The sequence below is a fragment of the Molossus molossus genome, unplaced genomic scaffold, assembly GCF_014108415.1.
Source record: "Molossus molossus isolate mMolMol1 unplaced genomic scaffold, mMolMol1.p scaffold_m16_p_20, whole genome shotgun sequence".
Lineage (NCBI taxonomy): Eukaryota > Metazoa > Chordata > Mammalia > Chiroptera > Molossidae > Molossus > Molossus molossus.
The window spans coordinates 22,665,292-22,725,599 of record NW_023425356.1 but is presented as its reverse complement, the minus strand read 5'-3'; the positions used below and the strand labels follow the sequence as shown (position 1 = coordinate 22,725,599).

Genomic DNA, 60,308 nt, shown 5'->3' with positions numbered 1-60,308 from the left:
AAAAGAACGACCTGAAAAAATGATTGGAACTGATTTAGAATCCCACAATATCTTGGCCAATAGAACCACTATTTGTTCTAGAAAAGAGCAGAAGAGCAGGTTTTTGATTCATCTTGTTCCCGAGAGAAGGGCAAAGCAGTAAGAGGTATGTAGCAGGAATCAGCAGGCCTGGAGTTTAGCCCAATGCACTCTACCCTTTCACTGCAAACTTGAGAAGTTCCTTCACTACTCTGTGCCTCAGCTTCTTCCTCTGCAAAGTGAGGGTAAAATATCTACTCTGTCTTTTTAGAGATATGGTCAGGATTGAAGTTTATTTTAAATGTTGGCACGCGAGGAGCAAAGCCTGTAAAGTATTTAACGTATCTAAAAGAGGACAGATTATTCTTCTTTACTTTGGTAATGATGAATTCATAAGACCAACTTGACATCCTCTGCGTTTCTGCTGGTGTGCCAGAGCAGAGCCAATGGCTTCTTTCACCAGTTGCTCTTGGAGACCTTGGCAGTGTTGTGTGTATTTTGCCAGCAGGGGGCACAGGAGCTAGTTGTCTTCCGAGAAGCTGAAATTTGCTCTAGGCCAAGTCACTGGTCCAGAATAGGTAAGTAATGCAGTTGTTGGAAGGAACCAGAATGGGGATCAGGACAGGTTATCCCCCTAGAGCATAAAATCCTCTTTGAACCTTCAAACCACTCTGTGCTTTATTCACATTTATGTCCAACATTTCTCATATCATTAGGCGGCTACTGGATACTAGACTAAGAACTCTTTCAGAACTGGGGTGTTCTGTTTATCTTATGTAAACCAAACACAGAGGAGGCTCTCAGTAAACATTTCTTTAATAATGGAAATGAGAGATGGCTTGCAAACCTCCACACATCTCTTACTGTGTTCCTGTCCTAAGGGATTCTACGTATTCTCCATCGACACAGAAAACCCCCCAAAAAAGGACTCTGCACTCACTTGTGGGGAGCTCAATGAATTGCTAATGTCCTCAGAAATCTATATCAACAGGCGACATCCTCTTAGGGAGAGATAGCTTTGCCCTACACTCTTCACCGGGCTCCCAAACCACTCAGAGTTCAGAACAGTTAGAATGCTCTGTTGAAGCTCTTTATTTGTATATTTCCTTCCACACCACTTTGAGTTCCTCCACGGAAGATACCAGGTCTTGATTTCAGGTGCCTAATGTGGTATCTGGAAAATGATACATTAAATAAATATTTATGAAATAATATGTATATAAAAGCCTTTCTCCAATGTCATATGAGTACAGAAAAGTATTATCATTGCTGCTGCTTCAGATACATCAAATCAGGCAAAATCCCAGAAATTCTACTTTGATTCAATATGCAGGTGACTGACTTCTTTGTTCTCCATCCAGCAGGGGCAGGGGACATCTAAAAGACAACTTAGGCTTCCTCAGACTTGCAGGAGGATATTGCTGATCCTGGGTCCCTAACTTTTCCTTGTTAGCTTCTCCACCCTGTGAACTGACTACAAATAACACTCAAGAACCTCTTCCTTGGAGAATAAAATATGAGGAAGCTCTTAGTGAAATTTAAGAAGCTTTACAAAATCCTCCTGCATGTGTACTTCCCAGTTATATTAAACCTTTCATGTGGTTTGTTCAGGAATATAATAATCAGGCTTTGGGAGTACTCACTCAAGAACATGGAAGAAAAAATAGACCTATATGCGCTGGCCAGTTTGGCTCAGAGGTTAGAGCGTCAGCCCACAGACCGGAAAGTCCTGGGTTTGGTTCCCACTAAGGGCATGTGCCTCGGTTGCAGTTTGTCCTCGGCTCCAGTTGGGGTCGTGTGGGTGGCAACCTGTTGATGTGTCTTTCTCACATCAATGTTTCTCTCTCTCTCTTCCTCTCTCCCTTCTGCAGTAGCTGAAGATAAGTACAGAAAAAAAAATATCCTTGGGTGAGGATAAAAAAAAAAAGACCTATAGACTGTTATAGCTTACAATTAGACTCAATGGCCAGGGCATATCCACATCATTTATTTTATTAGTTTTTTAAAGATTTTTAAAAAAAATTGATTTGAGAGAGAGAGAGAGGGAGGGAGAGAGAGATAGAAACATCGATGAGAGAGAACATTGATTGGCTACCTCCTACATGCCCCCCACTGGGGATTTGGCCCACAACGTGGGCATATGCCCTGACTGGGAATTAAATTGGCAACCTCTTGGTGCACAGGTCAATATTCAACCACTGAGCCACACCAGCTAGGCATAGCCTCATCATTTAAAGGCAGTAGCTGCAGCTGTTAAATTGTAGTCTTCCTTGTTCAGGGAAATGAATTAAATTAACAGGCTCCTCATATTGTAGAAAGTTTGCTAAACACTGAGCATACATACCATTTATCAGCCAATAGACTGACATCTTATGAGATTCTACTCCTACCTCCTAATCTGAGCATTCTTTGCTGCAACTCCTTCAACCCTGCTACCCTCCTACCCTTACCTGACTCATAACTGTGTTGAATTGGTCTCCCAAAATCTAACTCTTAGGTTAGATTTACAAGAAACCTTCTTAGTATGTCTCCAGGCTCTTGGACTTGTCAATTAATGGCTGACTTAAAATTGAGGACTTCCAGGAAAAAAATCTTCCTGCAAAGCAGACAACACCATGACCACAGAGAAAGATTCTGTTGGTTCTTGCATTATTTCCAGGACTTATTTTAATAACAATTACTGTGATATTACTGCTTTACAAACTAACACAAAATGTTCAACCTTATGCTCCTGTTTTTGTTAGGGATTTTCTTGTTTTTTTTTCAAATCCTCACCTGAGAATATATATTTTCCCCCCATTTATCTTCACATAGATGGGGGGGGGGCATCGATATGAGAGAGGCACATTGATTGGTTGCCTCCCGCACGATCCTGACCAGGGCCAGGAACTGAACTGCAACCATGTTAGGGATTTTCTTTTTAATTTTTTTTTTTTATCCTCACCAGAGAACATTTTTGCATATATCTTCAGATAGAGCGGGAAGGAGAGAGAGAGAGAAAGAAACATCGATGTGAGAGAGACACATCAACTGGTTGCCACCCGCACGACTCCTACCAGGGCGGGGACAAAATGCAACCAAGGTACGTGCCCTTAGTGGGAACCGAACCCGGGACTCTCTGGGTCCGCAGGTCGACGCTCTAACCGCTGAGCCAAACCGGCCAGGGCAAGCCTTCCCTTTTTCCATAAAGCTTTCCCACTCTTCTGCCTGCCTTTGGGTCTCTTCTATACAAAAGTGATGGTGGCTAAGTCCTTTGCTATAGCAAGTTCTGAATAGCCTTTGCTTGTTCTCATTTGGATGGGTTTATCATTTCAGAATTTCTATTTGACTTTTCTGTTACTTTTTATAGTTTCCATTTGTGGGTTAAAGATATAGATATAGATATAGATATAGATATAGATATAGATATAGATATAGATATAGATATAGATATAGATATAGATAATTGAAGGCCCAATAATTTGACCTTTAACTTTCTAGCTCTGTTTTCTGGAACCTCATAAGGGTGAAATATCAACTATATCACTAAGCAACATTGTATGATAAAAACATGACTCCTGGTTTATAGACTACACCTGGGCCTGGAAAAAATAAGTATCAGGTGAGAAGCCATACTTTGAGTGTCTCTGAATACAGAGACTCTTGCAACCTGACTTAAATCTTACATAGACATTGGAAACTATGCTATAAAGTTTTTGCAAGAGCTATGACTCCTGTGGTACATGGAGTTTCTAAACCAGGGTGGCTCCAATGTGTTTTGCTCCCTCACGACTCACACTTCGGCTATCCTGAGGTGCAGTGAGGGCTGGACGGCTGAGAGATATCTCCTGTAGACTGCTGCTAGACTGGCAAGTCCTAGTCCCACAGAAGATAATGCCAGAGGCTGCCCTGCTATAGCAAGCTGTAGACCTTCTATATCTTTCTGAATAGCCTGTGAGAGTCTTGTGTTTAGTTGAAGCTAAGAAAACCCCCCAGTGGGCAAAATTCTTCCAAATTTTCATTTGTTTCATAAGCACTGTAGACATCATTATTTTACAGTCTTTCTGATAACTCCATTATTTCTACTGTTTCAAGGATCAGTCTCTGTTGCCTGAGGTGTCTGCTGGTTTTCATGTACAAAGTCTAATATTTTTTTTGTGTGTTCATTATCTTTGTGTGTTCATGTACTACATGTTGTATTTGGAAAAATAATTTTGGAATAATTTGAGACCCACAATGAATGAAGTCCTTCCTGCTAAGCGCTTGCGGGTACTCTATCCTTGATCCACACCTTAAACTAAGTAAAGAATGTGAAAAATGCTCTAAACTGAACCTTAACTCTAAATTTAAATTTGACACGAGATGTTTTATTTCTAATTCATCTTCACCATAATGTTACAGCAATTTGGGGTCCTAGCTTTTCATAGGAATGTTCTTCTGGTGGACTCCCTAACTTGTTCAGAGCCTGGTGTTTTCTTTATGCCCCATTATCCACAGGAGGCTGTCAAACCTGATTTGCAAGATCAGGAAATGCCCTTAGGAAAACGTGGTTTCTATACTTGCTAATGTCTCTGGGCTCCAGATTTTTCTTTACCTTAAACCAGGCAATTCTTTATTGTCTGATTGTCACCTTGATGGTTTTTTTTTTTTTAATCCTCACCCGAGGACATTTTTCCATTTTTTGTTCAGATAGAGTGGGAGGGAGAGAGAGGAACACAGAGAGAGAGAGAAACATCGATGTGAAAGGAACACATCGAGTGGCTGCCACCCGCACGACCGACCAGGGCCGGGGACAAACTGCAACCGAGGTACGCGCCCTTAGCGGGAACCGAACCCGGGTCTCTCAGGACCGCAGGCTGACGCTCTAACCGCTGAGCCAAACCGGCCAGGGCACCTTGATGGTTTTAAAAATATGTTTTTCACCCTGGCCGGTTTGGCTCAGTGGTTGGAGCATCAGCCTACAGACCAAAGAGTCTGTGGGTTTGATTCCAGCCAAGGGTACCTGGGTTGTAGGTTTGATCCCCAGCCCTAGTCGGGGGTTGTGCAGAGGCAACTAATCAATGTGTCTTTCTCTCCCTCCCTCCCTCACACTCTATCTGAAGATAAATGGAAAAATATCCTTGGGTGAGGATTTTGGGGAAAAAAAAAAAAAAAAAAAGAATATGTTTTTCTATATTTTATCCAACCTTTGTTTTCAGAAGGAAGGTTAATTTAAATATTCTAGTCACTATTACCAGAAGTGTATTATCAACTTTTAAATATAACAAATGCTTCAAAAAATCAGGTTATATTTTACTGCTATGGGTCTAACTTAAGCACCACAGGATGGAGTACACATCACAGTTCCACCACTGAAGAAACTGTTAAGTCATTACAAATACAGATTTTATTACAGGAAATTACTACAGAATTTTCTTTCCTCTTTTTTTCTTTTATTTTTCTTTATTTTTTTGGTAAGTGCCCCTAGCAGGAACCCAACCCAGGACTCTCTGGTCCGCAGGCTGATGCTCCAACTGCTGAGCCAAACCGGCCAGGGCTCCTCGTTTTTTCTTAACTCATTCTAGCTACCAGTCTATTCTGGGCTACAAGTTCAAAAGCTAACACTTTTTCCTTTGGATCCCCCAAATGGCAATTCTATACATGTTCAGACTTTATTTAGAAAAAAGAGTCAAGTCACATCATTTGAAATCAAACATTTATTATCTTTATCGTGTAGTTAGAAGAGTAGTAGGCAGAAGCATATGTGGATAGAAATGTATGTTAACAGAAGCTGGGTCAGTACAGGAAAGTGGTTCTTAAAAGGTCTGAGCTGGCGGGGAGGTCACATCCGCAGTGCAAGCCAATGTAGAGCAAAATGGCTTTATTGCATGTACCTGGGTGCAGGTGGGCTGAGCCGAGAAGGGTTCAGCCTCAAATAGCAATTAGAGTGTAGGTTTTATACCCTACTTTTAGCTTCTGGCAGTTCCTGCTGATGTACTCTGTCTGGCCCATTGTCCACTTTGCAGTAGGACTGGTCTGGTATCTCGTGGGCATCTGCTGGGTTATTCACTGTCTTGTGGATAATCCAGATAAACCTTATCTGTACTCAACAAAAGGCTGAGCAAAGGTCATGCAAGCAACACAATTTCCAAAGTTTTCGCCTTTTGCAAACTTTTACCTTTACCCTTTAAAACATTACTGACCCTTTCAATTCTGTTGTTAAAATATTCTAGAGCTCAAAAGTATAAGGTTTACTTAGGATTTCAAGGAAGTGACAGAAAAATTCTCCACTATTTTTTATCCTAGGGATGCTTTTGGTGGTTGTGACCCTACAGTGGGATACTCCTGGGGTTCTTTCCAATTGCATGGATATTTTAGGCTGAGAGAACCCCAGAAGCGAATTTCTAGCACTTGTGGACATCACAAAGCCCATACAGCAGGTTCATGCATTAGCTAATGTTGAGTCTGGGAATGGTTATTACAACTGTTTCCTATTTGAACGGTCATCTCGTTTCCTGCTTCAAAATGATATCCAGAAATTATGGCTTATGACCACATTCTCAAATTTTAGGTGGAAAATAGTCTCCAAAACATCAGACACAATAAAATACTCCCCCAGATGACAGTGAAGTAGATATGAATTAAGAATCAGGAAAGAATGAGTGTCCTTTTAGGATATAGAGCAGCTGATAGAGCAGTGGACATTACGCCATCCAGCCCTCATGGCCTATGTAAGAGGGAAACCCCTGCCTTACCCAACTGGCAGATAAAGAAAGTCTCCAGCAATGAAGTTACCAAAATGAAAAAGAAATTTTGGTCTAGCTCAGTTTCCTTCTGACCCATATACTCGAGATTTTTTTTTTTTTTTTTGGTACGTGCCCCTAGTGGGAACCGAACCCGGGACTCTCTGGTCCACAGGCCAGTACTCCAACCTCTGAGCCAAACTAGCCAGGGCTATATGTGAGATTTTGAAAACATTTTACTCTTTATCTTTTTGTGTTTCAGTATTTATAATTTCTTTTGATCTATCTTCAAGTTCATTTTTAAGGTCAAAATTTGTCAAATATGCCCAGCTAGTGTGGCTCAGTGGTTGAGCATCGACCCATGCACCAAGAGGTCACTGGTTCAATTCTTGGTCAGGGCACATGCCCAGGTTGTGGGCCAGGTCCCCAGTGGGGGGCATGCAGGAGGTGGCCAACTGATGTTCCCTCTCATCGATGTTTCTATCTCTCTCTCCCTCTCCTTTCCTCTCTCTCTAAAATTAAAAAAAAAAAAAATTAAAAAAATTTGTCAAATACAATTTTGTATGAATCAATGTAGTATATTAACCTAATGGGAAAAATTCAAATTTACTTATATATTGCTAAATAATATATTTTTAAAAAGGCTTGCCAATTTACTCCTATTAACAGAGTATAAAAATATCACTTTTCTTTCATTATTTCCAACTTAATATTATCAATAATTTTTGTAAAGCTGAGGAGGAGGTTAGGGGAACTCCTGACTCATATAGCTGGTCAGCCTGAAGCACAGGTGACAACTGGCCTCTGAAATGGGGGGCAGTCTTGTGGGACTGTACCCTAACCTGTGGGCTCTGCCCTAACTCTGGGTAGTTGGTATCAGAATTGCTTAATGTGAGGGGAAACCCCTTTCTGCATACATTTGGTGTTAGAAGTGCAATGAGAAAAGAAAATAAGTGTTTTCTTTTAATGTGTATGAAAGAGAAACTACCCTTAAACTCACTTAGCTTGTGAAAATGAAAGTCTTGCAAATCTGATATAGGAAATGGCCTTTCTCCATCTGAGTTTTCTAAACTGAACCAAATGTCCTGTGTCTGAGCTAGGATAACCACATTTTTAACCAACGCAGGGGGAATCATGATATGATTTTAGGAAATCCTTGAACTCCTACACCACTCATCCTGTCTGTTTCTTTTTTTTTTTTTTTTTAATCCTCACCCGAGGACATTTTTCCACTTTTTGTTCAGGTAGAGTGGGAGGGAGAGAGAGGAACAGAGAGAGAGAGAGAAACATCGATGTGAAAGGAACACATCGAGTGGCTGCCACCCGCACGACCAACCAGGGCCGGGGACAAACTGCAACCAAGGTACGCGCCCTTAGCGGGAACCGAACCCGGGTCTCTCAGGACCGCAGGCCGACACTGTAACCGCTGAGCCAAACCGGCCAGGGCCTGTCTGTTTCATTTAGCCTGATAGACCATAGTTTTTGAAACTGTAAACACAGGACTAAAGTCTGGGCCACATTAGGGACTGCAATATCTCTAAGGTCAAAAGAACCAACACTTGAATGTAGATGTGAGTATTGGAATGGGAAAAAATACAGTAGTGACTTAGGAACTACCTCAGTCCTCCCTGGGTTGGTGTTTGTCATCCTCTTACTTAGGCTGCTACTAAGGGATTCTATTCAAGCCTTTGTGACTCAGCAGTGGGCATAAACATAACTATCTTCCTTCCTTCCAAGACAGTATTCGGCAGAAAACCTTGATGTAAACCACGCGTTACACCTATGTGATAGCATCTCATGGAGTCAGGTGAGAAGTGAAGGCCAGCGGATCGTCTGGAATGCTGTCTTGAACAGGGTCTTTACTGAGTTCTGTCCTAGTATCTTAAGTTACAGTTGTAAAGAAAATGTGTTCCTTTTGACTACAGGAAGGCTGTGCTCACCCTCTGAAAAGGCAGAAGATAATACAACACTTACTACCCCTACCAAGTGCTAAGCCAGCATGAATATGTAAATGCTCTATTTCTGGACTCTCTTCACTTGTCTATTGCAATGAACTAATTTCCCCCAGAAAGAACCTGGCTTTGGCTAGATTTCAGCTACCTCCCCTTCCACATGATCAAGCTGCTAACTGCATGAGAAAAGACTCCTGAATTACAGTGCAGAGGGACGCATACTCAGGGTCAATTAGCAATAATCCTGTTCCTGTTAAATCTTATAATTATTACATCACTACCGCACAAAACCAGACTTGGAGCTAGTCTGTGTCTCTCTGTGCCATTTATTAACAATTGGACTATAATCAAGTTACTTGACCTCTTTTAGCTTTATTTCTCATACCTAAAATTGAGATAATAGTAAGATGCTCTCATCTAGGTAAAATGTAGGTGTGTTCCAGCCTTGTTTGGATAGATGAATCTACTTAAGTTTTTGTTACTCGGCCTTTTCAGTAAGTTTTGTTTTCAATTACTGCTAAGAATCAGCTTAGAGGCTACTGGGGGAAGAGAAATTAAGTTGGGATGGCAAGAAACAAGTTACACTATGAGTAAAAGTCAACCGTATTCATGTAGACAGGGTACAACCCTAAAAAACAAAGTCGTTGTGCAGAAATGTTCAAGGATTAAGACCACTTATGTGCTTCTTATTCTTCCCAAAAGTATAAAATTTTCATTCAAATAACTTTCTCCCATGACAAAATATTACTGAGTCTATCAATCCACACCTACCCACCCCTAGTAGTTCTGTGAGCTGAGAGCTTTTCAAAGCTCAGAAAAATGGTCTGACTCCAACAAACCTTGATCACAGAGTGAACGTTACTGATTGTCAGGACTGTGCTGGAGGAACTGTAGGCAGTAAAACATCTGAGCCGGCGAGAGATCACATCCACAACGCAAGGCCTGTGTAGAGCCAAATGGCTTTATTGCATACGCCTGGATGCCGGACAGGCAAAGTCTTAAAGAGCTTAGCATCAAAATCTCTTTGTTCTCTGGTTTTTATAGGCCCAAACTACAGAAACTAAAAAAAAACACAAAACTACATTAAAAAAAAACCCCACATTCTCTTGGCACCACTTAATTGGTGCCAGGGCTGATACAAGCTGTCTCAGAGGTAAGGAGTCTGCTCCAGCAGAGGTCAGGGCCATCATTAATCTCTTTCTTTTTGATGGTCCCTCTGAGTGTCAGTCCCAGGGTTTTTGAAAACTGCTCAGGTGTTTACATGAAGGAAAAACTGGTCAGAATGGAGTTTATTTATTTATTTTTTACTTTTAATCTATTTTTAAGAATTAATTAATTAATTTTTGTTACAGATGTTTCTCCTCTTTCCCCCATTGACACCCTTCTCCCCCTCCCTCCCCTCCCTGTCCCCAGCTTTGTTGTCCATGTCCATTGGTTATGCATACATGCATATAAGTTCTGTGATTTATCTCTCCCCCCAACCCCCTCTTCTGGGGATTGTCAGTCTGTACCCTACTTTCACGCCTCTGGGACTACCCTGTTCTTCAGACTGCTATGTTCATTATATTCCACAAATAAGTGAGATCATATGATACTTGTATTTCTCTGTTTGTATTATCTCTTGCTTAAGATAATACTTTCCAAGAATGGAGTTTAATTTTGTTACAACATTATTAACCCTTTCAGGCAGGAGCATTAGCTGAGTCACAAAAATGGAAGCTTCTAGCTAAAATAGTATTGCATTGTAAAATGCTCTTCAAACTGTCCATTTTACTTACAGCAACATTTCCTTACCAGTGCTCCAATATGCATTGGTTATTACAGGGAAAATATCACCACCATTATTCATCATCAATTCTTCAGAATATTGAGGGACAGAGCTATACGACCAATAGTAAAGTTCTTAGAGAAATTCTGGGTTATGTTGTCATAAAGAACGTCATTTTCCTTTTTTTTGCATATCTGTCCAATGTTGAGAGGATTGATAGTATGCAAATAGCACCTTCATAGATAAATTTGTCATAAGTTGAAATACTTTGAGGGAAAGGTGATAAAATAGAAGTACAGAAACATTCTATACATTAGGATTCCATAGCCAAGAACTTTTGGTAATATTCTGTTGCCACTACCTAGAGCATGAACTTGGTGAGAGGATTCTCCTCTAAATATTTCATCTTGGTGCCCTGGCTGGTTTGGCTCAGTGGTTAGAGCGTCGGCCTGCGGTACAGAGAGACCCGGGTTCGGTTCCCGCTAAGGGCACGTACCTCGGTTGCACTTTGTCCCCGGCCCTGGTTGGTCGTGTGGGTGGCAGCCACTCGATGTGTCCCTTCACATCGATGTTTCTCTCTCTCCCTCTTCCTCTCTCCCTCCCGCTCTATCTGAACAAAAAATGGAAAAATGTCCTTGGGTGAGGATAAAAATAAATAAATAAATAAATATTTCATCTTGGTGATTATTTTCATAATTTCTTACATAAAACATACAAGATACACTTTTAGGAGAATCACTAAGAATAGAAATAGTGTGTAAAAACACAAATCATGAGAAGAGGGAAATGAAAAAAGAAAAAATAGCAGATAATAAAAAAACTTAATTTAAAAAGTCAAGGAAATTTAAAACATTTATCAATAACCAATAATGGAAACATCATGAATCCAACCTTACGGGATGTGGCTAAAACAGTAATTAGAATAAAAGTCTTATATTAAAAGGGAATAAAGGCTAAAATTGATCACCTAAGCATGAAACTTAAAATTTGAAAAAGGACAATAAATCCAAAGAAAGGAGAAGGAAGATAATAAAAATAAGAGCAAAAATAATTAAAATACAAAAACCAAGATACAATCTATATAATCGACAAAGTTTAAAGTTGGCTCTTTGAAGAGACTAATAGCATTGACAAACTTCTGGTGAAATATATGATAACTATAAATGCAGAAATATTAAGTACAAAACACAGACAAGGCAAATCTATCAACACCTAAAAATTTATAATAAATCACGATAAAATTAGATTTACTCAGAAATGTAAGTTTTTTAACAGCAGAAAATCCATAAATATTATTAGCCCACATTAATAAATTTAAGGAGGAAAATTATCTTCTCAATTTTTAGACAAAAAGCATTCAGTAAAATGATTTAGCAAACTAAGAAATAAAGCATAATTTCCTGAAAAAATATATCTACTAAAATCCTACAGAACATAGTCATGTATGGATTGAAAAGAAAGAAATAAAGCTCTATAACAGTTGAAGATAATATGAATATCTACAAAATGGACATGAGAATCTATAAATAAATAATCTAAAAAAAATTAGTATCTGGATATAAAATCATTGTTTCCTAAATCGACTACATTTCCATTATACCATAAGCAGACATCTAGAAAATATAAATTTTAAATTACCATTTGAATTAGCAAAGACTCCTATGCGCGCGTGCGCGCGCACACACACACACACACACACACACAGACACCTCGAAGAAGAAATCCCACAAGATCTGTTCAAGACATATTTGGAGAAAACTATGCAACGTATGACCTCTATTAAAGGAACACACACAAAAAAACTGAGTAGGTATATCAAATTTATGGCTTGAAAAACTCAATGTCATAAAGATACAAATCCTCCCAAAATAATTTACATATTTAATGTAATTCTAATTGAAAGTCCAATAAATATTTTAAAATGAGCAGAAACACAAGAATAACTATGATACTCCTGAAGATGGATAAGTTAGGGAGACATGCACTACCATATGTTAAGATGCCCTATTAAACCTATCAACAAAAGGTCACTGCCTCTAACCCAATGCCAACAGGAGTCCCCATCTTAGGGTGCAGTAAAAGGAGCAACTTTATTCAGGTAAACAGTTTGCAAACTCAGGAAGCAGCAGCCTCTGATGGAAACTTTATATGTCTCCTCTTAGACAACAAGGAAGCCCACTTATATATAGTGCCCACCCTGGTCCCAGATTGGTCCATTTTAAGGCAAATAAGGAATACAAATTTGTGTAGTTTAATTGGTTCAAATAACACTGTCCTGATTAGTCAGAATCTGGAGTCCTGAGTGGTCCTTATGGAGCTACTCTGATTAGTCCCTAATGCAAATAAGGATATAGGTGTGCAGCTCTGATTGCACTTGGCAGGTCTCAGCCCATTGGTTAAATTATGATTGCAGGAACTCCTTTTTTTTTTTTTTTTTTTTATCCTCACCTGAGGACATTTTCCCATTTTTTTTGTTCAGGTAGAGTGGGAGGGAGAGAGAGGAACAGAGAGAGAGAGAGAAACATCGATGTGAAAGGAACACATCGAGTGGCTGCCACCTGCACTACCGACCAGGGCCGGGGACAAACTGCAACCGAGGTACGTGCCCTTAGCGGGAACCGAACCCAGGTCTCTCAGGACCGCAGGTCGACGCTCTAACCGCTGAGCCAAACCGGCCAGGGCGCAGGAACTCCTTGATAAGGTTCTGCTCAGACTGCAGGAATGCAGTGCAAGAGCCTTGGCAGCCCAGTCTGTGGTTTTTCCCTGAAGAGGCCCTTTGCAAACGATGGGCTGCTAGACTCTGATCTCAAATTTGGGCTCAGTTAACCACAAGGAGTCCTTTTTGACAGCTATATTCCTGTCTAGGGTCAACAAGCTGAAGTATTCAGACAATATGGTATTGGCACAAGATAAGAACATTTTGACTGAAACAGCATAGACTCTAGGAAGAGAACCACATATATAAGAAAATTTATGATAGAACTGACAGTTCATATCAGGAATGATTTAAGTTTTTTTGATTGTATGTTTGTTTGTTTTTTGTTGTTGTTGTGGTTTTTTTTTTTTTTAATCCTCACCAGAGGATATTTTTCCATTTTTTGTACAGCTAGAGTGGGAGGGAGAGAGAGGAAAGGAGAGAGAGAGAGAAACATCGACGTGAAGGGACACATCGAGTGGCTGCCACCCGCATGACCAACCAGGGCCGGGGACAAACTGCAACCGAAGTACGTGCCCTTAGCGGGGACCGAACCCGGACCGCAGGCCGACGCTCTAACCGCTGAGCCAAACTGGCCAGGGCTGTTTTTTGTTGTTGTTAATCCTCACCCCAGAATATTTTCCCCCTCGATTGTTTTTAGAGAGTGGAAAAGAGGGAGGGGACGAGAGAGAGAGAGAGAGAGAGAGAGAAACATCAGTTGGAGAGAGACACGTTGATTGGTTGCCTCCCTTCGTTGCCTTCCACACGCACCCTCACTGAGGCTGAGGATCAAACCTGCAACCCAGGTACGTGCCCTTTACCGGGAATCAAACCTGAGACACTTTGGTGCGTGGGCCAATGCTCTAACCACTGAGCCACATCAGCCAGGGCTGATTGAAAAACAAAATTAAAAAAAATATATTTTTCTTTATTGATTTTAGAGAGAGAGAGTAAGGGAAAGGGAGAAAGAGATAGAAACATCGATGAGAGAGAACATCAACTAGCTGCCTCCTGCATGCCCCCCACTGGTGCCCACAACCTGGGCATGTGTCCTGACCAGGAATCGAACCTGCGACCTCTTGGTGCATAGGTCGATGCTCATCCACTGAGCCACACTGGCTGGTCCAATTGAAAAATTTTAATGGTGCTGGGAAAATTGGTTAAAAAGAAATTGGATACCTACCTCAGACCACATATAGATTTTAAAGATAGATTTAAGACTTTTAATATAATAAACACCAATAAACCAAGGAAGCACAGATACAATTGTCTCCATACTCATGAGATCTAGCCTCGAGAACCAAAGAAAGACAAAAAATCCTGACTCCCCTTAGCCAGTGCCTGCACCGTTCTAGTTACACCCCCTAAGCCCAACTTACCCCAAAGGAACAGAGCTGTTAAGAGCCACATGTTATCCCCAAAGTGATAGAAGCAGTGGAAACTATGACATGCAAGTCATTGAAGAGATTCTGCTGAGCAAATCTGGAATCAAGACTAGAAAAAAAGAAGGAAATTGCCTCTTCTGACCATTTTTATCATGTTCCTTTTCTGGGAAATACACCCAGAATTCTGGAAGCATGCTCTCCCCTTTCTCATGCTTCTAAGCCTATTTCCCAGTTAGGAACTCGGGGTTTGGGGTTTATGAAACTCTAAGAATCCAAGGGAAGGGCGACTGTTTTATTGACATTCTATTCTGATTATATTCTCCCTCTACTAATTATGTTTCTTGAGGCTAGAATATGTCAAATCTCCACTTTAAAAATTGGTTCAAAGCCTGGCTAATCCCTCCAAAACTTGATCAATTGAAAACAGATTGTTCTACATCAGCCTCTAGGAGACCCCTGAGGAGTTACTCATCTATAAGAGCTCCCTAATCCAAGCCAGCCTCTATTCCTCTGGGAATGCATGTATGGTAGGCAGTTAAACAGACTCGAGCAGAGCAAGGATGATGGGCCAGGTACAGAGGGTCACTAGGATGAAAAGCCCTGGATGCCTAGCAAAGGACAAATGTAGAGTGGGAACTCACCCCAGGGTGACCTGTCCTCCCCTAGCATATCGCTAGTCACGGATTTCTCTCACTTCTCTTCCACAGCAATACTCATTCCCTGATGTTTTCCTGGTCAATGAAATATATTTACTCATTTTTAAAACAAGTAGCTATTTTACTTCAAAGCAGAATTTGTAAAGGATGGAGTGGGTACTGTCATACACTATTTGTGAGAGTGCAAAGGAAATTAAACTGTCTGGTTTTCTATTCTGCTTCCACTTTTTATTTTTTTGGTATGTGCTCCTTGCAGGAACGGAACCTGGGACTCTGGTCTGCAGGCCGATGCTCCAACTTCCTTGCCAAACCAGCCAGGGCTGCTTCCACTTTTTATAACCTCGGACAAGTTACCAAATTTCTCTTTGACTAGTTTCCTCAATTGTAAAATGGACATCAGAATAGTGTCTACTCAGACTTTATTGTGAGGATTAAATGAGAAAATATATATCAAGCATATATGCCTGGTACACAATAAACAATCTATAGCTATATGCAACGATGATGATGATGACAGACATCTGACAGCATCCATCCAAAGAATAAAGTTTACTTCCTTTGACTGAGCAATGCTAATTCTTGGACTGTGTCCTATTGAAATCAATCAAGCATTTAAAACTAAGTACAAGACTATTCATTGCAGTGCTGGTCATAACAGTAAATCATCGGAAATGACCTGCACATCTGAACAAAGGTTGGTGAAATAAATTATGGTACATCAATGCAGTGGAAAATTTTGCGGAAAAAATACTGTAATAGTTATAAACATAGGCTTTGTTATTAATTGTGTACATCTTTATTTTGTTTTAAATAATTGAATCATAGGATGTGGTTCAAAATGTTCAAAAATATAATGATTTATATTAATAGAATTTAAATTAAATTAAGTTAAAATGAACAAAAGGCCACCAGAAGCTGTGGGCTGGTTTTCCCCCTAGAGGTAACCATTGTTATCAGTATCTCGGGTATCCTTCCAGAAGTATTTTTATGATTCTACAGGTAAATATATACATACATACATATATACCATTCCTTTTTTTGTACATAGAGGGGAGCATAACATAGATATACAGATGGTCCCGGACTTAACAAAATAATTCGACTTATGATGTTTTGACTTTGTGATGGGGTGAAATTTATTATATGCATAGTTAATTGCATGAGATATTTCACACTTTATTGTGAAATAGGCTTTGTGTTAGATAGTTTTGCCCAACCGTAGGCTAATGTAAGTGTTCTGAGCACATTTAAGATCGGCCAGCCAAAGCTATGATGTTCTGTAGATTAGGTGTATTAAATGCATTTTTGACCCAATGATATTTTCAGCTTACACTGGGACATGTATCGGGATGTAATCCCATTGTAAATTGAGGAGCATCTGTATACGTATACTGTTCTATGCTGTGCTTGTTTTTTTTTTTATTTGTTTTTAAAAAACTTATCTTTATTGTTGAATGTATTACAGATGTACCCCCCCCCCCAATCCTGCCTCCTTCCTGCGTTCCCCACACTATTGTCTGTGTCTATTGGTTATGCATATATACATGTACATTCTTTGGTTTCTCTCTTCCCACCTCACCTACCCCCTTCCCTCTGATGTTCATCAGTCTAACAACCAATTTGTACTTCCTAATCCCTTCATCTTTTTCACCCAACTCCCCTCCCATCTGGAAACCAACAAACAGTTCTCTGCATTTATGAGTCTGTTTCTGTTCTGCTACTCATTTTGTTTGTTGATTCAATTGTTGATAGATATGTATTTATCACTATTTTATTGTTCATATATATATATATATATATATATATACACATATATATATATATATTTTATTATCCTCACCCGAGGACATTTTTGCATTTATCTTCAGATACAGGGGAAGGGAGAGAGGGAGGAAGAGAGAGAGAGAAACATCGATGTGAGAGAGACACATCAACTGGCCACCACCCACACAACCCCAACCGGGGCTGGGGACGAACTGCTATCAAGGTATGTGTCCTTAGCAGGAACCGAACCTGGGCCTCTCTTTGGTTGGGGGCTGACACTCTAATCACTGAGCCAAACCGGCCAGGGCCATTGTTCACATATTTTTATCTACTTCTGCAAGAAGATCCGCCAACATTTCATATAATACTGGTTTGGTGGTGATGAACTCCTTTAGCTTTTTCTTGTCTGGGAAACTTTATAAGCCATCAATTCTAAATGATAGCTTTGCAGGATAGAGTACTCTTGGTTGTAGGTCCTTGCTTTTCATCACTTTATTTTTTTAAATCCTCACCCGAGGACATTTTTTTTTTTTTAACACTTATCTTCAGACAGAGTGGGAGGGAGAGGGAGAGAGAGAGACTTCGATGTGAGAGAGACACATGGATTGGCTGCCACCCACCCGACCCCAACTGGGGCCAGGGACTAACTGCAACCGAGGTATGTGCCCTTGGCCAGAATCAAACCCAGGACTCCTTGGTCCGCAGGCCAATGCTCTAACCACTGAGCAAAACTAGCCAGGGTGTTTTTCATCACTTTAAATATTTTTTGCTACTTCCTCCTGGCCTGCAAAGTTTCTGTTGAGAATGGAAGCTCCGTTGTAGATAACAAACTGCTTTTCTCTTGCTGCTTTTAAGATTCTCTCTGTCTTTAACCTTTGGCATTTTGATGATGTGTCTTGCTGTGGACTTCTTTGGGCTCATCTTGTTTGGGACTCTCTGTGCTATCTGGACTTGTATGTCTGTTTCCTTCACCAAGTTAGGGAAGTTTTCTGTCATTATTTTTTAAAATAGGTTTTCAATTTCTTGCCTTCTCTCTTATCCTTCTGGCACTCCCATGATGTGAATGTTGGTACGCTTGAAGTTGTCCCACAGGCTCTTTATAGTATCCTCATTTTTTTGGATTTTTTTTTTTCTTTTTGCTGTTCTGATTGGGTGTTTTTTGCTTCCTTATATTCCAGATCGATGGTTTGCTTCTTGGCTTCATCTACTCTACTAGTGATTCCCTGTAAATTATTCTTTATTTTAGTTAGTGCATCCTTCATTTTTGGCTGGTCCTTTATTATGCTCTTGAAGCCCTCACTAAGTTCATTGAGCATCCTGATAAGTAGTGTTTTGAACTCTGCATCTGTTAGTTTGCTTATCTCCGTTTCATTTAGTTCTTTTCCTGGCATTTTGTTCTGTTCTTTCATTTGGGACATGTTTCTTTGTCTCCTCATTTTGGCCGCCTCCCTGTGTTTGTTTCTATGTATTAGGTAGAGTTGCTATGTCTCCTAGGCTTCCTATGGTGACCTGTTGTAGTAGGTGTCCTGTAGGGGCCAGTGGCACAGCCTCCCTGATCACCCAGCTGGGCCCTTGAGGTGCACCCCTCGTGTGGACTTTACACCCTTCTGTTGTAATTGAGTCTTTTTTTCCATATCAGAAATGCATTTTTATTTGAAAACAACTTTACATTTTTAGACAAATGATTTTAGTATATAAATTTGATTTTGTTTTTATACAGAATATAGACATTTCCCTCACTGATCTTCCATGTGAAGGGTATCACAAGCCTGAAGGAATACTTTCTGCATACAAGTGTGTATCTTACGTGCAGGGTGTTGGCAACAAATGGTGCAGTGCTCCTGCACGTTAGGTGAAGTGACGTTACATATTAAAAAAGGGGGTAAGAGAAATATTCTAGTTAATCATATTCAAGAAGCAAACATGACACAAAAACTGTGCAGTTAAGACCAGGTCAGTAACTTTAGTTAGAACACTGCGGGTTATGCTGGGATAACAGATTGTGAGGCTATCGTGTGCAGCACATGAAACAGCAAGGAAGAGCTATTATATACAATGGCTGGAATGAGGGATTTCACTAAAGCAAATTAATTTCTTGTCAACTGCCAAAGCAAAACAAGACAAAACAGAGCTCACAAGTGTTAGTACATCGAAGGCATGTTATACCAGTTCTGCGTAGCATGCTAAGTGTTAGAACTTCTTTACAGGTGCAGACAATCATAATAGTCATGGAAAGTTTTTTTGCCCTTTCTCACCAAGTTTCAGGCATGCCTTATTTAAATGGAGTATAGCTTTTTTTTTTTTTTGGTATGTGTCCCTAGCAGGAACCGAACCCGGGACTCTCTGGTCCACAGGCCTATGCTCCAACCGCTGAGCCAAACCGGCTAGGGCAAAATGGAGTATAGCTTTTATCTATTATTTCATCCTGTAAGAACATGTGAAGACAACGTTCATTCTGTGCCAGAGAATCACCAGCGACCTTGTTTATAAACTGCTCCAGCTGTTGCTTCCTTTCTTCAATGAAATTGTCATTAAATATTCCATCATCTCCTCTAAAAAGAAGCTGTCACAAAAACGCTTCCCCAGGGTGTGGGGGAACTACAACCTTGCTCTCTCTTGCTAATTCACTTCGCAGCCATTCAAAGTCACTGTATCTTCTTCTAACAGTAGATTCTTTCAGCTTGAAAATAGGCAGACTTGTCTTGACCCCGATTTCATAGGTGGTGAAGCAGCCTCGGTCAACCCCCACCGTCTGGGGGTTGCTCCCAACGATCTCAAGGAAGTTGCTGGGTGGCCCATAGGCGTCATTCAGATTCTGTAGCTTAGTGATCAGCTGCTAGGTGTCCACCACCGCCTTGCCATTTCGCTGTGGCAGCCCCCGCTGCGGGCTCCCTCCACCCCCACCGTTCCACCCAGTCCACTGCTGCTGCTGGCCACTGGGGGGACCTGTAATTGAGTCTTGATTGCTGTTGGCATGTCAATGGGAGGGTTTTACTCAGGCTGATCAGCTGCAAGGACTGGCTGTGCCCACAAACCACAACCTCTGACTACCTTGGAGGATCAGCTGTGCAGGGGCCCACCACACAGAGCAAGACTTACTTCAGCTCTGGTACGCCCTGCGTCCATTCCTTGAGTCTGTCACTTGTGGAGGTGTTTGGTGGTGGTGCTTCGACATGGTCTGAAGCTGTCCACTGGGTGTGCTGTCTCTGGGGCCAGGTCAGCCACTGCCTGTGTTCTACCCAGGGCCACCAGGCATAAGCTACAAAGTGAGCTGCAGATGGCTGCTTCTTGTGCTGGGCTTAGAGGGCCCAGGGGAAGCCAACCTGTAAACCAAGGCTCACTGCTTCTAGGTATGGGGCTCGCTGCGGCCAGATGCTGCTTGTTTGAGAGAATTTAGGGAAATCTAAAGCAGGAGCCAAGACAGGCCAATCCTATGGTAAAGCCACTGGAAACAGCTTGGGTGGGCCTGAAAGTTGGGTGGGGCAGGGCCTCAGGGAATCACCAGGGTGGAGCAAACAGTATGAGCCAGGTTGTTGGAGGCCCAGATATGGCTGCTGTCTGTCTGTCCTGTAGGGAAAGGGCTCACCAAAGGAACAACAGCCTCCACCAGCAGGTCTGTCCAGGAGAAAGCTGCCTCAGCAGTCCTTGCCCCAATGCTAAACAACTCAGTTCTTCTCCGTATGTCTCTGGTTTCTTTCAAGCTGCCTCCCCCTACACTGGAGCCTGGAAGTTGGGAGTCCGAGTAAGTCCGCGGGCTTTTTAAGAGGAACTGCCTGAGCTCTAGAAGCCTCAGCCTCCCTCAGCCTCAGTTCCCGCTGGTTTGTACAGCCAGAAGTTATGGGACTTCTCTTCCTGGCACTGGAACCCTGAGCTGGGCGCCTGGTGTGAGACGGATACCCCTTGCTCCTTGGGGAGGACCTTCCCAGCCAAGGTATCTCTGTGATTTTTATCCACCACACATGGGTGAGGGACCAGCCCGTCCATGCCTCCACCTTCCCTACCAGTCTGATGTGGCTTCTTTAATTCCGTAGTTGTAGGACTTCCATTCAACTCGATTTCAGGTGGTTCTGAAGGATATTTGTTCTGTAGTTTAGTTGTAATCTTGATGTGGTTGGGGAGGAGGCGATACCACATTTACCTACGCCGCCATCTTGTCCAGAAGTCAACATAGGCTTTGAATGTAAATTTCAAGGAGCTTCTCCTGTCTCTTTCAGAACATCCTGAGTTGTTCCTAGACCTTTTATTCTCGCTTTGCATTTGTATCAGTCAGCTATTGCTCTATAAATTTCAAAATCTTGCCCAGCCGGTGGGGCTCACAGATTGAGCATCGACCCATGCACCAAGAGGTCGCAGGTTTGATTCCTGGTCAGGACACAGGCCCAGGTTGTGGGCCCGATCCCCAGTGGGGAGCGTGCATTCGATGTTCTCTCTCATCGATGTTTCTATCTTTCTCTCCTTCTCCCTTCTTCTCTCTCTAAAAATTAATAAAGAGAAAATTTTTTTTTAAATCTTAGTGGTATACACAACAATAAGCATTTATTTCTCACTTGAAAATTGCAGGCCAGCCAGGACAGCTCTACTTCAGGCTACGATGGCTAGCCAGAGCATGTTCATATCATGATAATTGTGGAAGCACAAGAGGGTATGAGATAATGTGTAAAGATTCCTAAGGTTTGGGTTGAACTTAGCATAATTCTGTTTTCATCCATATCTCATTGGCCCATGAAAGTCACATGAGGCTCTGTAGATAGTGTAGATTCAAGGTGGGGTGAGAAATTTGGCCCATCACTTTGATCTACAACATCATTCGTCCTCATTTTAAATTCTCTGTCAGTGAGATTGCTACCTAAGTCCCTTTTGTTCTCGCTGAACTCATCCTGTTACTGGAGAGCCAATCAAGTTGCAGGCACTCTCCCCTTCTTGGCTCTTTGCACTTGCAAGAAAGAATTCAGACTAGTGAAAGAAACCAGTGTTGAGCCCTGGCCAATTTGGCTCAGCGGTTAGAGCGTCGGCCTGCGGTCCGCAGAGACCCGGGTTCGGTTCCTGCTAAGGGCACGTACTTCGGTTGCAGTTTGTCCCTGGCCCTGGTTGGTCGTGCGGGTGGCAGCCACTCGATGTGTCCCTTCACATCGATGTTTCTCTCTCTCTCTCCCTTCCTCTCTCTCCCTCCCACTCTATCTGTACAAAAAATGGAAAAATGTCCTCGGGTGAGGATAAAAAAAAAGAAAGCAGTGTTGAATCAAAGCAAGCAAATTTTTTTTTTTTTAATCCTCACCCAAGGACATTCTTCCATTTTTTGCTCAGATAGAGTGGGGAGGGAGAGAGAGAGAAAGAAACATCGATGTGAAAGGGACACATCGAGTGGCTGCCACCCACACGACCCAACCAGGGCCAGGGACAAACTGCAACCGAACCCGGATCTCTCTGGACCGCAGGCCGACGCTCTAACAGCTGAGCCAAACCGGCCAGGGCTGAAGCAAGCAAATTTTTTAAGGAAGCAAAAAGCAAGTGAATTTATCAAGAATACACTTGGTATAAAGCAAAAGCAGGCAACTCAACTAATCTGAGTGCCCCACCTTGTAGGGGTTCAAGTGTTGTTGTTTTTTTAAATACTTTTTGCCCTTATAGGTTTTAAGGTTCTCCTGCCCGATATTGGGCAACAGACTAGATTTCAAGGTCCCCCTTTTACATTGTTGTGACTTTTTCCAGAGTTTATGAGAACATCTGGGGATTTTATTGTGACAAGTCCCAAGAGTGCTGACTTCTTTATTCAGTGGGAGAGATAAGCCTCCCTTTTCCCCACTTTCCCTTCCTCCTGCCCTAGCCGCTCTCCATCCTGTCTAACAATCCTAGTTTCTGTTTAGTTTTCTTTCTCTCTTAACAAAATACCTAAAAAAATCTTTATATCTTAACAACTCTGCCTCAGAAACCAACTAACTTTGGTGCCATAGAGCTTCCTATCTATACTCTGAAACTCCCTTCTTACAGATATTTCTACATATATATGGAGTTATTTTTCCTTCTCTACCGCATTTATATTGAATATTTAATTTCCTTGGACTTAGCCAAGATGGACATCCCAAATTCACGTCTTTCAGGAAGGTGGCTTTTTTTTTTTGTTTTTAAAGCAAAACAAAAATGAGAAATTGATCTTGCATTTTTCCCAGAGGAATAGAGCCTGGTTTGGATTAGGGAGCTCTTATAGATGAGTAACTCCTCACGGGTCTCCTAGAGGCTGATGTAGAACAACCTGTTTTCAATTGATCAAGTTTTGGAGGGATTAGCCAGGCTTTGAACCAATTTTAAAAATGGGGATTTGACATATTCTAGCCCTAAGAAACATAATTAGTGGAGGGAAAATATAATCAGAATAGAATGTCAATAAAACAGTCGCCCTTCCCTTGGATTCTTAGAGTTTCATAAACCCAAAACCCCGTGTTTCTAACTGGGAAAATAGGCTTAGAAGCATGAGAAAGGGGAGAGCATGCTTCAAGAATTCTGGATGTATTTCCCAAAAAAGGAACATGATAAAAGTGGTCAGAAGAAGCAATTTCCTTCCTCTTTTCTAATCTTGGCTTCATGGCTTACATGTTATAGTTTCCACTGCTTCTATCACTTTGGGGATAACATGTGGCTCTTAACAGCTCTGCTCCTTTGGGGTAAGTTGGGCTTAGGGGGTGTAACTAGAAGGGTGCAGGCGCTGGTTAAGGGGACTCAGGATTTTTTGTCTTTCTTTGGTTCTCTAGGCTAGCTAGATCTCATGAGTATGGAGACAATTGTTTCTGTGCTTCCATGCTTTATTGGTGTTTATTATATCAAAAGAATGGGAAGAGAGACTCTGAGGTAACACTAAGCCTGGAAGCATCATGTTAAAATAAAGCCCCATCAATAACCATCTGTAAACTGTTCAGTATCATTGGTATCTGATTTTGGGAAAGGAGAAGAGAGAAACTAGAGATCTAAGCTGGCCTCTCAGAATCTATATTAATTGTATCTCCCTAATTCTCTCTTCCCTGTCATCTTCCACTGACAAACTGATGATGTCTCTATTGTTTGGTCTCTTACAGTTCCAGCTGGTGAGCAAATAAGTAAGTACTGTCTAATTAACTTCGCTTCCTCTGGCACACACCTGCTTCCAATGATAGGCTCCATGAGCCTAAAGAAGAGAGTATGGGGAGAGGATAGAAAGGACAACGGTTTATAAATTATATAAAGTCCCTTATATTCAGAGTATGATTTTGATAAAATCATGGTTTTTAAGAGTTCTCTCTAAGATTTTCTAAATGAGCCCTGATCTCTGGACTAAATGCGTAAATAGCGGTAAAGAGCCAGAACTGCAAACATACAGAAGTAGTTCTGGGTTTTCCAATATCCCCTGAGCCAGTTCCCTTTACAAGAAAGCTGAAGTGTTTTTTTCTCCTCAGAGAGAATCAAGCAGGCTTTGAAGTTTGGAGTTTGAACCTTGATTTCCAATACAGATGCAATTAAGGTTTGAGATAAACCCTCAGAGATAATATTGCAAATCAGCTCCAATCTATTTGCACCAGTTTAAAACCCCGCTTCATTGTTTACCAACAGTGAGAACTAAATTGGTCATCTAATTCTCAGGAACCCAAAGTCTGTAACACTCAGATTTAATAACATGCTTTCATGTCTGGACATTCTTAATGGCTAGCTTTTGTAGGTTCTCACTCGTCTATTTTTCAATCTAATCTAAATATACATTATTTTCTCTTGTGCTATCCACAAAACCTCATTAATTGTTCAGACTCTTTCTTTTTACTCCACTTGTTTTTGTTCTTATTTGCCCCCCAAGCAGACCTTGCAAAGCCAGTGATCACCTTGCAGCCTCCATGGGTCAATATATTCCCAAAGGAAAGTGTAACTTTAAGTTGTGAGGAACCCCACCTGCGCAGGGACAGCTCTACGCGGTGGTTTCTCAATGGTACAGCCATTCCGACCTCCACTGCTAGCTACAGCATTACTGCTGCCAGTGTCAATGACACTGGTGAATACAAGTGCCAGCGAGGCGACTCGAGTCTAAGTGACCCAGTACAGCTGGAAGTTCGCAGAGGTAAGTATGGCATGGAGCAGGAGGGCTGGAAATCACAAGGTCTTCCTTTGTGTTTTCTCCTTTCTGGATGTTAGGGGTGTGTGTGTGTGTTGATTTATCTGAGTATGAGTCTCAACTCTATGTGCCTACCAGGTGCAATAAAGTCAAGATAATCAAAATATCACATTAGAGCCCTTAAACTATGCCCCCAAAGTACCCCAACTGGGACAAGTGTGAGTAGGGTATCTAGAGTAAAATACAGACCCTAAGATTTTATCATTATTCAAAATTATTTTGTTTTCTTGAAAAAAGTTATACCTACCCATGGTGAATAATACTAATTTGGAGAAATATACAACGATGAACAATAAAGTCTCCCTCCCATCCCAAACTCCTCACCCCACAGGCAGCTTCCACAGAAACAAAACTGTTAATAATATAAACTTTTTAAAAAGTGGTTGGTAGAATATATACTATCCTACACCTTACTTTTATCATTTAGAATGCTGTGGTCTGTTTATATTAATAGAGACCCACCTCATACTTTCAAATGTCCGCCATATGATTTAAACATTCTCCCTAAGCTTCTAGTGTGTTTCCATGCTTTGCTTTTATAAGCAATGCTGCAGTAAACATCTTTATACATATCATCTGGGGCACATTTCATAGTGTATCTGTAAGATAATATTCTGGACATGGAATTACTGTGAGACTTCAAGCATTTTATCTTATTTTATTTTATTTATTGTAAGCATTTTAAATGATGAATAGAAGCAGATAAAACCCTACCATTCACTTACATCTGTAAGAGGTTTCTACTGTTTAAGGGATAAAGACTGCATACTCTCTAGAGCAAAATGTTTCATTATTTAAGACAAATCATTCAACCGGGTTATTTAGTTATTCAGAAGCATTAAGATAAAACTTCTGTGTAGCCCTGGCCAGTTTGGCTCCGTTGTTGAGCATCGGCCCGCGGACCAGAGAGTCCTGGGTTCGTTTACCGCTAGGGGCACGTACAACAACAACAACAAAAACCTCTGTGTAATTGATAATGTAAAAATGAATCCATGCTGGAAGCAGAATTAGATTTATGTGGACTAGATTGCTTTAGGAAGAAATGTGTTTTAGCTAAGAAAATGTTGAGAATGTCAGAAGAAATGCTCAGTGTTTCTCATGTGTGTCTTAGGACTCTGGAAATCAGTTCCTTTGCTACAGAGGTGAGGGGAGCTGGGAATGGTTTTAACAAGAGACTCTGTGTAGTTTGAGCAGAAGCAGAAATGATCTAGGGCTGAGTACAGGCCATTTTCTTCACCTCTAGAACCCCCAGCACTGGTGCCTTATTGAGAGTAGTATCTTTTACGTTATTTTCTACATTATATTATATATTACAGTATTACCGTATATGTCAACAAAAGTGTGCTGCTGCTAATCCAGTCCCAACAAAATCCCCCAATCTGAGGTGCAGCAAAAGTAGAAACTATTCAGACCAAACCTGCACACAGGCGTGATACAGGCTCCTGAAGACATTGAAAGAGAACTCCCCTGAAACAAAGGGGTGGACCACTTTTTTGTTTTTTTTTAATTCTCACTGGAGGATATTTTTCCATTTATCTTCAGATAGAGTGGGAGGGAGAGAGAGAGGGACACATCGACCAGTTGCCTCCCGCATGATCTCGACCAGGGTCGGGGACTGAACCACAACCAAGGTACATGCCCTTGACCAAAATTGAACCCGCGACTCTTTGGTCCATGGGCAGACGCTCTAACCGCTGAACCAAACCTGCCAGAGCGGGAGGCCCACTTTAATAGGGAAAGTTCCCACCATGATCCCTGATTGGTCCATTTCCATAAAATGAGGAACCTAAATTTGCAGTCTGATTAGTCTAAATAGCACTGATTGCTCAGTTTTGTGCGTTCTCAATTGGTCATTATGGAGGGACTCTGATTAGTCAAAAAAGACACAATTGAGAATATAGCTCTGCCATTCCAATTGGATTAGGCAGGTCTCAGCCTATTGGTTAAAAGTTGATTCCAGGAACTGCTTTATATAGGTCAAGCAGGAGCACAGTGCAGGAAGCCGGCAGTTTAGTTGGTGGCCTTCCCCTGAAATGCAGAGTACATGAGAGGCTCCTGTCGGCAATGTCTGCTAGAATCTGATTATGAATTTGAGCCCAATTAACCTCAAAGAGTTCTTAGCATGAATATTCCTTCACAGGTCAACAATTTATATATTTTAATGAGAATTTTAACATACAACAAACCTAAGTGTATACTTCAGTGAATTTTCACGAAGTAAACTTCAGCCAGATAAATAAATGTCTCCAGAATCACAGAAAACCCCTTTAGTCCATTTCTAGTCACTGCCCCAAGGCTGACTTCTAACACCATAGTTTTTTACCTGTTTTTTTTTTTTAACTTCATATAAATGGATATAGTATGGTATAGTATGTACTCTTTGTGTCTTGCTTCTTTTACTCACGTTGATTGTAAGATTCATAAATGTTGTCAAGTTGCTGTTTGTTCTCACTATTGTACAATATTTCATATTTATCCATTCTATTGATGGACTGTTGGGTGGTTTCTAGTTGGACCTCTTACAAATACTATCGATGTGGATATTTTGTACATGTCTTTTGGTGCACATATGTACATATATTTGTTGGAATACACCTAGGAGTAGAATTGCTGAGTCACAAAATATGCACACATTCAGCTTTACTTTTTCAAAGTGGTTAGACCATATCACACTCCCAGTGTGAGAGTTGTCGTTGTTGCTCATCAACAGTAGGTGTTTTGGGTATTTTTCACTGTAGCCTTTCTGGTGCACATGCAATAGTATCACCCTATGGTTTTTTGTTGTTGTTGTTGTTCAGGTAGAGTGGGAGGGAGAGAGAGGAACAGAGAGAGAGAGAGAGAAACATCGATGTGAAAGGGACACATCGAGTGGCTGCCACCCGCACGACCGACCAGGGCCAGGGACAAACTGCAACCGAGGTACGCGCCCTTAGCGGGAACCGAACCCGGGTCTCTCAGGACCGCAGGCTGACGCTCTAACCGCTGAGCCAAACCGGCCAGGGCACACCCTATGGTTTTAATTTGCATTCCCTGATGACTTATGATATTGAATATTTGAAAAAAAATGTTTTTCCTTTATTGATTTTACAGAGAGAGGAAGTGAGAGGGAGAGAGAGATAGAAACATCAATGAGAGAGAATATCAATTGGCTGCCTCCAGCATGCCCCCGACCAGGGATCAGGCCCACAACCTGGGCATGTGTCCTGACTGGGAATTGAACCCATGACTTCTTGGTGCATGGGTCAATGCTCAACCACTGAGCCACACTGGCCAGACAATATTGAACATTTTTCACATGTTTATTATTTATTTGGATATCCTCTTGGTAAAGTACCTGTCTAGGTTTTTTGTCAGTTAAAAAAAAAAAAAATGTTGTCTGCCTTTTCCTTATTGACTTGTGGGAACTCTTTATATATTCTGGCTATGAGACCCTTTTCAAGTGTAGCAAATATATTCCACTCTGTGGCTTGCCTTTTTGCTATCTCATTATGTTGTTTTCTTTTTTTCAATGAGAAAAAGTTTTAAATTTTACTAGAGTATGATATGTCAAGTTTTCTGGTTGATGTTCTCTATACCCTATTTAAAATGTTTGCAACAGTTAATAAGCAATGGAGGATTTAATTGCAGTTATACTTGCTCTCAGTCACTTCAATTAAATCTGTGTGTGCTGAGACCAAGAAAATACAGCTGGTTGGTGAACCCAAGTCCTAATCATGTGATTTAAAATGAGTGTCTTCATCCTACTCCAAAGTGATAAAGATAGGGTGAAGGGTTTGTTTTTTGTTAGTCCTCACCTGAGGACATTTTTCCATTGATTTTTTTTTTTTAGGTAGAGTGGTAGAAAGGGAGGGAGGAAAAGAGGGATGAAGAGAGAGAGAGAGAGAGAGAGAGAGAGAGAGAGACATCGATGTATGAGACACATCCATTGGTTGCCTCCTGCACCACCCCATTCGGGCCAGGAATCGAACCTGTAGCTCAGGTACATGCCCTTGACCGGGAATCGAACCCGCAGCCCTTCAGTCTGAGTGCTGATGCTCTAACCGCTGAACCAAACCAGCCAGGGTGGGTGAAGGGTTTTTGAGTAGAAAATTAATGTCTGCTAAAAGCCGTATTCCCCAAATTTTTTTTTCAATCCTCACCTGAGGATATTTTTCCATTTACTGTCAGATAGAGTTGGGGGGAGAGAAACACTGATGTGAGAGAGACACATCAATTGGTTTCTGTGGGCCAATGTTCCAACCACTGAATCAAACCAGCCAGGGTCATTCCCCCCAATTTTTGATATGTAATACTCTTGTTATCTTTGAAGGCTAAATATTTTAAATTTCATTTATAACTTTCTCTCTTTCTTTTACTCATTATTTATTTAGAAATGTTTTTGGAGTGTGGTTTTAAGTTATTGATTTCTACTTTCATGGCATTTTGGTCAAAATTTGTGTTAAATATGATATCAGTTCCCTGGTATTTGTTGAAAATTGCTTTGTAGCCTGGTATATACTCAATTTGTATAACTGTTGCATGTGTGTTTGGGAAGTATGTGAATTTTCTCTAAGGTACCACATTCTTTGTAAATCCATGAGATTAAGTCTATTAATTGTCATTCGAATGTTGTATAATCACTAGTATCTGGGGCAGTTTCTGATGGAGGTTTGTTAAAATTGCCCAATATGTTTGTGGATGTATAAAGCAGAGGTATCTGTGTTTGGGCAGTGCAGTGTTTGAGCATCTGTTAGTTGAGAACAGGAGAAGGGAGGAAAGAGTATTCATTATGTTTGGAAGCACTTACGGCAGCATCCAAGACTGAAAATCATGCTACATATAGCACTGGAATGCCTGCCTTCCATTCTAAGTTCTAGAGGTGGGGAAACACTACTGTCTCTTGTCTGCTTTTGTCCTTTAAGAACCTCATTCTCACTTAGCCAAACCAACTGCCCAGGGAAGGAAAAAGTAAAGGAGGCATTTTTAGTTATGTGGAGAGGTATCATTTAAAAGTGGGGCCTGAGCACTGGCCAGTTTGGCTCAGAGGATAGCGCCTCAGCCTGCCTGGGCTGCAGTTTGTCCCCGGCCCTGGATGGTTGTACGGGTGGCAACCACTGATGTGTCCCTTTCACGTGGATGTTTCTTTCTCTTTCTTCCTCTTTCTCCCTCCCTATCTGAACAAAAAAATGGAAAAATGTCCTCGGGTGAGGATAAAAAAAAAAGTGAGGGCCCGAAAGTGCGCGCAGGCCTTGGTGGGCTCCGGGGCGTGGAGCAGGGGCGCAGCATGGAGCAGCCCAGCCCAGCCCAGCCCAGCCCGAGCAGGCGCTAGCCGGAGGGTGCCAGCAGGGCGGGTGCCAGCCGGGCAGGTGCCGGGCCTCTGACGGAGCTGCGGCCGAGTGGGGCCTCGCCAGACGGTGCACGCCAGGTCGGGCGGGCTCCCCAAGGCCCTGCCGCGCACGGGTCCCCACTCCTTGCGCGACATGCCGCACCGCTGGCCGGCTCCAGCAGCAAGGAGGTTCGGCGACAAGGTGAATATAGAATACCACTAATATTCTGGAAGTGCCCCCCCCCCCCCCCCCCGCCGTGCCTAGGGAGGAAAATCAACGCAAAATCAAGATGCTGTGATTAGAAGGAACCAGTATTAGACAAGCAGAAACAACAGAGATCTACTACAGACTTTCCACTACCCCTTTCTTCCCTGTCATTTCCTAACTTCCCTATTTCTCTCTCCTATTCATTAAAATCTTTAGCTATACCACCCCATGTCCCCACCCCCTAACTCACAGTCTTCTCAAATCATGCCCTCATTTCATGTACCTCTGTTCAAATCTGCAAAATTGTTTCCTCCCCTCCCCTCCCCTCCCCTCCCCTCCCCTTTCCTTTTCCCTTTTCCTTTTCCTTTTCCTTTCCTCTCTCCCTTCCTCCCTCCCTTCCTCCTCTCCTTTCCTCCCCTCCCCTCCCCTCCCCTCCCTTCCCCTCCCCTCCCCTCCCTTCCCCTCCCCTCCTTTCCTTTCCCCCTGGCCCCACCTCCATTTTCAGTCACCTTCACCTCTTTTCTAGTGCAGCTGCCCTCTCCCATGGCACACCCTTGTAAATACATACATACATACATACATACATACATACATACGTACAAGTGAGGGCCCTTTCGACTTGGAGCTTGTTTTTACAGCTATATCACTGATCTGCACATATGCGAGTATTTCTATCAATTTAGAAGCATGAATACATCTGGATGTGTTTGCCATTTTGTGTGTTTGTTTTAGTATGTGTGATCCCATTAACAAATTAGTCAGGAGTTAGAGTGTATCACTTTTCTATTGCTATGTAACAAATTACCACAAACTTAGCTTAAAACAACAAACATTAACTATCTTTCCATTGGATAGGAATCTCCGCACAGCCTAGCAGGGTGTTCTGCTGAGGCTGCCAATGGGTGTTGACTGGGCTGTGGTCCTTCCTGCACTTCTTCTAAGCTCACATGGTCATTGGCAGAATTCAGTTCCTTGTGAATTCAGTGTAAGACTAAAGTCCCCTGCCCTGGCCAGTTTGGCTCAGCGCTTGAGCATCGGCCTGCGGACTAGAGAGTCCCGGGTTCGGTTCCCGCTAGAGGCACGTACCACCAAATAATACTAAAAAAAAAAGCAAAACATAAAAGACTGAAGTCCCCAATGTTTGCTGGCTGTCAGTGGGATGCCCCCTGCCATATGCCTTTCTCATAGGCCCTCTGACAACATGTCAGCTCACTTCTTTAAGGCCAGCAGGAGACCCTCTCAGTCCAGCCAGCTAAGACAGAGTCTTATATAATGTAATACCATCGTGGGAGTGACTCTCATAACCTTCGTCTTATTCTGGTGCTGGAAGCAAGTTATAGGTTCCAGACACACTCAAGGGGATTATACAAGGGTGTAACTTATGGGGTCACCTTAGAACACTGCATACCATGTATGATAAACTGTTTTTGTCCCAACCGACTTCTCAGATCTGAAAAGGGAAAATAAGAAGGGGCTGTGTACAGGGCTGCTGGTAAAGATTAGCTTTGTTCCCAGGAAAGCTAAAGAGAGTTGAGGAATGAGAGATAGGCTTCAGATTCAGCAGAGCTCTAGGTTGGAATGTTTAAGGAGAAAAAGAAAGCTTTGGTTTCCTTGTATCTGCCACTGTATACATACATTTTGGGCCCACATTTTTCAGATTGGCTACTACTCCAGGTCTCTAGCAGAGTCATCACTGAAGGGAAACCTGTGGCCTTGCGGTGTCATGAATGGAATAATATGCAAGTGTACAATGTGCTTTTCTACCACAATGGCAAGACCTTAAAATTTTATCATTGGAATTCTGAATTCACCATTCTGAAAACCAACCTGAGTCACAATGGCATCTATCACTGCTCAGGCAAGGGAAAGACTCTCTTCACATCAGCAGGAGTATCTATCACTGTAAAAGGTATTGTATCTGAATAGTCATAGAGCAGAGTTTTAAAGATGAGTGAAACTATTATAAATCACCCCTTTAATTTGCAAGTGAAGAAACTGAGCTCCAGGGAGGCAAACTGCCTTATTGGAGGCCACAAGATGACCAGTGGCCGAATGGGAACCAGAACTAAGGTCTCCTGGGTCCTAGTCCATTGCTCTTTCCAGCATTCCATAGTGCCCCTTTAATAATCCCAGGAGCCAATGTCAAGGCTAGGGCATACTGAGGATCCATTTCATCAATTTTATTTTAGTTGCAAAGAATAGAGACTCACTCAAGGTAGGAGGGAGTTATTAGAAAATAACCCATGGAATCTCATAAAAGCTCCATAGAAACAGAGGACAGGAAGACATTAGGACTTGGTTATACTTTACATCTATCTCTCAGGAAAAACATGGCCTCTTGGGTTCCACTCCTTTCTGAATCTCTGCTAACTAAACAGCTCCCTCTGTTCCAGTTGCATGTGGCCTTTGTTGTGACTCTTTAATGGGCTCTCATCTCAGTACTCATAACCACTAGCACCCTTTTTCTGTCTGAAAGATAGTTGATTCCTATGGGAAAGAAATTAGTGTCCCAGATTCTTTTTTGAGGCAGGAGCACAAGTAAAGGTATTGTATCTGAATAGTCATAGAACATAGTTTTAAAGATCAGTGGAACTATTATAAATCATCTGTGTGTGAGTGTATCCACTCCCCGTCCACCATACCAAAGGGCGTGGCCACATAATAAATAACATTCAGAGAAGCATGGACTGTGTAGAGGATTCTCCCAAGTAGGATGTGAGCAAGCTGGTAAATATATGAGGAAACCCCAAGAATGCCTCTCTGTCGGAAGTGGGGAAAATTATGTTTTATGGATGTACTCTTTAGGGACAGGTTCCCAGAGGAGGAGGGGGTATATCTTCTGCAAAAAGAACCTTGACTCTGAATTAGGTAACTGTTAACATTTTCTTTAGAGCTATTTCCAGCCCCAGTGCTGAGAGCATCATTACCCCTCCTCGAGGGGAACCCGGTCAATCTGAGCTGTGAAACCAGGGTGCACCCACACAGCCCTCTTGTGCAGCTCTACTTCTCCTTCTATGTGGCAAGTAAGGCCCTGAGCAACAGAACCATGTCCTCTGACTACCACATACCAAATGCTAAACCAGAAGACTCCGGGTTCTACTGGTGTGAGGCTGCCACAGAAGATGGAAATGTCATCAAGCACAGCCCTGTGTTGGAGCTTCGAGTGCTGGGTGAGTGAAAGATGCTCTCTTTTCTCCTGTGGGACTGAGGTCTGTTCCAGGGGATTTCATGGCCCGGACAGGAAAAACCTATGAATAGACCTTGCCACCCTTGATTCAAAACTTCACTGTTCTCCCATAGACATGATTAACTTTTCTTTTGTTTCTTTTCCTTTCCTTCTTCTATTTATTTCCTTCCTTTTGTTTTTTCTCCTATAATTTGTATTCTATCTTCTCTTTCATTCTGTCTCTCCCTTTCCCCCTCTCTTCTCCTTCTCTCTCACCAACAATCTAATAAAAATAGAGAGAGAATTTCTCCTATCTGCTGTCATATAAAGACACTTTATATGACAGTTATTACCTGAAAGAGCTCACGTGGTAGATTGGTGAGATGGGGATTTTGTGGATTGCACATAAATACTTGTCCAAATGTCTCTGTCTGGCTGAGGTGAAGGGATTGTGAGTTCCAGAGCACAGACTCCTTCGGAAAAACAGTTTATTGTCAATCCAAATTTATTTCAAGCATTACATAGAACTAGCGGTTGTCTCTGGAACTAGGAAGTCAGTCCACTGACAGGGCCCTGGCAGTTAAGGTCCTGGTAGCAGGTTCCCAGACTGCTCCTTGTCTGTGCTCCATAGAGCCCAGTTGGAGCTGCCTCCAGCTCCTTCCTGCCCCCTGAAATTACCTGTCCACCAAGGACAGTCATAGCAGGTCTCAGCCGACCTTCTCTTCCAAACATAACTCGGTCAGATCCCTTTGTCATTTTCTTTTACAGACTCCCCGCCACCAACTTCTATTTGGTTTCATGTTCTGTTCTATCTGGCAATGGGAATAATATTTTTGGTGGACACTGTTTTTTATGTGCTAATATATAAGAAACTGCAAAGAAAGAAAAAGTGGAGTTTAGAAATTCCTTTGGAATCTGGTCTGGGAAGAAGGTAATTTCTTATCTTCCGTTCTCTCTAAAATCAATAAAAAATAATAAAAAAGATACACTGCTTTCTCACTTGGGTTTTATTTTGGAGATAAAATGTTTCCCTGCTTCTCCACAACACAGCTGAGATATGAATACGACTTTACTAAAGCTTAGAAAATAACCAAAAGGGTGTAAACAAACCTAGCAACATAATTCTAGATTATTTGGTTTAAAAAAAATGTAGCTTATCTGCCAAACATCCCTGCTTAGCTTCTGGTCCGGCTCCAGATGGCGGGGCTCACCTTTAACTCCCACCACCTGGAAGCACCTGCAAGCAACTAGGGCCTTGAGGTAGACGAAAGAGCCCCTTAGCCCACTGCTTCCTTAGTCTGTGGACGGTGAGAATGTCCTCTCCCCATCACTTTCAGAAAAAAGTACAATAATTATGATCTCAATAGAAGTCCAACAACTCCAACATTTTTAAGGATATGGTCATATATAATGGCAGAAGTTTCATTGCACAGCATGTTTTGTCTCGTGGACCAGGGAAATGAGGAGAATTGCAGGGAATGAGTCCCGTAGGAAAAGAGACCAAAAGCACTCTGTAGAGGGACTGTCTGGAGAAGACTCTAGCTTGAGAAATTGGGAATTAAAGCAGGAAGTGACATTCACATTCAGAGGAGAGAACTCTGCCCCTCCCGGGCAGAGAATTTTCGGGAAGGGCTCCCTAGGACAGAAGGTCAGGGGGAGACATGGATAGAGACAGAGCACCATGGACCTGGGGTGAAGCTAAAGCACCCCGAAGTGCCTTCTCCATCCCCACCCTCCTCTTTGTGCTTCCTCTCCAGAGTTTTCCTTGCTTGAAATCTTTGTCACTGTGTTTATTTCTCATATTCATTTTAATGCTTAACTGATTGATTTGATTAAATTAAATTTCTTAATTGAACAATTTGCACTTCAGTATACCCTTATTTCTGGCTTATAACTATGCCAGGAATAGCTTCTTGGAGGTCCCACAAATTGAAGCCTACCTGCCTGTTCCCAAGCCTTAGTGCTGGGTCTGGTCAAGGCCTGGTACCACCTCATAGTTTCTCCACATGGGTACTGAGGCCTCAAATTTTCCTACTGGGGCAGGGTACCCTCTCCCTGGCCCTTGTCCCTATAGGTTTAATGGTTCACTCCTCTTTGTGTTTATTTCATCCAGTACTGGAAACACACAAGCCACATGTGGTTATTGAGCACTTAAAATATGGTTAGTGCACCTGGCCAGTGTGGCTCAGTGGCTGAGTGTTGACCCATGCACTGAGAGGTCACCAGTTCAATCCCTGGTCAGGGCACATGCCCAGGCTGTGGGCCTGATCCCCAGTGGGGGGCATGCAGGAGGTGGCCATCTCTCATTGATGTTTCTATCGCTCTCTCTCTCTCCCTCTCTCTCTAAAAATCAAGTAAAAAATATATATGTGGCTAGTGTGACTGAGGAACTAAATCTTTTAATTTTAATTAATTTGAATTTTTTAAAAAATATTTTGTTCAGATAGAGTGGGAGAGAGAGAGAGAGAGAAACATTGATGTGAAAGGGACACATCGAGTGGTTGCCACCTTCACCACCCAACCAGGGCCGGGGACAAACTGCAACCGAGGTACGTGCCCTTAGCGGGAACCGAACCCGGGTCTCTCTGGACCGCAGGCCAACGCTCTAACCGCTGAGCCAAACAGGCCAGGGCAATTAATTTGAATTTAAATAGCCACATGTGGCTAGTGGCTACCATACTGGATGGTGCAAATCTAAAGGATGGAAGTGGTCCCCATAATGCCTCTATTCAGTTCGGCAGCCTGGTCCCTGCGGAAGCTTAGATGGATTCTGGAGATGACTGCAAGCTCAACTAAGTAGCTCAACAATCCTAAATTGCCATGCTAGATGTGGTAGCTTTACTAGAGAAAATTAATATAGCCTCAGGTACATGGTATTCAACTGCGCAGCTAGTCAAACCAGGCCTGAGGAGGGGCGACAGGAGATTATGAAAGACACAGAGGCATTATACAGAGAAAAGCTGGGGTCAGATGGGACACTGCTCTCTGATGGAGAAACTGACCTTGAGCTAGCTCAGTATGTTTATTATATATCAGTAATGAAGGGAATTTCAAAAGCTTTATTATCTTCAAACACCAGACATTTCTACCAGCATCTGAGCTTAAGGTCCAGACAGTTGATACATTCTTGCCCGTGGTTCAAAATGCTCCTGCATGGGCCTTGCCAGCACCCAGGAGCAACGAGAGACCTTGGGCAGATTGCTCACAGTGTCCTGTTCCTGGGTGAGCTTTGCAAACATTACAGGGTCTTGTTCCTGGGTGAGCTTTGCAAACACCACAGTGTCCTGTTCCTGGGTGAGCCTTACAAACATCACAGGGTCTTTTCTGTGACACAGAATTCTCCTGGGTGAGCTTTGCAAACACCACAGGAGCAACAAAAGACCTTGGCTCACCTGCCCTCCACATCTCCCCCTTTTTTGTTTTTTAAATCTTTTCCTGTTTTTATTTATTTATTTATTTATTTATTTATCCTCCTGAGGACATTTTTTTGTTTTTTTGTTCAGCTAAACTGAACCAGGGCTGGGGACAAACTGCAACTGAGGTACATGCCCTTAGTGGGAACTGAACCTGGGTCCCTCTGGACCGCAGGCCGATGCTCTAACCGCTGAGCAAAACCGGCCAGGGCTCCCTGTTTTGTTTTTAAATCTTCTCCCTTTTTGTCTTTAAATGCATGCGGTGAATATCTACTTGGACTCCTCTGGGTTGGGTTCGGAAGATCTGGCAACTGACTGACAGGAGACAAAACAGTATCATTAGAGCAATAACAAATCCAAGCAAGTACCATGCAGTATGTTTAAGAAGATTGAAAGGGTTGAAATCCTTAAGCTCATCTAAAATTCCTTTAGCCAGTTGTGCTGGATTAATAATATCCTCATGGCTATTTTGAATGTCTATGTAGTTGCTGCAAATCAAGACTGATATTATTATGAGTTCGTATTTTCTGGAGGTGTAACTTAACTTTGTCCCAATTCCACTGGGTTTTATTATATGGGATTGAAGTAACACAGATAATGTTGTAATGTGTCAGAGAGATAACCAGAGACACACGGCCGAATAGTAAAGGAGCACTTTATTTCCCCTGAGGGGCTCTCCCCAAATCACGGCCCCGAACTTCCTTTGTTCTTTGCTTATATAGGCACAAACTACAGAAAAAACTACATTAAAAAAGCCCGCATTCTCCTTGGCTCTGCTTAATTGGTGTTGGGGCTGATACAGACTGCCCCAGAGGCAAGGGGGAATCTGTTGCAGGGGTCAGGGCAATCCTTAATCTCTTTCTTTTTATGGTCCCTCCAAGTTTTCCAAGGCCATCATTAACCCCTTATCTTTATGGTTCCTCTAAGTTTCAGTCTCAGGTTTTTGTTTTTTTTTTTAGAAAACTGCTTGGGTGTTTACGTGCAGAAATAACTGGTCAGAATGGAGTTTAATTTTAAATAGCCCAGCTCAATAAAACTGTAAGCAACATGGCAAAGCAATTTTTGTCAAACTTTAATGCTCTCAATTTGATTTCCTAGCCTGATAACTGCGGCTTCCAAAGCATTCAATTTTGCTTCTAATTTGGTGTTAATATTTTCTTGATTGTACAAAGCAGCAGAGGTATTTTGAGCTAAATCATTCACAAAATGAGCATTATGTATACTTTGAGTCAGGGCCAATGAAGCAGTTACAGTGGAAGCAATTAGACCCACAATAGTGACAATGCCAAAAATAACTGATCCTAAAGCTCATTTTTGGCGAATCAATTAATTTTTAATCTCTACTAAAGCTTGCGACCCAGTTTCATGATACCAAGCTCCTGATATATTGGTAGGGAGCATAACAAAAGAGGCTGATATAGAATTAAAATATCACCATACTTATTATCTCTTGTTACACAGTTTGTTAATGTACACTCAGGGAATGAGACAGAATAGTGCATGGGAAGCTTAGTAATATTTACAGAGCCTGCCACAATCACATAAGGGGCTAGCACACAAGCCTGCAATACAAAACAGGGATTAGTGGAGTGACAGGCCATAGCAATGTTCTCCAAATAAGAGTCAGAATAAATTATAAAATCCAGTGTAGTGGCTCCCTCCTGCTTATTGCTAACTGCCTCCGCTTCTGTACCTGCTTGCTTGCCCTCCCCCAAGGCCAACAAGAAATGCCAGTTGCAAAAGTTTGTAACAAGCCCCCTATAACATAAAAAAGTAGCTGAAAGTTGGGGCTGATCTCTGAGAACTCGGGATCAGTCGCCAGCAGGCTTCGCTCTCTATATGACTTTAATATGGCTCTGGTGGTCTCTCGGTTCTCTCGCACCACAACATTTGGAGGCCCAAGCGGGGAAGCCCCAGACCAGACCACTATGCCAGCTATTAAAATTGCAAGAGGGGGCTGGTCTGAAGGAAGGCCTGGGAGGGACATTTCCTCTGCCTTGAGATTAAGCCTGCCTTCCCAGTTTCCCCAGCCCAGTCTCAAATTCTGCTCAAATTTAGTCTCAAATTCTGAATTCTAAGAGAGCATCTGGACTCATTTGAGTCACCTGGAATCTCACTGGTGAGTACTGTTTTCCGTTCTGTTGGGCCCCTTTCAGTGGCAAGGGGGAAGGCTGGACACAGCATTACTTCCCCAGCCAGGTTCCTTAGCGAGATGTCGCAGGGAACTTCAGTCAGTTCTGAAACTTCAGTCAGTTCTGGAACTTCAGTCAGCTCTCAGGTCTGTTTTTTGGTTTTAATAACTTCGGTTTCAGTCAGTTCTGTGTTTTTTTCTGTTTGTTTATTGGTCCTCCTGATTGTTTGTTGTTGACTGATTGCATTTCCTTTTGTTGTCATGAGCCAAAGTCAATCAGGTACAAAAACTCCATTGCAATGCCTATTGGATAATTTTAAAGATTTCAAAGCTTGGGCAAAAAACTATAATGTCCTGGTAAGCTCTGGGACCTTAGGGACCCTATGTGAACTTGAATGGCCTACCTACGGGGTTAATTGGCCACCCAAAGGTAATTTCAATTTGCAATTGGCTTTTATGGTCCATCAGAAAATACGCGGGAGCCCTGAACACCTAGATCAAATGCCATATATTGATATTTGGATTGATATAACTACAGACGAACCCAATTATATTTTAAAAAGTCAGTATCCAGAGGTTCAAAAGAAGGAAAAACAGTTTTGTTAACAATGCCTCAGTCTGCCCTGAAGAACGAAACTCCTCCCAGCCCCTGAGGAAATGACATCCCCTCCTTCAGGACCCCTCTGAGGATATACTAAAATGTTAATTAACTAAGTTTGCCTACTTTGGGTTCTTATTACAGAAAAGCTAGAGGATGAATTTGGATCTGTTAATGAACTACTGATTGGAAAAAATGTCTATTGAAAATATGAATATAGCCCTGGCCAGTTTGGCTCAGTGGTTGAGCGTCGGCCTGCGGGCCAGAGAGTCCTGGGTTTGGTTCCCGCTAGGGGCACGTACCACCAAAAAATAAATAAATAAAATAAAATAAAACTGGTTATTTTTGGATGGATAAAACGATTTATGAAAATTAAAAGATTTGTTAAGAGAAATCTTAGAAAAAAATCATAAATAAGATAAATAATGAATTTAATAAGTTACATGAATCTAAAATTAATTAATATAGAATTTATTTGGTTCTTTTTCAGCCTGTTAAAAGGGAAAGAGTTTTGTTCTCCAATATTTGCCTGGGAAGCAAATATATATTGTTGAAGTGGTTCTATGTTATATTAATCTGGTACTTGATTTCCTAAAGACCCATTTTCTTAATCATAAGAACTGAAGTTTCACTGACCTATGTTTATATTTAACATCTGTTGTTATCACTTTAAGTGAATAAATAATGAAATACTGTTTCATAATAATACTATATAATCTTTTGGTCAAATATATTTGACAACTTTTCCAGGATTTGAATTTTAAGAAACATTTTCTTGACCTGGAATTAGCTTTGAGTCATTCCAATAGGACCTGGAATTCCTCAAAGATTTGTTTTCGCTCCTTATGAAAGGAAACCAAATCAGTGCAGATGGCTTAACACAGTCTGTTTCCCCACTGGAATATGGGTAAGGGGACAACAAACTCCAAATGCAAGAACACACTACTTAGAGTAATTATTTGTTCACTTAGCAGATGCATAGAATGCCTCTTAAATATAGGTATCTCCTCTAAGCTGACCCTAGGACAAGATTTACAAATTATAGCACCCCATGCTGTTGAAACCCTGCTCAGGAGTCTCCCTGAACGATGGATGCCCCATACCAGAATTGTCCAATATCAAGTGCCCTTTTTAAACCCCCTGAGGACTGAATTCCTAGGGGACTGCTGCCCTAAACCCTGCCACCTTGCTGCCTGATGATGACCCAGCAGAACCTGTTTATAACTGCTCAAGGTCCTGGACTCCTTGACTAATCTTGAAGCGGACCTCAGAGACACACCCTGGCCAGACCCAGATGCTGATCTCTACACAGATGGGAACAGCTTCATGTCAAATGGCACCAGATATGCAGGAGCTGCTGTGATAACACAAGATAAGGTACTCTGGGCACAGGCATTGGGAACTTCTGCACAGAGGGCTGAACTTATAGCCTTAATGCAAGCCTTTCATTGGGGAAAAGAAAATACTATAAACATTTATACTGATAATAGATATGCATTCGCTACTGCTCATGTACATGGGGCCCCGCTATCAGGAGAGGGAACTCCTCACCTCAGAGGGAAAAGACATTAAAGCTGAAATACTAGCCCTGTTAGAGGCCATTTGGCTACCTCAAAAGGTTGCCATCATTCACTGTAAAGGACATTAGATAACTGATGACTTGGTGGCCCAGGGAAATACTTTTGCAGATCGGACTGCAAGAGAGACTACCCAAAAACCAGTGGGGCCTCTCCAGATTTTACCAGTGCTACCTTCACAAAATCTTCCTAAAGTTCCCTCTTATACAGGAGAGGAAAAAAAAAACTTGAATTAAGCTAAAAGGGAACATAAACTCTTCCAGTTGGTACATACTCCCTGATCAGAGAATTCTGTTACCTGAGGCACTAAGATGAGATCTTATTTCTAAAATTCACCAGAGTACCCACCTAGGGGGAACTAAACCGATTGAGCTTCTTCATCAAGATAATTACATTTCAAGACTTCACCGTATGCCAAGCAAACTGTGGCGCACTGTCCTACTTCTGCTCAAACAAATACAAAACAACAAGGAAATGCTCAATCAGGGATTCGACTATGTGGACAGAACCCAGGGGAACATTAGGAAATAGACTTTACTGAAATAGTTCCAGGAAAGTTTAGTTACAAACACCTTCTCGTTTTTTTTGTTTGCTTTTTTTAATCCTCACTCGAGGACATTTTTCCATTTTTTGTTCAGATAGACTGGGAGGGGAGGGAGAGAGAGAGAGAGAGAGAGAGAGAGAGAGAGAGAGAGAGAGAGAGAAACATTGATGTGAAAGGGACATATCGAATGGCTGCCACCCGCATGACCAACCAGAGCCCGGGACAAACTGCAACCGAGGTATGTGCCCTTAGCGGGAACCGAACCCAAGTCTCTCTGGACTGCAGGCAGACGTTCTAACCGCTGAGCCAAACCGGCCAGGGCTACCTCCTCGTTTTTATTGACACTTTTTCAGGTTGGACAGAAGCCTTTCCAACTAAATCTGAGACAGCTCAGACAATAGCTAGGAAACTAATATCAGAAATAGTCCCCCAATTTGGCCTCCCTTTAGCCATGGGGTCCGACAATGGCCCGGCATTCATCACCCAGATCACACAAGCCTTAGCTATAATTTTAAAAATTACTTGGAAATTACATTGTGCATACAGGCCTCAGAGTTCAGGACAGATAAAAAGGATGAATCAAACATTAAAGGAGACTATTACTAAAATAAAATTAGAGACAGGCGAAAATTGGGTCAGCCTCCTTCCTTTTGCCCTATTGTAGGTCCAATGTACTCCCTATATTAAGGGTCTCTCTCCCTATGAAATAATATATGGGAGACCACCACCACTTCTCCCCAAACTGGGAGAAGAAGCCCTAACTGAACTAAATAACCATTATCTTCTTAAGTCCTTAAAGGTTCTGCAACTCGTCCAACGGAGAAACCATCAGATAATAAGAGATTCTCTCCCTAAGCCTTCTCTTCCAGGTGACTCAGATCTCCACAATGCTCAGCCTGGAGATCGGATGTGGATCAAGAAAATTCAGCCTGCTTTGCTGGAACCTAGATGGACTGATGCCCTGCCTGTAATTCTCACCACTCCAAAGGCTCTTAAGATGGCAGGTCGCCGCCCTGGCCGGTTTGGCTCGGTTGGAGCCTCAGCCTGCGGACCAGAGAGTCCCGGGTTCGGTTCCTGCTAAGGGCACGTACCAAAAAAATAAAAATAAATAAATAAATAAAAGATGGCAGGTTGTCATTTCTGGATTCATTACACACAGGTAAAGAAGGCACACCCCGACTGTAAGAACGAGGCAGAACGAGGCAGTGCAGGGTCTCCAGAAGTGCAGGTTTTTTGGGGATTAGCCTGCCAGACTACCTCTAAGGAGAGAGTAGCAACTGGCTTGTACAGACTAGGGATTTTTAAATTTAGAGCTGGGGGGAGGGGGGGAGTGTTCAGCTGAGGAGATGTGGTCGTCTTTGATTGGTCAGGCCTGGGGTCTCCCGAGTGCTTAATTGGTCGGGGGCTGGGATCTTCTGAAACTTGTTTTCTTGTCGAATGACCCTTTGCAGTTTTGGGTGGGTTAGGGTGGTTCCATCATTCCGTTCCTCCTGACTGGAGTGAGAGGCTTAGGGAAAGGTTAAATGATAAGAGTGATGGGTTTTGGTTTCTTGGAATGAGAGGCTTGGGGCAGTAATATGGAAGTTAAGAGCTAACACTGACCAGATACCAGAAAAATGGACCCTTCAACGGACAGACGACCTTTGAAGGTAAAATTACTCCCATCCTGCTCCTGCTCCTTGGGACCTCTGCTTCTCTGACTTGGATAAATTCATCAGCCGACTCAAAATCTATGAAGCCTTAGTCGGACCCATGATAGACACGTTATTGTCACTAACACGTCCTATGGAACCCCGAACTTATATTTTGATTCCTAGGCCAGAGGATCTCCAAGAAGACGAAGGCCCCAGATTACTTATAACCCCAGAAGGGACTTGGTTCGCCTACACTACCGGACTAACTCCCTATATTAACTCCCTTAATGATGATTTTGGACTTATGTATTCTAACTTATGTAATCCTACAGGTCTACTTTTACTCCGATGAAGGTGGGCGCAAACATTTTGGAATCTCAGCTGGAAGGGATAAATGGGCAACACCCATATTAGTTCCATTCTTAGTAAACTTAGGAATAGCAGGCTCTGCGGCCATTGGTATGACTGCACTAGTCACGAGAGACCAGAATTTTAAGGCATTTAATAAACAAATAGATCAAAACCTCTCAGACCTGGAAAAGTCCCATTTAAAAAAGTCCCTAAATTCCCTAGCTGAAGTAGTATTACAGAATAGACGGGGACTTATCTCTTCTTAGAACAAGGAGGTCTATATATGGCTCTAGGTGAGACCTACTGTTTCTATGCTAACCACTCTGGAATAATAAGAGACAGTTTGACTCTAATTAGACAGAGAATTAAAGATAAAGAAGAATTAAGAAAATCAGGAAGCAACTGGTTTGAGGGTCTATAAAATTGGTCTCCATGATTAACAACCCTCTAATCAGCAATAGCAGGACTTCTTCTATTAATTGCTCTTAGAGCTACTTTTTGGCCCCGTAATTATTAACTGTTTAACTAAATGTATCAGAGAAAGAATCCAAACAGTTAAACTTATGGTCCTAAACACCCACTACCAAAGGATTCAAAATTCAGATGAAACAATGATTTGATTCCCCTGAAAACCAATGGAGAATGCACTGGCCTGCTCTTATCACCTCGTCCTGATTAAATAAACAAAAGGCCAACTATGAAACTTTCAGAGGCAAACTGAGGATGTTGTAGACCAACGAGACAGACCAGACTCAGACTCCGAACTGGGTTCAAATTAAGAGAGCTTTATTAGCTGCGCTGTGACTGTCCCATCCTACACAGAGGAGAGAGCAGCCCCGAGCTCAGGGGGAGGGTTGCTTATATAGTTGTCTTAGCCCATGTTAAGGAATTTGGATTAGGGTATGCGAGCAAGCAAGCAGTACAGAAGCAGATATTTGCAGTTAGCTGTTATGCCTGAGGGAACAATCAGTTTCTGTGTACACAAAGCAATGGTTATCTATATAATGCAGTGGTTATCTATACAATGCAGTGGTTATCTATTAGCGGATAGTTCTTGCCATTCCCTTAAAATCCAGGGGGCAAGGTCATGTGTTTGTCCTTTACAAGGAAATACCAGCTGGCCTGGTACTCCTCTAAATGAATTTGTCCTCTAAGCAAATTTGTTAGTTTTTAGAACTTAGAAAATACAATGAATAGCAGAATAGATGTGTGATGACCCAGTTCACCCAGTTCCTTTCCACCTCCGCTCCCTCCCACCTTCGTTCCCTCCTGCTTATCACTAACTGCTTCCGCTTCTGTACCCGCTTGCTTGCTCTCCCCCAAGGCCAACAAGAAATGCCAGTTGCAGAAGTTTGTAACAAGCCCTCTATAAAATAAAAAAGTAGCTGAAAGTCGGGGCTGATCTCTGTGAATTTGGGCTCAGTCACCGGCCAGCTTTGGTTCTCTATTTGGCTTCGATTTGGCTCTGTTGGTTCTCTCGAGCCACAACACTAATCACTAGAGATCCTTCTGCATTTGACCCTTAGGGGTGGTAAGGATGTTACTTAGAAAGCCCCCAGGGGACATGAGATCATGATTAGGGTGTTTAGGGTCTAATCTATAAGACCAGTCTAACATATGAAATTCTGTTCCCGTGATATTGATGCTAATAGGGATAGAATTAGCACAATCCTGCCATTGGGAAAAACCCCTAAATGGAAGGGTAGTGCTGTTAGGACAATAAGGAAGTGAAGGCCACTGATAAAATACAACCCGGGTGTTCTAGGGAAATCCTAATTTAGTCACAGTCTGAATATATTTCTTTATATCCCCTGGACTCAAAATGTTCGCAATGTTGGTGCCTCCATAAGATGTTTTATTCTCAGGTTTAACAGGCAGGCACCCAAATAGGTTGATCAGTGTCTTCTGGAAAAATACAAACATGGCCTCTTACCCACATCATCACCGGATCTAGCCCCTTCCATTGACCTGTTTGCAGGTCTTTCCAGCCGGCAAGCCCTGCTGAAGCCTGCAGCTGGGTTGCCTGATGGCGCTCAGCAGCCGTAAGGTCATTGGCATCACAATTTAAAAAAATTTAAAGTGTGTAATGAAAGTGTTAGTAACGTTTTAAAGGGTAAAGGTAAAAGCTTGCAAAAGGCAGAAACTGTGAAAAAATGTGTTGCTTGCATGACCTTTGCTCAGACTTCAGTTGAGTGAGGTTGTACCCAAGGCAATCGGCAAGGAAATTGGGTAATCCACAAGGCAATGAATCACCCAGCAGATGCAGGATGTGATACCAGACTAGTCCAACTGCAAGGTGGACATTGGGCTGGGCAGAGTACGTCAGCAGGAACTGCCGGAAGCTAAAAGTAGAGTATATAACCTACATCCTGTTAGCTTGTAACTTGCATATTACTACCCCAAATCTCTCATTCCGAGAAACCAAAACCTATCACTCTTATCGTTTAACCTTGCCCTAAATCTCTCATTCCAAGAAACCAAAACCCATCACTCTTATCATCTAACCTTTCCCTAAGCCTCTCACTCCAGAAAACCAAAACCCATCACTCCAGTCAGGGGGAATGGAATGATGGAACCACCCTAACCCACCCCAAACTGCAAATGGTCACTCGACAAGAAAAACAAGTTTCAGGAGACCCCAGGCCTGACCAATCAAAGACAACCACGTCTCCTCGGCTGAAAGACCACCCCCCAGCCATGAGTTTAAAAATCCCTAGTCTGTACAAGCCGGTTGCTACTCTCTCCTTAAAGGTAGTCCGACAGGCTAATTCCCAATAAACCTGCACTTCTGGAGACCCTGCATTGCCTTGTTCCACCTCGTTCTTACACACCCCAACTGTTATTTGAGGCTGAACCCTTTTCGGCTCAGCCCGCCTGCACCCAGGCACATGCAATAAAGCCATTTTGCTCTACATTGGCCTTGTATTGTGGATGTGATCTCCTGCCGACTCAGACCTTTTATATAAAGTATGGTTCAGTTGATTCTGGGGAGTAAGAGTGTATCCTATGTCTCCCCCTTTTTGTTTTTGTAATTGTAGCTTTAAAATTTTGTTTATTGTTTGTCCCTGGGGGTTATAAGGAATTTCTGTTTTATGCCAACTTTTATACTGCAAGTAAAATTTTGGGGAGGCAGAATTGGTGTAAACTGGCCCATTGTTAGTTTTTATTTCCTGGGGTTTCCCTGGTCAAGCAAAAGTGGCCAGACAATGATTAATAACATGTTTATGTCTTTCTCATTTCCTCCTGCCTTACTGGCAAAGAGGACTTCCTTCAAAGCTGCAGCAATTTGGCCCCCTGTATATGGGAAGATCCAATATCTGACCAGATGAGATGAATCCAGATATATTAGCTTTTTACGTAAGGGTAGCACCTCCCTGCAGGGCTTATTAGCATTTTCATAGGCAAGCTGTTTAATAATGTGCCTCTGAATCACTTATCACTCTGCCCACTCCCTGTAGCAATGTCGAGCTACACAATCTTGATGTGGCTCTTCAGGTCCTTGTCTGATGGATGTAAGATCTAGCAAATTTTCCCCTTTTGTTGGGAGCTCTTTCCAGGACTTCAAAGCACAAATATATTAATCTGCTGATTTGCCTGGAGAGCAAACCCCAGCTGATCGTGAGAGCCTGATATTGCCCTGTACCCACGAGCATTTCCAAAGAGATGGGTAATGGGTGCTCCATGCTGTTGATTCTGTGACGCCTGCTCACCCCTATCCATTCAGATGTTTTTCTACATTAGATAGTCCCCAGGCTAAGGCAAGCTTTTGCTAATGTTTGCCAACCACCCAGGGCTAAGGCTTCACTAGCAACATTCTCTCTCTTTTTTTTTTTCCTCATCTGAGGACATTTTTTTTTTTTTGCATTTATCTTCAGATAGAGTGGGAGAGAAAGAGGGAAGGAGAGAGAAACATCCATGTGAGAGAGACATATCGACTGGTTGCCACCCGCATGACCCCAACTGGGGCTGGGGACAAACTGCAACCGAGGTACATGCCCTTAGCGGAACCAAACCCGGGACTCTCTGGTCCGTGGGCTGACGCTTTAACCGCTGAACCAAACCTGCCAGGGCTTCACTGGCAACATTCTCTAACAAACTGAGCGCAAAAGGAGCTATGGGCCCATGCATAGTACAAGAAGACTTGAGATCTTTCAGCGCCTTAAATTCTTAATGTCTGACCTGGATTGTTCGGGTCAGGACTATCACTGGGAATAATGAAAACCCAGTGGTATCCTCTCCGGCCTGTCTTGCCTCTCTTAGTCCCACTGTAAGGGAGAGAGCACAGGGGTACTAGAGGGATCTTTGGGCCAAGCCCCTGCATGCCCTCGGATGGTCGAGAGGTAAGAGCCAATTCTGCAAAACTTTGGGTAACATTAAATTCATCTGAATCTTCCTCTGTATGGAGTCGCTGATCTCGCTGTGCCTCTTTTTCTAGTTCTCTCTCATACTCTGGGGATAAAGTTGAAAGGGTTAGTAATGTTTTAAAGGGTAAAGGTAAAAGTTTGCAAGGCAAAAACTTTGGAAATTGTGTTCCTTGCACGACCTTTGCTCAGCCTTTTGTTGAGTATGGATAAGGATTATGGGGATTATCCACAAAGCAGTGGAGGGATAACCCAGCAGATGCTGGATGAGATACCAGACCAGTCCAACTGCAAAGTGGGCAATGGGCCATACAGAGTAGTCAGCAGGAACTTTTAGCTGGAAGCTAAGAGTATATAACTGACACCCTAACCCTGATTCGAGGCTGAACCCTTCTTGGCTCAGTCTGCCTGCAATAAAGCCATTTTGCTCTACATTGGCCTCGTGCTGTGGATGTGATCTCCTGGCGGCTCAGACCTTTTAAAAATCTCATCACGGAAATTAACCTCTCTCACAGCTGTAGGTTGAGGAGAGAAGGTGGTGGGGGAGTCTTTAAGGACTCATAGCCTTTCTGGGCTTTGGTCAAATCTTTCACTATACCCTGCTCCCCCCCCCCCCCCCCCCCCCCCCCCCCCCCCCCCCCCCCCCCCCCCCCCCCCGCCTTATTAGCCTCCTGCGCAGGATCAAGGCAATCTCTAATTAGAGACCAAAGAGTAAATGTTTGCCCTGGAACCTTGTTCGGGCCTTTTGTTGTATATCTGCCTTGTAGGCACTTCCATACCTTTTTCTAGGTTTCCAAGTTGACTGTCCCCTCTTCAGGAAACCAAGGGCAAGTGTCATTCACATACTCCAAAAACTTGAGGAGCTGATATTTTTTTATTGAGCATCCTCGAGCCTTAATCATAGCCCTCAACATGGACACATAGAGATTTCTGTCTTGCAACATAGAATTCCCCATATTTTACACCTGGCTAACAGTTATTGCGCTCCCCTACTTTACTTTCGTTTCTCAGTGTATGCACTCACGGAGTGTCTCCTCGCCTTGGCTTCAAGTTCCCCTGTGCTCCGGTCCCTGTTCGGGTGCCACTATGCCACGACCTGTGCAGCTAGTCAAGCCAGACCTGAGGAGGGGTCTGGAGATTATGAAAGACACAGAGGCCTTATACAGAGAGAAGCTGGGGCCAGGTGGGACACTGCTCTCTGATGGAGAAACAGTGACCCTGAGTTAGCTCAGCATGTTTATTATGTAGCAGTAATGAAGGGAAGTTCAAAAGCTTTATTATCTTCAAACACCAGATGTTTCTACTGGCCTCTGAGCTCAAAGTCAAGACTGTGATACATGCTTGCCCGAGGCTCCAGGCTCCTTGCATGGGCCTTGCCAGCGCACAGGATCAACAAGAGGCCTTGGGCAGAATGCTCCTGGGTGAGGCTTGCAAACACCTTAGGGACTTATTCCTGGGTGAGCTTTGCAAACACCACAGGAGCAACAAGAGACCTTGGCTCAGCCACTCTCCACGGTATGTGACCAATGATTTGTGTTCTTATCTATATGAATCACAAACTAATTATATTCACATGGAATATACAACATACAATATAGTTTTGCTTCATAGTTAAGCTAACTTGTTCTCACCTTTGTCACCTTTGCAGAACTTCCTATTAATCCATTATATTGATGGCATTATGTTAATTAGGCCAGATGAGCAAGAAGTAGCCAATACATTGGAGGACTTGATGCTCCAGAGGGTGGGAGATAAACTATGAAAGATTCAGGGGCCTGCCACATCCATAAATTGTAAGTCCAGTAGTCAGGATCTCACCTCAAAACCATATTATAGCGTCCTATACCTCCTACCTAAAAGAAATCGCACTTGGTGGGCCTTTTCAGGTTCTACAAGCGAATATCCCATTCTAAGGTCCCTCTTTGGCCCATACCTGGTAATATTGAAAGCTGTGTATAGATATAGATGTGAAAAAACTCCATCTGTTGTCTGGAATTTCATTTTGTTTTTAAGTTTCATGCTGTGACCTTTGACCAACTTTGCTGTATCAAAGCCTTCTAGTTGATTATTATCTGTGTTTCTTAAAATGTAGCAGTAAATATATAAATATATATTTTTTAAGATTAAAAAAATATGTTTTTATTGATTTTCTAGAGAGAGAGGGAGAGAGACAGAAACATCGATGTGAGAGAGAAACATCGATTGGCTGCCTCCTACACACCTCGTACTGGGGATGGAGCCCGCAACCCGGGCATGTGCCCTGATCAGAAATCCAACCGAGACCTCTCAGTCCATGGGATGATGTCCAATCCACTGAGCCACACTGGCCGGGTCGTAAATATTTTCTGTTAGTGATGGCTGGAATGGCACAACCACCGAACTGGTGATAGTATTGATTATAAACAATCATTTACCCCAAGACCACCAGTTAGTATGGCACATACTGCACTTTTTGTTCCTTCCTCTGATCAATCATTAGTATCTGAGTTATACTATAAAAAAAAGTACAGTAACAGGAATCTGTAGCGGAAAATAATCTGCAGACTGCTGGTTCATCTGTTCTACTCCAACCCACCCTTCCCATAAGTGAATTACCTATAACTAATTCTAGTCTATTCTATGGACTTGCCTGCTTCGTTTGTCAGTCTTAACATATCTTCTCATTATGGTGGCCATCACACCTTGCCCCACTGTCAAACAAAAGGGCTTTCAGGAGGTCAAAACTGGCATGCAAAAAGCCCCTGCACTTGGGCCATATAATCCAGCAAACCCTGCAGTGTTGGGAGTATCAGTGGTGAGAAAGGTATTGTGTAGAATCCGTGGCAAGATCCATCTGGGGAATTACAGGGAAAGGCCCCTGTGCCATCCTCAATAGAGAATTAATTTTATTTATTTATTTATTATTTTTATGTGCCCCTGGCGGGAACCGAAGCCAGGACTCTCTGGTCTGCAGGCCGACACTCCAACTGCTGAGCCAAACAGGCCAGGGCTGCAATAGAGAATTATGTCTTTTGAAAAACAGCTGTTAGTGTACTACTGGGCCCTGGTAGACAGAGAAGTATTATTATTATTTTTTAATCACTAAGTGACAATGAGGACAGAACTACCCATCATGAGCTAGGTATAATCAGATCTACCAAGTCATAATGTCAGTGTGGCCAGCAACAATTTAACATAGTGCTGTTGGACAATTTAACATAGCAGGACAAGAAGGCACAAGCAAGTTGTATGAGCAGGTAGCCAAGGCACCCATATACCCCCAGCACCTGTGGTGGCTACATGGGGATCCATTATGACCAGATGAAAGGGGAGAAAAAAGCTTGAAATGGATCAATTCAATATGAGGCTGCCAATTAAAATTTTACAGCAACTCAAGGGATGCCTTTAAAGATAGTGATCGGTGAAGTCATTCCCATTGGCAGGCTTTCAAATGGCAAACTTAGCCACCCACTTTGTGCATAAAGAGAAAATACCCAAGGTTAGAATACGTATAGACTCAAGGCAGTGACAAATGCCCTAACTGCCTGATCTAGGAACCTAGGAAGAAAAAGACTGGAAGGTAAAGACAAGGAAGTCTGTGGTGGGAGCACGTGGGTGGATATGTGGCAGTGGGCACAGTGTGAATATCTCTGTATCACACATTAAGCAGAGAACATCCCCCAAGTAAGAGACACTGAACATAATGGAAACCTAAGCATCTAGCTACAGTGGCAGAGATTGAGATTACACATTTGCCCAACATCATAGACTCCCACTGATCAAGGCTCATCTAGCTATTGATGTTGCTAAATGTTCAACCTGCTAGCAACAGACACCAAGGCTGAGCCTCTGATAGGATACTATACCTTGAGGATACCACTGGATACTTTGTATCATGTTGACTACATTGGGCCCCTTCTATCCCAGAAGGGCCATCAGTTTCTTTCTCACAGGAATCAACATGTATTCCAGGTATGGGTTTGCCTTTCCTTCCCACAGGGGCTCAGACAGCACACTGTCCAGAGGCTTATGGAGTGCCCGATCCTCAGGTATGGAATCCTACACTGGATAGTATCTGACCAGGCCACCAACTTCACATTGAAGAAAGTGCAGGAGTGGGCCATGACCTCAGGACCCACTGGTCAGATCATATACCGCACCACTCCAGAAGCTGCTGGCCGGCCTAGTAGAGCTGGACAGCCTGCTGAAGGAACTAGAAGATGCAACTGAGGTGTCATTCTCCAGGATGCCATATATTCACTGTGGCCCCAGTGGTAAGAATATGTGGGTCCAGGAAGCAGGGAGTGGAAGGGTAATCCCACTTACTTTTGCTCCTAATGACCCACTGGGGACTTTGGGCTTCTCATCCCTACAACTCTGGGTTCTGCAGGGTTAGAAACTCTAGTGCCCAAAGGGGGCAAACTTTCACCCAGGACACAGCATGAATCCCATTTAATCATAACCTATAGCTAATACCTGGGTACTACAGGCTACTCATGTCTAGGGAACAGTAGACAAGAAGAGGGGTCATTGTTTTGGTAGGGATAATTGATCCTAATCAGCAAGAGGAGAGGAAGGAGTAGGTATGGAAGTCAGATAACACACTTGAATGCCCAATTATCACCTTGAATAGATAGGTAGTGCAACCACAGGCTTAGAAGGGCTTAGTACTCAGGACCCTCAGAAAGGTGAACTGAGGTCATGGCACTAGGTTAGACTGAAGCAATACAATACATAGCAGTTGTGAGCCTGAGTCCGAGGGCAGCGATGGTAGCTGTAGTTTGTCCTGCTGTCTTCACTCTTCTATGTTGTTCCTCAGGGAGAAAAGCCCACTAGCATTCTGGAAGAAGTGCTTCCCAAACTTATATGGTATAATGAATCCCGATGGCATAGGGGTGCATGATGGTGGACATGGAGATCTTTCTTCAAAAAAGGATTTGAACCCTGGCCAGTTTGCTCAGTGGTTAGAGCACCAACCTGCAGACCAAAGAGTCTCGGGTTCGATTCCTGGTCAAGGGCATGTACTTCGGTTGCAGGTTCGATCCCTGGCCCTGGTCAGGGTCGTGTGGGAGGCAACCAACTGACTGTGTCTCTCTCACATCGATGTTTGTCTTTCTCTCTCTCTCCCCCTCCTTCCCTTCCTGTCTATCTAAAAATCAATGGAAAAATGTTCTTGGGTGCGGATTAAAAAAAAAAAAGAATTTGATGACCAGCTGCAAGGAATGCATTTAACAGATACCATCCAGCTCTTAACTCCTCAGTGTCTGCCTGAGCTGCTTCCCCTAAAGTCACACCCTACCTGGAGCACCCTGCATCTCCTGCCTGAATTAAACAGGCCATTTCAATCCAAAACATGACATTTATGAGCAATATTTGCTCCAGAGCTCCTCCACATGTTGGTCAAGGCTTTATCAAACTTTCATTGTACTCTCTTCCTCTGATCAATCCTACTTCCTCACTCTTCCATTCACAGGGTTCATCCCTAATAAGCATCTTGCACCACAGACTCTGTCTTGGTATCTGCTTCCAGAGAGTTCAATCTGAGTGTTTTGTAAGTCACTGCAACAATTTATAAAGACTTTGGAGTCAATAAACACTTCTAGGGATATATTTAACAGAGAACAAAACAAATTGGAAACAAAAAACACACACAGCTCTATTTCACAAAGAGAATAAGCTTGATATTCCTGTGAAAGTTCTTTGTTTAACACCTTATAAAATCAGATTTTTTGAGCTAGTATATGATGTACAGTGTTCTCTTTCCCTCTTCATGTGATTTGATGGTACATTTATGAATGGTGAGGACTTGAAATTTAAGGTCAGGGTTTAGAATTTCTCTAGTAAGCAGTAGAAGTAAAATGGAAGCTGTCTAATTTTACTTGCAGAAATAACAAAATTAATCAATAGGATTTTATTCAATAATTCTGAAACTAATACCATACAGCATTTTATTCTGCAGTTACCATCATTTCCTACTGTTATACAAAGATTGCTTCATTCATTGATATAAGAGTCCTCCTGGAGTGTATGGATCCATTGGGATATATAAAGATCTTTTCTTTTTTTTTTTGGTACGTGCCCCTAGTGGGAACTGAACCCGGGACTTTCTGGTCCGCAGGCCGACGTGCAACCGCTGATCCAAACTGGCCAGGGCTATAAACATGTTTTAATGGATACACTGGCAATGATGGTTTAAGGAAATCAAATTCCCGATTAACTTCTCTATGCACGCTTTCATTATATTGCACTGCCTAAGAACATGCCTGCTTCAAATGTTTGAAACTGGTTCTCCATTTCCACCTACTCTTTCCCACACTCTTCTCCCAGTTTACAAAAGAAAAGCATATCTCTCACCCATTGCAAATCATGATACATTGCCCTGGAGACTTAAAAAAAAAAAAATGAGTGTACCAAAAAGACACAAAGGCACTATAAACCAGAGGTAAGTTTTTATGTCTTTCTTTATCTCATAGTCATGGGTGTTAGGGGCAAAGCTGTGTGTTAGAAATGGATATGTTAGCTCATGTGGAGATGTTCCGGATCCTAATACATTGTGGAGGTAGGGCAGAATTTATGACAACTTTCATTTAAAGACTTTGCCTCTTCCTTTTACTATCATCACAACGTGCTTGGCTCTCGAGGCAGAGTCCTATGAGAGCAAGGCAAAAAGAGTGTAAGTAAGAAATATTGATAACTGCACCTTATCTTATCTAAACAACAAAGACGCACTGCTGTATACCTGATCCATTCATCTGTGAATCCGGCTATATCTGAATAGGCTAGGATACATCTTCAAGTAAAAGGAATACATTGAAAGTAAGTTGGTGTTTTACATTTTCCCGAATAATTTAGAAGAAATTGTTTCATTAATTTTACCAAAAAAGAAAAGAAAAAGTACAGGATATTGTAAATCAATACTGTATTCATATTTTTACTTGGTTGCTGATCTGCTTGCGGTCACTCATTGATCATTTTTCTGTTCCTAACTGGGATGTGTTAGTAGGTCTTATTGTAAATCAGCTACTTAACAAAGTCATTAATACATTTTTTAACTCCATACTTAACTAGTGGCTGGGACCAGCTGGAACCGGCCTCCGAGATGGACAGGCCACGGAGGCGGCTCTGACTCGCGGAGGCGGTGTGCTCGGAGCGTGTCCCGCGGGGGGCCGCTGGCGCCACCTTGTGGCCATGTTGCGACCCGAGCTCGCCAACGAAGTCGCCGCCCAGCTGCGCGAAGCTGACAGGCACCCTTTCCGCAATCTCCCCCAAATCCCGTGAGAAATTCTTGTTTCTTCAGAGCGGGTAGGGGCAAGAATTAGTTTTACAGTGTGATGGCGGCATTAGCAGTGCGGGCAGAGGAAAGCAAGGGGTAGTCCGATTCCCCCCGGTACCGAAAAGAGCACCCAACTCGTGAGCGGCACCCCCGACCTCGGCGAGCTTGTGTACTCGGGGCCGGCAGGTCTGGAAAGACGGCTCAAGTGGGCCGGGTCGGCAGCAGCAGGAAGGAAGCATCGCGGACGCCAAAGGCAATGGCCGCAGCATCCGGAACCCCGTAGCTGAAAAAGCCTAGCTAGGCCAGGGCCGGGCGTGAGGGCGACCCGCGGCTCACCGACCCGGCGGCGCCACCCCGCGACCGCCTACGGGGCTGCACCCTCGGCCGCCGCCTCGCGTAGGGGCTGCTGGGAGGCGCAGGACGAGCGCCCGGCGGGGACTCCGCGGAAAGCGGGCCGGGGAGATCCCTGGACGAGGAGGGGCGCGGCCTGCAGGACCCCAGCCTTTGAGGAGTGACCCAAGAAAGAGGCGTCCAGGGGCGGCCGGGGCGGCGGCAGCAGGGAGAGAGCGGGTGGAGAGTGCGAGATGGCCGTGCAGCAAGTGTAGACCACCTTCTTGCTGGTCTCTCCGCCACCAGAGCCAGGAAGGGCCCCGGGCGGGCAGGAGCAGCGGGCCGTGTGCTGGGGGCCTCCAGGCTCTTCAAGGGCTGCTCTGAAATGCATTGGGGAACCGGGGCCTTCGCCCTCAGGGGTCCAAGGCCTATTCTATCCCGGATGACGAGAGTTTCCAGGACTGAGAACAAAGCCCTGGAGGGGATTGATGCAACTAGTGGAGAGGTGGGTGGGTTTGGGCTTGGGTTTGGGGGTGGGAGGTGAGTTTTTTCTTTGCCCTCAAATTTAGCAGGGACAATACTCAGGGTCTGTTGGACCTACCGAGGAGTCATTTGAAAGGCACTTGGGTCCACCCTGTAATCCCGAGTGCTTCCAGACCTAAGTACCACACTCCGGAGTAGACAGTTGTGGAGAACAGGCAGCTGGTTGTGAGGAGGGTGGATCAGTGTGTGTGTGTGTGTTGGGGGGGATGTTGTTTCTCATGTTCTAGGCCCCTCTAGGGCGATCCCTAAAACTTATTCTAAGACCACAGGAGCTTCTGCAAGGGTCCAGGCCCATTTCTACAAGTGGGTCGATTGGTTTGGGGTAAACAAGAAGAGTTGGGTTCATTCTAGGTCTTTCCTGGCTCTCACATTCAGCTGGGAGAAACCCCAGTGCCTTCTGGACTTAGAAATTTCTCTGCCCAGGAGCCAAAGATGGCCAGACCTGCCTTGAGATTTCAAGCAATAGCTGGAAGGGGATTAACAGTCCTCACGGCCACCAGGCTTAGTTGCAGACAGACCCTCCCAGAAGCAGTAAGGGGACAATAGTGGAAGCAAGGAAAACAGGAATCTGGGTGACAGGTAATGGTGGCTTGGACTAATATGGTAGTAGTGGAGGTGTTGAGAAGTGATCACATTTGGAATGTGAAAGGGTTAATAATGTTTTAGCAAAATTAAACTCCATTCTGACCAGTTATTCCTGCATGTAAACACCCGAGCAGTTTTCTAAAAAACCTGTGACTGACACCCAGCGGAACCATAAAGATAAGGGGTTAATGATGGCCTAGGGAAACTTGAAGGGACCATAAAAAAGGAAGAGATTAATGATGGCCCTGACCTCTGCTGGAGTAGACTCCTTAGCTCTGAGACAGCTTGTATCAGGCCTGACACCAATTATGGGGTGCCAAGAGAATGTGCGTTTTTTGTTTTTTTTTTTAGTTTCTGTAGTTTGGGCCTATAAAAGCCAGAGAACAAAGAGATTTCGATGCTGGGCTCTTTTTTAAGGAGTCAGCCCTCCTGCACCCAGGCGTATGCAATAAAACCATTTGGCTCTAAACTGGCCTTGAATTGTGGATGTGATCTCCCACTGGCTCAGGCCTTTTAGAATGTACTTTGTAGGAAGTACCAAACACACTTGCTGATTTGATCAGATGTAGATAATGTGGGAAAGAGAGGAATCAACTCCTAGATTTTTGGGGCCTGAGCAATAAACTAATTCCATTGACTGAGCTGAAAAAGAGCAAGTTGGTGGAGCAGGGAAGAGAGGAGTAGCAGGAAGCAAAAGTTTTGTATTGGATATATAAGATTCCTATTTGACATTTACATTTAACTGGCGAAAAAGTCCAGGTGGGAAGAATCCTGGACAAGAGATAAAAATGTGAGAATCATACACAGGATGGGGCAAAAGTAGGTTTACAGTTGTGAGTACACAAAACACCATTTATTCTTTTATTATGTACTAATTACTGTATTTTCCATAAGAACAACTGTAAACCTACTTTTGCCACACCCTGTATATGTGCTACTCAGAGCAATAGATGAAATAGAAGAGAGAATGTAAACAAAGTACAAAAAGAAAACAGAAAAAAGGGCTAAGGCTGAACCTTGGGACATGCCAAATCTTCAAGGCTATGGAGAAGAGTTAGCAGCAAAGAATGTTTACAAGGAATCACCGATGAGGTAGGAAAAACAGAAGTGTCTCAAGAGTCATCAACTATGTTAAATTCTCCTGAGACTATTGGACTTGGAGTGGGATTGCATTGTCTGTAGATCTGGAGGGAGGGGGCATCATTATAATATTGACTTTTCTAACTCATGAACATGATATAACTCCATTTGTTTATATCATTGTTACTATCTAATGACGGTGTTATAATTTTCATTCTAGAAGTTTTGCTCATCTTTTTGTTGATTACCAGGTTCATTTTTGTGAATTATAGTAAATGGTATTGTTTACCATTTTATTATTAGCCTCATAGTTATAATAGAATAAAAACTGAAAGACCCTAAGAGAACTGAATATTCAGCTTGTTAGGATGTTAAAAAAAATGCTGGAAGTCGAAAATCTGGGCCTCTGTAAGGTTGTCTTTGGGTACAGACCTCTTTGTTAAAGCACACTAGCAGTAAAATGGGAGCCAATAAAATAATTTGCTGTCCTTCCTTTAGTCCTCATTTCTTGCTTTGTTTCTAAATATGGGGTCAAAATCCCCAAAGGGTAAGAAGCTCATCTTCATGCCTTCCCTTTTCATCTCATATTACACTAAACACGTATTATTCCTTAACCCTGAGAGAGGACAGAAAAGAAATTGTGGAGAGGCAGCATATGTTAAAGGGAGAGATTCCCAAATATGTGAGATAATGGAGGTAAAAAATCTCTGAGAAACACTAGAGATAATTGGCTTACACATTCTGGAGAAATAAATTTCCAAAATAAGCTCTCGAAGAAGATAATCTAATTTTGAGGAAGCATTGACATGATCCTCAGTGAAACAGTAATCATATGGAGTGTGACTGTGACTTCGAGGCCCACTTCTGGAAGGGCAGAATAAAGCCTTGAAGAGAAGTAACAGGCATTTACAACAGGTTTGTATATTATGACCCTAATATCTTTTATCATTATCTTGATCAGTGTATGTAATATAAACATTGTCTCTCCCCTCAAGGTCTGGTACAACTGAGCCTGGTGCTTAAAAAATTTTTTTTAATCCTCACCCAAGGGCATTCTGAAAAAAGAGAGAGGGAGAGAAGAGAGAAAGAAAGGAAGTTCAATGTGAGAGAGAAACACTGGTTGCCTTCCATAGGCTCCCCAACTGGAGATCGAGCCTGCAGCCCAGGTATGTGCCCTGACCAGGAATCGAACCAGCAACCTTTTGGTGCTTGGGAGGATGCTCCAACCAACAGATTCACTTGCCAGGCTTAAGGGTAGATATTTGCCTATCTTTTCAGGTTCTCTTATAGCTATCTTTTATTCAGATAGTCTACTTTTCTTAAGGCAAATTTGATCATTGTATTTAAAATTAAATATTTTGTCTATATTTGCAAATAATCAAAATATACATATCAATTTCAATATGTTCTATACCTGATGTGCCAATATTATTTGTGTAATGTTTCTCTTTCAGTACTAAATTTGCCAAAGCATTAACCCCTTTTCTTCAAATTTTTTTTTTTAATGTTTTTATTGATTTTTTTAGAGAGAGAGGAAGGGAAAGGGAGAGACAGAAACATCAGTGAGAAACATGCCCTGACTGGGAATCAAACCAGTGACCTCCTGGTGCATGGGTCAACACTCAATCCACTGAGCCACACCAGTGGGGCTTAATTTCCTTTTAATCCTCACCCGAGGACATTTTTCCATTTTTTGTTCAGGTAGAGTGGGAGGGAGAGAGAGGAACAGAGAGAGAGAGAGAGAGAGAGAAACATCGACGTGAAAGGGACACATCGAGTGGCTGCCACCCGCACAACCGACCAGGGCCGGGGACAAACTGCAACCGAGGTACGCGCCCTTAGCGGGAACCGAACCCGGGTCTCTCAGGACCGCAGGCTGACGCTCTAACCGCTGAGCCAAACCGGCCAGGGCGGGCTTAATTTCCTTTTAAAGAACCAGATTTTGGTTTAATTGCTTAATTCTGTTTTAGGGAGTGGGAAAGTAGGATCTATTCCATTGATTTCTGCTTCTTTCCTAATTTGTTTTTTCTACTTTCCTCAGGTTTTGTTGTTCTTTTATTAGATTTTAAGTTAAAAGCTTAATTCATTATTTTTAATAGTTCTATTTTCTCATAAGTACATTCTAAAACTATAATTTTCCTCAGATCTCTTCATATAAGTTTT

The 60,308-nt window shown here is 42.7% G+C and overlaps 1 protein-coding gene and 1 pseudogene across 1 annotated transcript; one reads left to right on the top strand and one right to left on the bottom strand.

Moving 5' to 3' along the window:
- Positions 1-19,037: 19,037 nt before the first annotated feature.
- On the bottom strand, positions 19,038-21,089 carry LOC118637693 (annotated as a pseudogene).
- Positions 21,090-23,528: 2,439 nt separating this feature from the next.
- On the top strand, positions 23,529-34,730 carry FCGR1A (Fc fragment of IgG receptor Ia). The gene is made up of 6 exons (XM_036273457.1): positions 23,529-23,598; positions 24,007-24,027; positions 24,756-25,013; positions 32,238-32,489; positions 33,472-33,750; positions 34,515-34,730. Exons 1-6 carry the CDS (start codon positions 23,568-23,570, stop codon positions 34,679-34,681), a joined length of 1,008 nt encoding a protein of 335 aa, XP_036129350.1. The 5' UTR covers positions 23,529-23,567; the 3' UTR covers positions 34,682-34,730.
- Positions 34,731-60,308: the final 25,578 nt, after the last annotated feature.

Excerpts from the sequence above, each read along its gene's own strand:
- FCGR1A (XM_036273457.1), top strand. The coding sequence starts at position 23,568 with ATGTGGCTCTTAACAGCTCTGCTCCTTTGGG. Across the intron at positions 24,028-24,755 it reads TCCAGCTGGTGAGCAAATAA|CAGACCTTGCAAAGCCAGTG; the intron begins GTAAGTACTGTC and ends TTGCCCCCCAAG. Across the intron at positions 33,751-34,514 it reads GTTGGAGCTTCGAGTGCTGG|ACTCCCCGCCACCAACTTCT; the intron begins GTGAGTGAAAGA and ends TTTCTTTTACAG.